The sequence below is a fragment of the Macaca nemestrina genome, chromosome X, assembly GCF_043159975.1.
Source record: "Macaca nemestrina isolate mMacNem1 chromosome X, mMacNem.hap1, whole genome shotgun sequence".
In the NCBI taxonomy this organism is placed as follows: Eukaryota; Metazoa; Chordata; class Mammalia; order Primates; family Cercopithecidae; genus Macaca; species Macaca nemestrina.
In genome coordinates, this window is record NC_092145.1 from 72,408,386 (window position 1) to 72,480,474 (window position 72,089).

Consider the following 72,089-nt stretch of genomic DNA (forward strand, 5'->3'; position numbering starts at 1 on the left):
CATCGATTTTTTTGAAGGGTTTTTTGTGTCTCTATTTCCTTTAGTTCTGCTCTGATCTTAGTTGTTTCTTGTCTTCTGCTAGCTTTTGAGTTTGTTTGCTCTTGCTTCTGTAGTTCTTTTAATTGTAATGTTAGGATGTTGATTTTAGATCTTTCCCACTTTCTCCTGTGGGATTTAGTGCAATTAATTTCCCTCTAAACACTGCTTTATCTGTGTCCCAGAGATTCTGGTACATTGTGTGTTTGTTATAATTGGTTTCAAATAACTTTTTTATTTCTGCCTTGATTTAATTATTTACTCAGTAGTTATTCAGGAGCAGGTTGTTCAGTTTCCATGTAGTTGTGTGGTTTTGAGTGAGCTTCTTAATTCTGAGTTCTAATTTGATTGCACTGTGGTCTGGGAGACTGTTTGGTAGAATTTCTGTTCTTTTGTATTTGCCGAGGAGTGTTTTACTTCCAATTATGTTGTCAACTTTAGAATAAGTGCCATGTGTTGTTGAGAAGAATGTATATTCTGTCAATTTGGTCTGGAGAGTTCTGTAGACATCTATTAAGTCTGCTTGGTAATAAGCTAAGTTCAAGTCCTGGATATCCTTGTTAATTTTCTGTCTTGTTGATCTGTCTAATGTTGACAGTGGTGTGTTAAAGTCTCCCACTATTATTGTGTAGGAGTCTAAGTCTCTTTGTAGGTCTCCAAAACTTGCTTTATGAATCTGGGTGCTCCTGTGTTGGGTGCATGTATATTTAGGATAGTTAGCCCTTCTTGTTGTATTGACAGTTTTACCATTATGTAATGCCCTTGTTTGTCTTCTTTTGATCTTTGTTGGTTTAAAGTCTGTTTTGTCAGAGACTAGGATTGCAACCCCTGCTTTTTTTTTTTTTTTTTTTTTTCCGCTTTCCATTTGCCTGGTAAATATTCCTCCATTCCTTTATTTTGAGTCAATGTGTGTCTTTGCATGTGAGATGAGTCTCCTGAATACAGCACACTGATGGGTCTTAACTCTTTATCCAATTTGCCAGTCTGTGTGTTTTACCTGGGGCATTTAGCCTGTTTACATTTAAGGTTAATATTGTTATGCGTGAATTTAATCCTGTCATTATTATGCTAACTGGTTATTTTGCCCGTTAGTTAATGCAGTTTCTTCACAGTGTCGATGGTCTTTACAAATTGGTGTGTTTTTGCAGTGGCTGGTACCTGTTGTTCCTTTCCATGTTTAGTGCTCACTTCAGGAGCTCTTGTAAAGCAGGCCTGGTGGTGACAAAATCTCTCAGCATTTGCTTGTCTGTAAAGAATTTTATTTCTCCTTCGCTTATGAAGCTTAATTTGGCTAGATATGAAATTCTGAACTGAAAATTCTTTTCTTTAGGGGGTTGAATATTGGCCCCCACTTTCTTCTGGTTTGTAGGGTTTCTGCAGAGAGATCCACTGTTAGTCTGATGGGCTTCCCTTTGTGGGTAACCTGACCTTTCTCTCTTGCTTCTCTTAACATTTTTTCCTTCATTTCAACCTTGGTGAATCTGACAATTATGTGTCTGGGGATTGCTCTTCTGGAGGAATAACTTTGTGGAGTTCTCTGTATATCCTGAATTTTAATGTTGGTCTGTCTTGCTAGGTTGAGGAGGTTCTCCCAGCTAATATCTTGAAGAGTGTTTTCCAACTTGGTTCCATTTGCTGCATCACTTTCAGATACACCAATCAAATGTAGATTTGGTCTTTTCACATAATCCCATATTTCTTGGAGGGTTTGTTAGTTTCTTCTCATTCTTTTTTGTCTAATCATGTCTTCACAATTTATTTTATTATGTTGGTCTTCAGTCTCCGATAACCTTTCTTCTGCTTGATCAATTCGGCTATTGATACTTGCATATGCTTCATGAAGTTCTTGTGCTGTGTTTTTCAGCTCCATCAGGTCCTTTATGTTCTTCTCTAAACTGGGTGTTCTAGTTAGTAATTCCTCTAACCTTTTGTCAAGGTTCTTAGCTTCCTTGCTTTGGGTTAGAACATGCTCCTTTAGCACAGAAGAGTTTTTTATTATGCGTCTTCTGAAGCCTACTTCTGTCAATTTGTCAAACTCATTCTCCATCCAGTTTTGTTCCTTTGTGGGCAAGGAGTTGTGATGCTTTGGGAGGTGAAGAAGCATTCTGGTTTTTGGAATTTGCAGACTTCTTGCATTGGTTTTTCCTCATGTTCGTGGATTTATCTACCTTTGGTCTTTGATGTTGGTGACCTTCGGATAGGGTTTTGGTGTGGATGTCCTTTTTGTTTATGTTTATGCTCTTCCTTTCTGTTTGTTAGTTTTCCTTCTAACAGGCTCCTCTGCTGCAGGTCTGCTGGAGTTTGCTGGAGGCCCACTCTAGTCCCTGTTTCCATGGGTATCACCAGCGTAGACTGCAGAACAGCAAAGATTGCTTCCTATTTCTTTCTCTGGAAGTTTCATCCCAGAGGGGCATCCACCAGATGCCAGCCAGAGCTCTCCTGTATGAGGTGTCTGTTGACCCCTGCTGGGATGTGTCTCCCAGTCAGGAGGCATGGGGGTCAGGGAACCACTTGAGGAGTCAGTCTGTCCCTTAGCAGAGCTCGAGTGCTGTGCTGGGAGATCCATTACTCTCTTCAGAGCTGGCTACAGGAACGTTTATGTCTGCTGAAGCTTCTCCCACAGCCACCCCTTCCCCCAGGTGCTCTGTCCCAGGGAGATGGGAGTTTTATCTATAAGTCCCTGACTGAGGCTTCTGCCTTTCTTTCAGAGATGCCTTGCCCAACAAGGAAGAATCTAGAGAGGCAGTCTGGTTAGGGGAGGGAGTTTCCCTTGTGCTTCCTGTATGAGGTGACACTTCACCCTGCTTTGACTCATCCTCAGTGGGCTGCATCCACTGTCTAACCAGTCACAATGAGATGAGCCAGGTACCTCAGTTGGAAATGCAGAAATCACCTGCCTTCTACATTGATCTTGCTGGGAGCTGCAGACCAAGCTGTTCCTATTCAGCCATCTTGCCAGCCACCCCTCAAACACTATTTTTAAACAAATATTACTTATTACAAATTAAATGATCTTTCTTAGAAGTTGTACTAGCTGGTATTGAACTCATATCAATTTTGAAAGTGTTTAAATTGACAGATTGTTGGAGTTTTCTTTTTTTATAATTGGTGAGTCAGATCTCTAATTCATGTGCTTCCTCTGAAACACCATGTTAATACTGGTAATTCAAAATGAGCATCTTATTTTTTTCTTCTTTTAAATAGAGGCTTTTGTTTGCCAGATAAAATATTGTTAAATTTGCCCAGCCATTTGTCCCACAATAAAAATATGAGTAATGTCTGCTATTGACCTCTTTATGCTAAATCATTATCTGTGGAGTCAGTGGCATAGAATCTCTTGGGGGCAAATACCCTTAGCTAACACCTTGAGGTAATTAATTATGTTTATAGTGCAATCCTGTAATAATTGTTTACAATAACATTTACGCAAAAGTGGGTGTCCTGGTATAAAATAACTCATTCAACCATCAGACTCCCACATTTCATTGTTCAATTTAATTGCTCCCTCTGCTACTCACACCTAGAAAATCTTTCACCACATAGAATTATAATATTCTTATAGATCTAGTATCTACAAGTAAAGGCCTCCTTTCCTTGTCAAAGGCAATACTATTCCTTACTGCATACAAAGGTCACATGATTCCATTTATAAGTGGGCAAGATCCAATATTAACATTCAACATAATCTCACAACAGTTTCTGATTTTATTTTTTTTCAGTTTTATTTTGTTTTCAATGATATATAATAACTATACCCATTTATTAGCTACAGTACTTTCAGTACTTCCATTCAACATAGAACTAGAAGTGCTAGCCAGAGCAATTAGGCAAGAGAAACAAAAAAGTCATCCAAATTGGAATGAGGGAAGTCAACCTGTCTTGTTTGCAAATGACACAATCTCAATCTTATGCATATAAAACTTTCTAAACCCCATCAAAAACTGGTAGAATTCATGGGAAAATTTAGTAAATTTGCAAGGTAGAAATGTAACATACAATAATCAGTGGGTTTCTGATTTTCTAATGACACAAAGTGGTTTTAAATTTTTTTTAGGTACCACAAACTCTTTTAGAGGGCTATTATGATGGTAGAAAAATAAAATATACCAAATACCTAGAACTGACTATTAAAAGGGGATAGTAATGTATTTATGAATAATACTCTGCTTTGATTTATTTGTATCCCTTTAGAAGAGGATTCAAATGACAAGTAAATTCTCTGAAGGCATCTATGTCCTCTCCAAAAATAAAATTATATGTTTTGTTTCCTCTATCATTTTGAACATCATTCCTGCTTTTTATCAGACACTTGTTTCTCTTTCTGATTTATTGGTTAATTGTCCTGGTGTAAGATTTAGACATTTCAAAGGCATTTGTAGATTCAGAAAGGAAAAAGAGCCTCTTATCAATTGTATTATACAAACCACGATTTATTTTCTGTTTTGGACATAGCCACTGTAATTTAGATTATTCATCTGTTCTTTTAAATCTATTTTTAAAGTAGTGTGTTGGTCAGTATGAAGAGACATCAATATATTTGCTGTTTTAATTAAATGTGCTGGAACACTTCTGAAAGTTTGTTTGAGAATAAACAAATTTACTTGCTACTTGAATGCACATTGTGAACTTTTGAGATTTTGAGAGATGCTTTAGTTATTTTCCCATGAGATAAAGTAAAGTAGCTTCTAACTATAAATGGCCTGGTATTAGACACTTACAATATACTTCAGAGAGAGAGAGAGCATATGTGTGAAAGAGAGACACTATAAAACAAGTTATAAAACTTATTATATTTAACAGTTTGTATTCTGTTTACTATAGTGCTAGAGTCAAATTGTGAGCTATTACAGAATATTGTACATTAGAACTTGCAAAGTAAGATCATGACAATTTATAAAAAATATGAATACAGACCTGTATAAGGAGCATTTTATAAAATGTAAAACACTGAGATTATTTCTGTGCCAAAAGATATAAATTTTTTTTAATGTTTTGCAAAGATGCAATAAGATAAATGAATTGAAAACACTCCTGAAATTCGAGTGGTGTTGGGCATTAATAAAATGGAGCCATTTTGTTTTACCAATAGCATAAATTGCCTTTTCTCATCTTTTTCCCTTTCTCTAATTTATCTGAGAATCTGTGAGATAATTGGGACAACACAATTTTTGTAGAAAAAGAAAAATACTACCATATCATTTGAACTTTTAAATTCTTCATTGGCAGAATTAACTTTGTCAAAATATATTTTCACATCTTATTTTTGAAACTTCTCCTCTTTCATAATATGTCTGAAATTTTTAATTCCTTCAGTTTGGAGTACATAGTATGTCTTCAATGAATAAAACTGATTGATATTTGTTGCTTTGAAAAAATTTTAAAGCAAGAAAAGTAGCTTTTGAGTAAAGAATTCTGTCATAATTCATCAGTAAGTGAATTTTAAGAGAAAATACGACATCCATAATCATAAATTTGGCTTTTTATAAAGGTCAATGTAACCCTTCTTCCTTCAGAATATTTTCATATAAATGGAAAAGTAACCTTTCCTTCAGTGGATGAAAGAACACTTTGTATCAGCAAACCTAAATAAAAAGATCTCACAGTTTTACTATTGCTCTGCACAAAGAAAAAGTGAACATGAAATCTTAGTCATGTAAATATTAAGCAAGGTATTTAAATAGTACAGAAGATGAATAACCCAAAACTAAACAAAGAAGCACAGAATGTGTAAATAGGAAGACATGTAAGGTAAAATAGAGAAAGTTGGAATATATTCACTTTTAAAATCATGTCCTAAGAATATCCTCCACGGAGAACAAGCTAAACCTTGAAGCAGGTGTCCTCAATATTTTTTAAAAAGCCACATTTTCCTGCAGCATCTTTTATATTTTTAATGATGAAACATGGGGAAATGGGTACCAGCAGTGTAGTTGGTGTTGAGTTTGCTATACTTTTTCCTGCCTTCTCTGTTGTTCATACCAGTTGTAACCCTGGAGGAACATATAAAGAGAATTTAACATATAAAGAGAATTCTTGGACAAGTCTTGTTTGTTATGGTCCATAGAATAAAACTTCAGGTGACAATAGAGAATCAGACACATGAAATGTGAGAGCTGAAAGGAATATGATAGATTGAGTCCAATGTAGAACAAATTTCCAGATGAGGAAACTAAACCTCAGAGATGCTAAAGAAATTGACCAAAGTAAAAAACAGAGCCAACCAAGCTATAAGTTCACTTTCCCAAAAATATGAATATCAATGGTAGTTTCTCCTTGGGCTTGAAAGATATGTGGAGGACATCAGTAAGATGATGGAATAGAGCTTCACCTGCTTGTATCTCCCCCACAACAAAAATTCTGCACCCATCCATGGACAAAAGCCTCTTTGTTAGAGACTTGAGATTTAGGTAGGAGGTTTTAAAACCCTGATGGAGTTCAACATCTAAGAGGGTTGTTTTGAGAGTGCACACCTACACCTATTTGGCAGATTTGCTTATTATGCTTCCAAGTTTACACCAGGAAACATCTTCATACACTTAAGGTCTTGGATACATTCCTGTTTAGCCTTGAGCCTGCTACAAAGATATCTGCCAAAGGGTCCAGAAAGAATCAGATACAATAGAGCCTCAGCAGACAAGCTCGCCTGCCTGCACAAGTAGGTCTTCGCAGTGCACCCAGAAGTGACTCTTAACTTGGCTCCACCCCATCTCACCTGTGGTTCTGGCTTAGTACTTCTCACACGAGGACCCAGAGAGACACTTGCCCATTTGTGCCACTGGGAGAGGCATACTGGCCTCCCTCCCTCAGCAGATCCTGAAGGGGACCAATCTTAGTTCCAGCCCCTCTCTTCTGTAGCTATGGAGTTATTCTGACTTTGCAGAAAACTGTTGAGAGACTTGCCCATCAGAGTCACTGAAACACACCTGCTGACTTCCATGATTTGCAGTGTACTTTGAAGGGGTCCTGTCTTGGCTGGAGCCCTTCTTCCTGTTTCTGGGAGCTATCGTGAAGGCACAGAGATCTTCTAGGATACTTTTCCATCTGAACCCCCAGGACAGGCTTGCAGTCACCATTCTACCACAGTTCCTAAAGGGGCCTTGTCTCAGGCCCAGCCCTTCTCTGCTTAAGCCAGAATAAATCCCACCCATGCAGAATACTGATTTCTCCCTTTGTCGTATGCTTTTAGGATAATTTCTAGAGACTACAAATGGTTGAGAAATTTTTAAAATTGTTTTCAACAGTTATTGTTTTTCTAAAAGAGAATATGCCAACCTCTTTCTTCTGGGATTATATAACTTTCCTCAAAAATATTTCTTGCTACAATTTAAAGGACAACTATATATTTATGTTTATTTATGTTGAAATGGTTTACGTGTCCTATCCTAGAATAAGGTAAAATGTGTAAGAGGATGAGATAAATACAAAGTAAACATTATTTTAGAACAAATTTTAAGTTAATTGTATTTGTTTACGGTTTAAATAATCCTTAATTGAAGATCTTGTTCTAAATATGGCTGACTAGAGGTGACTGGCACTCACCTCCTCCTTGAAGAAGGACCAACACAGCAAATAGATAATCACACATCAAATAGAACACCTAACAGACAAGATTGAAAGTCAGCAGGGAAGTGAGAGGGAGCCTCTGAAGCATGGAAAAAGAGGAAAATGAAGCAGCCATCCCAGCCAGAATTTGCTTAAAGCCAGGATAAACTGCTTAGTTCAGCTAAAAGGAAAGTGAGAGCTCCCCAGCTATTGACATTTCCGCATTCCCACATCCCCACAGCTGACTCCTGTAATTCTAGCCCCTGAAACTAATGGGCCCTGAGACTCATATAGGGAGCTTCCTGGAGTCTTTTGGCATTGTTTCTGAGAGGGAGTTTGCACTGGCTCCCACATACCCCACAAGATGGTGCCATTTTGAGAGCCCAGCCCCTTCTAGAACTAGATGCTGCCCTGGGGCCCAAAAGCTGTTGTGTCCCCACAATGCTAAAGCCCCATTTACATCCCCTCATGCCACCTGGAAAGCTGCAAGTTTCAATATTGGTTGAACGCAGCAGTATGACCAGGTCGCCAGAGCTCTAGCCCATGCAGTGTTCTACTTCACAGGGAATGGGTGGTGTGACACACTGGAAAACTGCCCTCAAAGCAAAGGGAGTCAAAGCATGAACTTCCCAGAGCCTTAGAGCCACCTGACACGGATGCTGTCATTGACAACAACACTGTCTTTTCCAGCAGGAAGGACACTGCACACCTGCACACATCTTCAGGGAGCCTGGGAAGCAAACCACCTAGGTGCTGTCCTGTGGCCTGAATACAAGCCTACCCACAAATGGTCACTCTTGTCAGTGCTTAAACATGCTTTCTGAAGGGTTAATGATTGACCTGCCTTACACAATTACAGCGGGTGCCCACATGCCCAATTGGATGGGGCAGAGTACAGGCCCACCTTGCCGGCAGCTTCCACCAGTAACACCTGTGAGCACCACTCAGTGGCCTGGGGATTGATCTAACCTGTCTTCCATTGCAGGTGATCGTGGTTGCCATCAGCAATACTGAGGAAAGGCTTAGATCCCACCCACCACGATTGCCACTGGTACCCCAGAATAATATCCAGAGACTATGGAATTAACTCATCCTGGCCACTGTCACTCACACACACACTACTGGGGAGTCTGAAAAGAGGTCCATCCTATCCACAACTGCTGGTGCTCATGTATGTTGTGCAGGAATCTGGTGATTGATATGCCCAGCCCACCACTGGTGGCTTCCATGCACCCATTTTAGGGGCTTAAAGATGTGTCCACCTCACTGTCACCACCACCTGCATGTCACCTCGGGCCTGGGCCAGCCAATACCACTGCCAGCACCTATGCATGGTGCTTGGGGGCATGATGGTTTGTTAGCTATTGCTACTACAATCACCAGTGCCATGTATACCACCCCGTGGCCCAAGAACTTGCCCATCTTCCCAGCCCATGGCTGGCTCTCAAGCAAGTTCCCTGGAAGTCCAAGAATTCACCCACTTAGACCTGTACCATCAATGATTCTGTATACTTTCCAGGGGTCCAATGATTGACATAATCAACCACCACCACCATCACTGGGGCCTGAGGACAGGCGAACCTGGCAATCCCTATTCCCAGAAAAGCCTCACCACAGTCCCCACTAACAATTGCATCCTCAGCCACTGAGGAACTTCTGGACACTACTGACATTGATCAAATAAAACAAATCATACAGACACTACACTACTGTACCCCATGGCATCAAAGCCACAGTACTCTACCCAACCAACACTATAGTACATCTATACAGAAAAAATATTTTCCTATAAAAGGCAATCCATAAACTTGGAAGAAGCAAATATTATACCAGATGTGCAGATATCAATATAATGACACAAGAAATATGAGAATGCAAGGAAACATAACATCTCCAAAGAAACATAATAATTATCCAGCAACAGCTTTCACTGGAAAAAAAAATCTATAAAATGCCTGAAAATAATTCAAAAAGATACTGTTAAAGGAACTCAGTAAAACGTAAAGAAAGACAGATGAACAATACAAAAAAATCAGGAAAACAGTTTATAGTCTGAATAAGAAATTTAACAAAGATATATATATGTAAAAAGTATAAATCAGAAATCCTGAAACTAAAGAATTCAGTGAATAAAATTAGAAAAACAAAACAAGATATTCAAACAGAAAAAGAATATTTCTAAACACTAAGGCAGGTCTTTCGAAATAATGCGGGAGAATAAATGGGCAAAGACATAGAAAATTTATTTAGCATAACAATAGTTGAAAATTTCCCAAGTCATGCAAGGCATATAGGCATCCAAATACAAAACATTAAAAGATCCCCAGATTGTTTCAACTCCCCAAAATCTTATCCAGTCAAACTGTCAAAAGTCAAAATAAAGAGAATTATAAAAGCAGCAAAATAAAAGCATCAAGTTACATATAAGAAAATTCTATAGACTAGCAGTAAACCTTGCAGTAGAAACCTTACAGACAAAAGAATAGGATAATATATTCAAAATATTGAGAGTTAAAAAAAAAAAAATAAACTGCTAGGGAAGAATACTTAACCCATTAAAGGCACCCTTCAAAAATGAAGGATAAATAAAGTATTTCCCAGACAAGAAAAGCTGAGGAAATTTATTATCACTAGTCTGGCCCTACAAGAAATGCTTAAAGGAGTCTTATATTTGAAACTGAGAGGATGATATCTACAGTCATGTAAATGCATAAGAGTTTAAAACTTATAGAGCAAACACACAAATGAAAACAGAAGGAAACCAAAAGTTACCAGTACAGAAAACCATCAAACCACAATGATAAACAATGAGAGAAAAAAAACTAGCAAATGTTATAAAAAAGAACTAGAAGGCAGCAACAAAATGTTCAGAATAAGTTTTCATTTATCAATAATAAACTTAAACTTAAACAGATTAAACTTACCACTTAAATGATATAGACTGGATGAATGGTTGTTAAAAAAAAAAATCTCAATTATATAATGCCTACAAAAATCTCACTTCACCTGTAAAAACACATACAGACCAAAAGTCAAGGGACGGAGAAAAGAATTTCATAGAAGTGGAAATCAAAAGTAAGCAGGAATAGTCGTACTTAGACAAAACAGACTTGAAGTAAAACCTGTAAAAAAAAAAAAAAAAAAAAAAAAAAAAGAGAGAGAGAGAGAGAGAGAGACAAAGAAGGTAATAAGATAACGATAAAGGGATAAACTCAGCAATAGGAGATAACAATTCTGAATACGTCTGCACCTAACAACAGAACACCCAGATATACACCACAAACACTATTATAGCTAAAGAGGGAGATAGAATCTATTGCAATAATAGTTGGCTACTTCAGCACACACCCCACCCCACTCTCAGCATTGAACAGAAAATCAATAAACAGAAATCATTTAAACAGAAAATCAATAAAGAAGCATTAGGTTTGAACAGCACTTTAAAATAAGTGGAAATAACATACATTCTTTGCATCTGCACTTGGGACATTCTTCAGGTTACACTATATTCTAGGCTACAAAAAATATCAATGATTTTTAAAAAAATTGACACCATATTAAGTATCTTCTCAGAACACACTGGAATAAAAGTAGAAATTATGAACAAGGGAATGTTGCATAGAAATACATGGAAATTAAGCAACATTCTTCTGAACAAGAAAACATTGAGAAATTAAGAAGAAACTTTAAAAAAATTGAAACAAATAAAAATATAAGTGCAACACACAAAAATTTGTGAGATGCAGAGAAAGCATCCTTGTGGGGAGGTTTATACTGATAAACTCCTAGGTCTAAATATGTAGGAAAATTTCAGGAATCTAATAATGCACTTCAAGAAAATAGAAAAGCGAGCCAACCAAATGCCAAAATAAAATAAAACAAAGAATAACAACAATACAAAAGATCCAAAAGATAAGTGAAATAAAAAGTTAGTTTTTTAAAACGATTAGCATAATTTATAAATCACAAGCTAGATAACCAAAAAGAGACATAAATGTAAACAGGAACAACAACAACAAAAACAAAAGTACAACCAATGCAACAGAAATGCATAGTATAATCATAAATAATTATGAAAAACTATATACTAAACAATTTTAAAACCTAAAGAAAATGGATACATTTCTGAACACAAACAGGAAGAAATAGAAAACCCGAACAGACCAATAACAAGTAATGATATTCAACCAGTAATAAAAAGTCTACCAACAATCTAACTCAGGAATAAAAGGCTTCACTGCTGAATTTTACAGAATGTATACAGCAAAATTAGTACCAATTATTCTCAAAGTATTTCAAAAAATTAAAGACGAAGGAATAATTCTTAACACAGTCTAAAGGCCAGCTTTGTCCTGATACTAAAACAAGACAAGAAAAGAAAAACAAAAAAGCAGACCAATATCCCTAATGAACATAGACGCAAAAATTCTCAATGATGTACTAGGAAATCAAATCCAACAACACACATGATATGGTTTGACATTGTGTCCCCAACCAAATATCATGTCGAATTGAAATTCCCAATGTTACAGAGGGGTATGGTGAAAGGTGATTGGATCATGGAGGCAGACTTCCCTTTTGCTGCTCTAGTGATAGTGAGGGAGTTCTTACAAGATCTGGATGTTTAAAAGTGTGTGAAACCTCCCCTCTCTCTCTTCCACCTGCTCCAGCCATGTAAGATGTGCCAGCTCCCCCTTTGCTATCCACTATGATTGTAAGTTTTCTGAGGCCTCCCCTGTTATGTTTTCTATACAGTGTGCAGAATTGTGCATCAATTAAATCTCTTTCTTTATAAATTACTCAATCTCATTAGTTGTTTATAGCAATGTGATAATAAACTAATACAGAAAATTGGTATCTAAGAGTGGGGTATTGCTATAAAGATATCTAAACATTTAGAAGCAACTTTGGAACTCGGTAATGGACAAAGTTTGGAAGAGTGTGGAGGGCACAGAAGAAGACATGAAGATGAGGGAAAGCTTGGAACTTCCCAGACACTTGTTAAATTGTTGTGACCAAAATGTTAGCAGTGATATGGACAATGAAGTCCAGGCTGAAGAGGTCTCAGATTTAGATGAGAAACGTATTGGGAACTGGAGTAAAGATCACTCTTGCTATGCTTTAGCAAAAAGACTGGGAGAATTGTGCCCTAGCTCTAGGGATCTGTGGAACTTTGAACTTGAGAGTGATGATTTAGAGTATCAGGAAGAAAAAAAAATGCAAGCAGTAAAGCATTCAAGAGCTGGCCAGCTGCTTCTAACAGCATATGGTCATATGTGTGAGCAACGAGATTATATAAAACTGAAACTTACATTTAAAAGGAAAAATAGAGCATGAGCATTTAGATAATTTACAGCCCGATCGTGTGGTAGAAAATAAAAACCCATTTTCTGAGAAGAAATTCAAGCGGGGTGTGGAAATTTTCATAAGAGGAGCGGAATGTTAATAGCTAAGACAATAGGGAAAATGTCCCAAAGGCATTTCAGATCTTTGTGGCAGCCCCTCCCATCACAGGCCTGAAGGCCTAGGAAGGAAGAATGATCTCTTGGGACATGGCATCCTGCGTCATGGTCACTGTAGGTCCAGTCATGACTGAAAGGGTCCCAGATGTAAGGCCACTGTTCCAGAGGGTTCAAGCTTTAAGCCTTGGTGACTTCCATGTGGTTTTAAGCCTGAGGGTATGCAGAAAGCGAGAGTTGAGGCCTGGGAGCCTTCATCTAGATGTCAGAGGATGCATGGAAATGCCTAGATGTCCAGGCAGAATTCTGCCGCAGGGGTGAAGACCTCATGGAGAACACTTACTGGGGCAATGCAGAGGGGAAATGTGAGTTTGGAGCCCCTACACAGACTCCCGACTTGGGCACTGCCTAGTAGATTTGTGAGAAGAGGACCACCATCCTCCAAATCCCAGAATAGTATCAACTGACCACTTGCACCATGTGCCTAGAAAAGTCACAGGCACTCAACACCAGCCCATGAAAGCAGTCATGGGGGCTCTACCCTGCAGAGTCACAGATGTGGAGATATCGAAGGCCTTGGGAACCCAGGCTTACATCGATGTGGCCTGGATGTGAGACGTGGAGTCAAAGAAGATGATTTTGGAGCTTTCATATTGAATGACTGCTCTGTTGGATTTCAAAATTGCACAGGTCTGTAGTCCCTTTCTTTTGGCCATTTTCTTCCTTTTGGAATGGGAACATTTGACCTGTGCCCTCATTGTATCATGATATTACAGGCTTATAGGCATAGGGGACTTACCTTGTCTCAGATTAGATTTTGGATTGTGTACTTTTGAGATAATGCTGAAATTAGTTGAGACTTGGGGGACTGTTAAGATGGGTTGATTGTATTTTGCAATGTGAAAATGATATGAGATTTGGGAGGGGTTAGGGGTGGAATAATATGGTTTGAATTTGTGTCTTTGCCCAAATCTTAAGTTATAATCCCCAATATTGAAGGAGAAGCCTGGTGGAAGGTTATTGAATCATAGAGGTGGACTTTCCACTTTCTGTTCTTGTGATAGTGAGTTTTCATGATATCTGGTTGTTTAAAAGTGTGTGGCACCTTTGCCCCTTTCCTCCTGCTCCAACAATGTAAGATATGCCAGCTTCCCCATTTTCCTTCCTCCATGGTTGTAAGTTTCCTGAGGCCTCCCCAGCCATGCTTCCTGTACAGCCTTGGTAAATGTAAGTCAATTAAACCTCTTTTTCTTATAAATTACCAGGTCTCTGGTAGTTCTTTATAGCAATGCAAGAACAGACTAATGCAACACCAAAAACATAATACATCATAATGAAGTGGGATTTATCCCAGGGATTCCAGGATAATTCATCCAACAAGCGGCTAAATAGAATACACAGGAACTCAAACAACTCAATAGTCAAGAATATATTACCCCATTAAAAATGGGCAAATGATCTGAATAGATATTTTTTCAAAAGAAGACACACAGTCAACAGGTTTATGAAAAAATGCTAAATATTGCTAATCTTCAGGGAAAAACAAATCAATACCACAATGAAGTATTATCTCACTCCAGTTAGAATGGTTACTCTTAAAAATCAGAAGATAACACATGCTGAAAATGATAAGTAGAAAAAAGGACTCTTCTACATTGTTGATGAGAATGCAAACTAGTACAGCCATTATGGAAAACAGTATGATATTTTCTAAAAATAAAAAAAAAACTAAAAATAGAAGTGCCATTAAATCTAGTAACCCCTTTACCGTGTATTTATCGAATGAAAGGCAAATCAGTAGTTTAAAGATATACCAGCACCCCTATGTTTATTGCAGCACTATTCACAATAGACAAGATATGGAATCAATCTAAGTGTCCCTTAAGCAATGTATACATAAAAATGTGGTATATATAAACAATAAAATACTATTCTTCAATAAAAAATAAATGAAATTAGCAACAGAAATGTAATGAAAATTCATTATGTTAATTGAAATAAACAAGACATGGAAGACAAATATTGCGTATTCTCATTCATATGTGAGAGCTAAACAAATTGACCCCATAGAGATAGAGAGTACAATGATGATTACTAGAGGTTAGAAAAGGCATCAAGGGAGAGAAAGAGTATTTGTTTAATGGGTACAAACACACTCCAAAGGAATAATTTCTAGTATTTAATAGCACAGTAAAGTTAACAATATTCTATTATACTTTAAAATAGCTAGTATAGAATGTTTGAAATGTTCCCAGCATAAAGAAATAAAAGATGATTGATTGTAATATATATCCTAAGTATACTGATTTAATTGTTACACATTGTATGCATGTGTCTAATTATCCCAAGTGTTCCATAAAAACGTACAAATATATATCAACAAAAAACACAAATTTGCTTTTATCTGGACTTTTGTTTGTTTCCTCAATGACATATCACTTCTTCTGTTTTACAATTAATGATAGAAATATTAGAAGAAACTTCTAAAATGCATTATGTGTAGTGAGAAACTTTGTGGAATGCTGGAATATCACATTACTTTAAAATTTGCTGGAAAAATGTGAAGTGTTAATGTCATAATTTAAAGGCTTATTTTGAAAATATCTTGTTAATTAGTATGGCTAAATACTATGATTATCTGATATTGCAATAGGAAATACAATCTAGGAGTAATTTCTCATTAATGACAGCAGATTTAAACCCCTGTGTCCAATAGCCTTTTTAATAATTCCTATTATGGAAGCAATTTCTTCCAAGATCTGATTAAGAGTCTTTATATTTTGCCTTTTAATATGGTTTGATGACAAAGTCTTAATAGTAATAGTATTGCCAATTTTCCTGCTTCCTCACTGTTAATGTGTCTTTACAATATTTATACTATTTCTAATTATTTGTAGGATTCTAATTCTTTGTAATAATTTCTTTCTAATTTCTTTGTAGGAATCTTTGTGATCTATCCATACATTTAGCAAGAGTTTGCTTACCTGAAACTACATAAAATAACACGTAAATCTACAGGAAAGTGGGCATGAGTAACCAGCAATATATCATAATCTTCTGAAAAGAAAAATGAAATTGAGTTGATGCTACTGAAAGCTCATTTATATTTGGAAACTCCCACCCTTCCAATAGCATACTTAAGTGAGGTAAGTAATATTTGTTTTTTCTCTGACAAAAGTCTTAATAAAGTTCAGTGAGGTAAAAATGTATATTAACTATTTTCATATCATTTTACATAAAATAAATGTAAACAGAAATGTTCTTATTTTTTGCATGCACATATTATAATCTGGAGCATTTTTGGGCATTTCTTGATTCACTTTATAATATATATCTTGGTTTTCCAGTATTGGGTGCACATATATTTACAAATAATATATCCTTTTATTGAATTGGCAACTTTATTATTAATCAGCTTATTTATCTGTTCTTGCAATTTTTGTCTTGAAATCTATTTTGTCTGTTATAAGTATAGCTACTCCTTCTCTTTTTTGGTCTTCATTGGTATGAAATACCACTTTCCATCTTTTTATTTGTAGTCCGTGTATGTCTTTAAAGGTGAAAAGTGTTTCTTTTAGGCAACAAATCATTGAATCTCATTTTTGTATTCATTCATCCACTGTACGTATTTTGACTTGAGAATTTAGTGCATTTACATCCAATGTTATTATTGATAAGTAAGTACTTATTCCAGCAATTTTGTTATTTTCTGGTTGTTTTGTGGTCTTCTCTTCTTTCTTTCCTTCCTTCCTGTCTTTGTATTAGTGAAGGCAAATTTAGATGATGGTATAATTTTTTTTTCTTCTTAATTTTTACATACTCAATGTATAATGAGGCTTACAAATTACATCTTATAATTGATTATCTTAAGCTGGTAACAACTTAATACTGCTTTGATAATTAAACAAATTAACAACCAAAAACTAATAAAAACTCTATATTACATATTTGTCCCCCAGTTTTTTTACTTTTTGTTGTTTCTATTTACATATTGTTGTACTATGTCTTGAAACATTGTTGTAGTTATTATTTTTGATTGATTCATCATTTAGTCTTTTTACTTAAGAGTAGTTTACACATTACAGTTACAGTGTTATAATATTCTGTGATTTTGTGTGTGCTTACTATTACCAGTGAATTTTGGACCTTCAGGTAATGTGTTGCTGTTCATTACTGTACTTTTCTTTCTGATTGAAGTACTGCCTTTAGCATTTCTTGTAGGATTGGTCTGGTGTTAGGTAAATTCCTCAGATTTTATTTGTCTGGTAATGTCTTTATTTGTACTTCATGGTATATTTTCACTGGAATTACTAATTTAGGTTGTAAGAAAAATGGCTGTGCTTCAGCCAGCAGTGGGCCGAGGCAGACATTTGGTACAGCATGACACTGGGTTGGAAGTGCAGGAACACAACCCCACGCATTATGTATTCACATTTATGTAGCCATTTTGATGTAACCCGTTTGTGTGAGCTCATATCTGGTTTTGAGCCACTGCTGTCTGTAAAAAATATCACTGCACTTTTGACTCCATATAAGAGGGAGAGAAGAATAAAGCCATGTGCCACCTGTCTATGGTCCCTTGAATGTTCTTTCAGCTATCTGCCACCCATCCACCAACTCCCCTTGGACCCCAGCTTGGGTTTGAACCTGACAATTGGCATACATGCCAGGATCCCAAGGTGAGTGAGATCTTGGCCCCTAATGATCCTGGTTCAGCCATGTGGCCCCAGCATGGGTTGTGGTACCCAGTGGCAGCCTTGCTGCTAGGATGGGCCCCTGTGGAAACATGGGCGGCAGAGGATGGGTCCCCTGTGAGCATGGAGAAGATGCTGAAGCACCTGGAAGCACAGAGCACCAAGTAGGAGAGTGTCTTTGCCAGCAGAGTTGGATAGGCATTTTTGACTGTGCTACGGGAAGTGCATGCTCAGTCCCTGGGGGATGCAGCACAGTAAGGGACCTGCGGGTGCAAGTAGAGTGCCTGGAGGCCCAGATACATAGCTTAGAATGAGAAGTAGGTTATGCCATTAGTGCAGGCCTGGGCTGACCATCCCAGTCAAAGACCTTTACTTGGACTGATACCGAGAAGTAAGAACGCCTATTGCAAGCTCACCCACTGGTCTGTCAGAAAGTAGAGCATGAACAGCCCTTGGGGTTCCAGGGGCAGACTCAGGAAGCTCCTACTGTGACGGAGCACATGTCATACAATGCTTATACCCCAAATGAGTTGTGGAAATTAGGTAAACACTGTTGGTGGTGCTTGGGGGAACCCCTACCCACCTGGATGCTTCACTTTTGGGATGAGGAAGCTGACGAAATTGTATGTTCCACTTCAGAAATAGAAAAGTTGACCTCATTATGAACCCTTCCCTGCATCTGTGATTGCAGATGAACAGGTGGTTAGCACAGGGGCAAGGCAACCACACCCTAATGGAATGGCTGATGGCAGCCATACAAACAGTATAGAACAATGCTGGAGAAATACAAGAAACTGTGAGTAAATGGCAGACATATACAGATTTGGTGCAAGTAATTCGGGAGATCAGTATGTGGCAGGCTATGTCTGATCTGAATACCCGAGGGCCAGATGGTGAACGTTTTACCTCCCACATGAGAGACCTTATTTTGGGCAATGAGGCCCCGAGTGCCTTTAGCTCCCTCGCCGCTGTCCTCACTCATATGTGGGGCACCATATACATGAGGTGACTACTGCCATAGTGGCCTTCAGGGAAGCAGAAAGCTGTCAGCAGGACTGGGGAGTCCATACCATAAAAAAGGAAAAGGCACCCCTTCGGCAGGTCCACCACCTCATGGGACCACCCCAATAGATGACTCACACACAGATGTGGATTGATTTGATTTTAACTGAGGTTGACTGAGAGAAAATTGATAGGCAACCCGAATAAGTGTTGTTAACTTTGTGGAGGCAATTGTCCCTGGAGCAGCAATTATGGAAAATGCCCAACAGGGGCAGGATGCTGCTGCTCTACCCAGTCCTGCTCAGAGGCTCTAGCTCAAGAACCACTCACAGACACACAGATGTATGAGCATTTTATGTTTGATTAGGGAACTGGCTGAGGTGCCCAGCTTGAGGGGACTCAGATGACTGGAGGTCATGTGTAGAATTGGCAATCCACTGGTCCCCCACCAATGTACAGCAGGTGCTGGCACTGGTAGACACTGGCATAGATTGTAGCCTCATCTATGGTAACCCGGATAAGTTTCTGGGCAATGCTGCATACATAGATGGCTATGGAGGCCAGTCAGTGCATGTGAAATCAGTATCTTTGTACTTGGTATCAGCCTCTTGGCTCCCTAAGTGTATAAACACTGTTTATGTCTCTCCCATACCAGAATAGATTCTGAGGGTGGATATTTTACATGACTTGACTTTGCAATCCACAACTGGAGAATTCAATCTCCAAGTACGTGTGGTTGAGCTGGTACTGCGTGGACATACGCATCACAAGCCTCAGGTCCTGCCACAGTCCCAGTGGGTTACTTCCATCCATCAATACCACTTGCCAGGTGGGCGTATGGAGATATTTGAGACTATTAAAATGTTAGAGGATTTGCAGATAGTGCACAGCACCCAAAACACCTACAATCTTCTGGTATGTTCAGTCAGAAAGCCTGATGGAACTTGGAAAATGATGGTGGATTATCAAAAAACAAATAAAGTAACACTCCCTTTACATGCAGCTGTGCTGTCTATCACGGCTTTGACGGACTGCTTGATGAAGTAATTGGGACAGTACCACTATGTAGTGGACTTGCCCAATGCATTATTCTCAACTGACATTGCTCCAGAGAGCCAGGAGCAGTCTGCCTTCACATGGAAAGGGTGACAATAAACTTTCACAGTGCTGCCACAGGGCTACATGCATAGCCCCACCATATGTCATGGTCTTGCTGCCACAGATTTAGCTGTATGGAAATGTCCAAAGGAGGTCTACCTATTCCATTAAATTGATGACATTATGTTAACCTCTAATTCTCTTGCAGATTTAGAGGCGATGGCACCCCTCTTGCAACAACATTTGGCAACATGTGTTGGGCTATCAACAAATCCAAGGTCCAAAGGCCTGGATTGTCTGCCAAATTCTTGGGATTTAACTGGTCAGGTAAGACTGAAGCAGGAAAATAGTGTCTGGAAACAGGGAACATAAGGACAATTCACACTTCAGCTCTAACAGGAAATATCTTCTCCTTAGAGCTAACAATCTAAATAACTTTGTAACTTTATTGAATCTCTCCGTTTATGTAGGGTGTACCCCCAAGTAACCAATGGAATCCTCTAAGTATTCAAAATCCCAAAAATTATGTAACAGGGTCTTTGATTCCCTATGTTCAGGCCCACTCCCACACTGTGGAGTGTACTTTCATTTTCAATAAAAACCTTCATTCCTTCCTTGCTTTGTTTGCTTGTATGTTTTGTCCAATTCTTTGTTCAAGATGCCAAGAACACGGACAGCCTACACTGTCAACATATTTTGGTGAGCTAGCCAGGGGAAAGAGGTAAGCCCAAAGTTTAAGATTCATTTTTTCTCCCTTTCCTTTCTGCTCCATACAGGCTCTCTCTCTCTTTCTCTCTCTCCTTTTCCAACTTGAGACCCTTGGTGGGCGGTGGCTAAACATGGAAGCAACTGCAGGTTTCTGGCCATGGCCAGTGAAACTAAAGGGTTTCTGTGTGGAGAAGCCTGACTGCCACCACCCGATTCACTTAAGGGACCAGGGTCTTTTTCAAGTTTTGTTTTTTTTTTCTTTCTTTCTTTTTCAGTCTTTCAGTGGCTGTTTCCTAGTAGTTCACTGGAAATTAAGGGCAATCGACTGGGGCCACTACGTGGTATTGCCTGAAGGCCTAGGAATGAATGGAAATAATCCTCTGCCCTGAAGGAGGAAGGATTTTAAAAAATATTTTTTACCTATGGTCCCTAATCCTTACATGCAGTGCATCTCAGAGCAAACTCACACCTGTTTCAGGCAACTGCAACCTTATCTTTATACACTAAAGTCTTCCCTTATTGTACTCAACTGGCTAAGGAATGAAAAGGCTCACCCAGCATCCAGTTCTCATTACATTTCATGGCTATTTATTCTTATAAATCTTATAGTATGCTTTGGAGGGAAAATCTGCCTGTGATGCACCCACCTAAGCCAGAGATGTCTGGAACTCTAAGATTGGACCCCGCAGGAGGACACTCTATGAGTTCTGTGGACCTCAAACTCTCCAAACCCTCCCCTTGGCCGAGGTTCTGACGTTTAGTATTAAACCCTCTTTAGAACCTTTTATGACAGTTGCAATGCTGCTTGGCCCCAAAATTGTTTAGAATCTGAAGTTTGCTCTCTAAGCAGAAAGTTGGATGGTGTTGCATGTATCCAGGCTTTTGTGTTGCTGTTCTAAGCAGGTGGCCTGGTTAACGTGTAACATTCTCTTTTGTCAATATTTGGCCCCAGTGCTGCTTGAGGAGGTTTAGCCTTTAAAATACAACTTCCACGGAGACTGCTTTACCTGAAAATTTTAGTTCATAGCCTTCCTTAGATTATCTATTGGGCAACGTAAAACAGGCAAGCTTATATTGGATCTCATGGCTAAAGTTCCAAGCTATTGGGTCTTCGTTTATGTGTGTATATACATGTCTAAATATGTTTATTCATATGTATACTTATTGTTATATGATGTATCTAGTAAATTGACTTATAAGGAAAAGATTACTCACAAATGAAGTAAAAAGACTAAACAATTTTCAAGTTCACATGAGTTAAAGTATAACTTTACTAAACAAGCTAGCTTTAAAATTTTGGTGGAATAAAAATAGAAATGCCTTCAGAATTGTCAGCATACATTTTTTTCTGTGCTTTATGTTTATCTTTCCTAGATATTTTAAAATGTCAGTATTAATTCAAGCTGGGAGCTGCTTAGGGTGAGCCTGCCTCCCATTCTATTCAAAGTCTCACTGAAATAAATGCATAAGTGATTGCTTCCTTTGGAAAGGTGTACTAGAAACTCAAAAGAATGCAGCCCTTTGTCTACCACCTGTGATTGAAAACCCCCCAAGACCCTCCCTACCTTGAGTTCTCCTGCCTTTCCTGAACAAACCAGTGTTAATTTTACATATGTTGATTGATGTCTCATGTCTCCTTTGTTAAAAGTAAAAATTAAGTACAGTGAATGGGATAAAAGTTTTAGGTAAACCTTTTGTGTAAATTAAAATCTTAAAGTTATTTTTAACATTCATTTGATATAAGGGACACTTCCAATTAAGAAAGGGTTGTAATATGGAGAAAAGTGTTTCTAAAATTGTGGAATTTTTCTTCTCTATAAATGCTCATCTTTAATAGTAAATAATTTCTTGCTTTTTGGGGTTTCACTAAAGTTTTAAGTTGCTAAGGATAAAATTTTTAGTTAAAATGTAATTCTGCATCCAAAATATGCCAAAAGGGTTATGTTATTAGTAAATAAAAACAATTGCATAATTGAGAAGTTATCTAAAAGTTAGTTCGAAATACACATTTACAAAGGTTATTTATGAAACAATTTAGTAAGGAACCATTAAGTAGGGGAGAAATGAGGAAAAGCTTTAAATAATAAAATATTATTTAAAGCCTGATAGAGAATTGGAGATATTTGGCTAATTAATATTTTCATAGTTAAAGCTCTTAGTCTTGATTAAAATAACAAATATTGTAAAAATACATAAGCAATTTGGAAATTCTTTTTTTAATATAGCTAAGCATGAAGCTTGATTTAGTGTAAAGCCAAGTTTCACATATATGCTTGCATTGCTTCACACTGTGTTTACTACTGTTTTGCATGGATAGTGCTGAAGCAGTTATTGGTCATGTGCCTAATGTGAATTTCTTAATTTCACACGATGTATACTAATATTAGTGAACTTAAGGATATTAAATTGTGTAGCAGGAATAAATTATTCATTATGTGAGTTTTTGGGGGACCCTAGGTAACACTGTAACCTCTAGGGTAAATTGAGTAAGAAAATTTAGGGTTGGTTTCCTGCATATTTGTTTTTGCCTCTGGTTTTCATTTGGTTGCTATTTATTCTCCTGTGGCTTTGTCTGCGTGTGCATATATATGAAACCATAAATTTTTTAGTTCCTAGTGGAAGGCTTTTCTTTAGTTACGTGTTCCTACGCATTTCCAGCAAGTCACCATTCGTTCAATTTATCTTGAATTCCTAAGCTGCCTTTGTTGGGCCTGCAGGAATTAATGGAGCACACCAGCTTTTTATCCTTAAACTAAGTTTTTGGATTTTAGACTTCCTGTTACTTTAATTATGTTGAGTATACTCTTTCAAACATAATTTGAGTCATATTTCTCTCTCTGCCTAATTTCTCCAAAATTTGTAAAGTATATGTGAATATTCTCAATTCGCAGCAATGTGTTTGTTTGTATACAGTCAAGCAGATTCACCAGGGCCACTCAGGGAGAGAGAATCCAGAAACCTGTCATGCCTGCAAAAGCGTAAGAATTTCTTACCAGTCAGTATCTGGCCTCTTTGTCTCTGTGCAAACTGGTTAATCTCCTCTGTGAAGTTTTAAATTAATTGATTTAATAATAACAAGAGCTTAAATCAAATATTTTGTCAGAAAAGTGAAAAATGTAATGCCTTTTATTTAGTTCATGTGACTTAAGTAATCTCTGGATAATAAAGATGGTTTTAAAAATTATTGGTGAAATGCAGGTGTCATTAAAATGTAAATAGGTGAACCAAACTATGTAGGTCAGATGCAAGGTTTATTGAATGTTTTAAGGTAACAAACTGCTTTTTGGGTTTTAAAAACCATTTGACTTGCAGGCTACACAATTGGTAAGGCCTGGGGACATATGGAACTAACCACACCCTTAACTAAGAAGGCAAACTTTGGCTGCAGTTAGCACACAATTAAACCAATTTACCAAATTTTATCTTATAGCTAAAAATTGCTAGGAGTTACCTTTCATGTGCATCTGTGTGAAGAGGCCACCAAACAGGCTTCGTGTGAGCAATAAAGCTTTTTAATCACCTGGGTGCAGGCAGGCTGAGTCCAAAAAGAGAGTCAGCCAAGGGAGATAGGTGTGGGGCCATTTTATAAGATTTGGGTAGGTAGTGGAAAATTACAGTCAAAGGGGGTTGTTCTCTGGCTTGCAGGGGTGGGGGCCATAAGGTGCTCAGTGGGGAAGCTTTTTGAGCCAAGATGAGCCAGGAGAAGGAATTTCACAAGGTAATGTCATCAGTTAAGGCAGGGACCAGCCAATTTCACTTCTTTTGTGGTGGAATATCATCAGTTAAGGCAGGAGCCGGACATTTTCACTTCTTTCTGTGATTCTTCACTTGCTTTGGGCCATCTGGATGTCTATATGTGCAGGTCACAGAGGACACAATGCCTTAGCTTGACATTCCTACCTTCTTATATTAATAAGAAAAATAACATAAAATAGTATTGAAGTGTTGGGGTAGCAAAAATTTTTTGGGGGTGGCATGGAGAGATAATGGGTGATGTTTCTCAGTGCTGCTTCAAGCAGGATTAGGGGTGACATGGGAACCTAGAGTGGGAGAGGTCAAGTTGAAGGAGGATCTTGTGGTAACGGATGATATTGTAGGGTTGTTAGAGGAGCATGTGTCATATAGAATGATTGCTGATGGCCTGGATACAGTTTTGGATGAATTGAGAGACTAAACAGAAGATACAAGGTCCGAATAAAAGGGGAAAAATAGGTATTAAAGGACTAAGAATTGGGAGAACCCAGGACATCCAATTAGGGAGTGCCCAAGGGGGTTCAGTGTAATTACTTCCTTGGTTGGCAAGTTTTGGGGCTCTATCTTTGAGTTTTTCATACACCAGGCCAGATTGATTTAGATAAAAACAACACTCTTCATTTAACAATATAGAGTCCTCCTTTTTCAACAGTAAGTCAAGGCCTCGGCGGTTTTGGAGGACACCTGCAGCTAAAGGGTCAACTTAGGCCTGGAGGACTAACAAAGTTTGTGATATGTCTGTGATGCCAACCAAGAAGTCATAAGAGAGACTATGGAAGGTCGTGACAGAGGTTGAAATGCCTGTTATTCCAGTACCGAGAGCAATAGTGGAGGCAGAAATTCCTAAACTGACAAGCAAGGGAATTAGTGGAATAACTCTTTTTTGTCATGTTGGTGTCAAGAGGGGAACAAGGAGCTCTTCGGTCCCATTTGCAAACTGAATTTTTGGAGTAAGGAAAACTAGTATGCATGTGCCTGTCCAATTAGCAGGTAGACACATGTAGGTAGAGGATCCACAGAGGAAGAAGAGACCTTGCGTGAGGCAAAACTGGAAATGCAAAGTAAAAAGATGAGAAGGAGTACTGAAAGATGTGTCTTGTACCCAGACTCCTAGGGATCCAGCTAGGGTGGCAGCCATCCGGTTGTAATGGGGTAACTGCGTAGAGGGGGAGGTTCAATTTTCATGGTGTATGAGAAAACGTTGAGTGAGTACAAGCAACCTTTCACTGTTATTTATGGGGCTGGGTATACGTAAACAAGAAGAGGGCCTGGAAAAAGTCTGACAAGCAAGGGTAAGGTAGCCAAGGATGGAGTGAAATACAGGGTAAGTGCCTTCCTAAGCAATCATTAGTACTAATGTTTTTAAGTTTGCCATTATTGATAGAGGGCTTATCTGTAATATGGAGCTGGAAGGCTCCAATTGTTTCAGTGATGTGTGTAATTGGGCTTTGGAGATGAAGCGTGAAGGAACATTGAGAAGGTGAAAGGTTACCCAGGGGAATTCTAGTGGGTCTTTACCGAGAGATACATAAAGGAGCGGCCACAGGAACAGTAGTTGTGTTGTGAGGGGTCCAAATATGCTGATAGTAGGGTTGATATAAGGAGAAAGGTTTTTAAGTAAGTGAGGAGGAGGGTGGCAGCTTGCTGATGTGAAATGTTGGGGGAGGTCTTGCTGGACCTTTCTAGAAAGTAAAGAAGTTATTCAGGAGGGTAAAGGTGAGGGCTGTTAAAGGAAGTTCTGAGGTGTAGGGAGACAGGAGATGTTGCCCAGTCTGTATGTAAGGCGGGGACAGCTGTGTAGGTGCAGGAAGAAAGGGAAATGCAAAGCCAGCAATTGTTTGCTAAGGAGGGATTAGAAATGGCTAGGAGAGAGTGAGTAAGGTTGATAATGTGTGGAGAGAGCTGGGGAGAGGTAGAGGGTGGCATAAGAATGGGAATGAGAATAAGAGTGAGTATAAAAATAAATAACAGAACTTCATCAGGATGAAAGTATTGGAGGGTACCCTGCCAGCAAAGATCACCTATCCACTCTAAGAGGGAGTTAAGAGTGGCGGTTTGGGGACAGCACCAGGAGATATCAACTGTGATGGCTTGGAGAAACAGTGTAAACCAGCAGTGTAAACAAAAGCAGGGCATTTATGAGTATTTGAGAATGATGAATAGGAGTATGACTAGAAAGAAGAGAGTAGGGATGATAGTAGGGGAAGGTCACCAAGGATGGAAACACAGGGTAAGTGTCTTCCTAAGCAATAATTAGTACTAATGTTTTTAAGTTCGCCATTATTGATAGAGGGTTTATTTGTAATATGGAGATGGAAGGCTCCAATTGTTTCAGTGATGTGTGTAATTGGGCTTTGGAGATGAAGCGTGAAGGAACATCGAGAAGATGAAAGGTTACCCAGGGGAATTCTAGTGGGTCTAGCTGTGGGGGTGACTGCGTAAAGCCCTGTTGCAAAAAGTAGGGTAAGGACAAACAGACCTAATAGAATGAAGGGATGTATTAGGCTCATAAGGGTTATTACTGTTCTTCAGAAATGCGAGTGTGTTTAAGGGAAGTAGAGGAGAGTACCTGTGACTTCCAGGAGGAAGAGGAGAGATTAGGCTAGCTGTCCAACAGACACAGCTTTATGCTGAAACAGTGAACCCAGTGAGGAGGAGCCTGCAGGTGGATGGCAGTTGGGGTACTATAGATGACTAAGTAGGGTACGGTTCATCAAGGTTGCACAGTTTGAGGGGTCAGATTCTTAACAAGAACTGATCGTCCAGCTAGGGTGTCTTCATATGGCTGGGAATCTGGAGTAGGCAAGAGAAGATTAGCAGCCTGGTGATTTTCTGTCTAGCCTGCTGGAGGACTGGAAGATAGTCACCTAGAGGGTTGGTGTCTGAGACAAGGTCAGGGGCAAACAAGAAAGTGAATCCATATAAAAGTTCAAATGGACTGTACCTTGTAGCATCTTGAGGATAGGCTCTAATTCTGAGAAGGGCAAGAGGTAAAAGTACTGTCCAGTCCTTTTTAAGTTGGAGACTGAGCTTGCTGAGGTGTCTTTAAAAGACCATTAGTTCCTTCTACCTTTCCTGAAGATTGAGGATGGTAAAGGGTGTGAAGAGTCCACTGAATACGAAGAGCCTGAGAAACTGCTTGGGTGATTTGACTAGTAAAGATTGGTCTGTTATCGGACTGTGTAGAGGTGGGAAGGCCAAACTGAGGACTTATATCTGACAAAAGGGAAGAAATGTCAGTGGTGGCCTTCTCAGACCCTCTGGGAAAGGCCTCTACCCATCCAGTGAAAGTGTCTACCCAGAGCAAGAGGTATTTTAGTTTCCTGACTCGGGACATGTGAGTAAAGTCAATTTGCCAGTCCTGGGCAGGGGAAAATCCCCTAGCTTGATGTGTAGGGAAGGGAGGGGACCTGAACAATCCCTGAGGAGTAGTAGAATGACAGATGGAACAATGAGAAGTGACTTCATTGAGGATAGATTTCCATGATGGAAAGGAAATGAGAGGTTCTAAGAGATGGACTAGGGACTTGTAACCTATGTGGAAGAGGTTATGAAATGACGACAGAATAGAATGGGCCTGTGAGGCTGGAAGGAGATATTTTCCTTGGTCCAAGAACAATTTACTTTGTGTGGGAAGAGATTGATACGTGAAATTTTCAGTGGGGGAGTAGGTGGGAGTGACCAATGAGAAGGAGAAAAACTAGCTGTGAGGGACAGAAGTTGGAATGCAAGCTGCTGCTTTAGTTACCCTATCAGCATAAGAGTTGCCTAGAGCAATGGGATCTGACGCCTTTTGATGGCCCTTGCAGTGAATGACTCTAGCTTCCTTTGGAAGTAAAGTAGCTTTGGGAAGAGTTTTTATTAAAGAGGCATTAATGATGGAGAACCCTTGTGTGGGGAAATGGGTTGAATGTCAGGTGGATCAGAGAGATACAGTCATGGGGGTCAGATGTGGTATCTGGAATAATATGGGAGGCTGGATTGAAGTCTCGGCCAGGAACAATGGTAACTGTGGGAGACTCAATGAAGAGTGAGTATAGCTGAAGGAGCTGGAGAGCAGAAAGTGTATGCATCAGGTGTGAGGAAGGAAATAGATTTTGGAAGTTATGAGAGCTGTAGAGAGTGAGTTGAACATAGTTTGTGATTTTGAGGGCCTCTAAAAGTATTAGGGCAGTGGCAACTGCTGCACAGAGACATTATGGCCAGCCTAAAACAGTAAGGTCAAGTTGTTTGAACAAAAAGGCTACAGAACACGGTCCCAGTCCTTGTGTCAGAATTCTGACTGCACAGCCCTGCACTTCAGCTGTGTGTAATGTAAAGGGTTGGGATGAGTGAGGGAGAGCTAGTGTGGGAGCAGTCTCTAAAGCTGTCTTCAAAGAATGGAAAGAGGAGTGGGGAAAGGATTTAGGATCTATGGGGTCAGCTCAGTTTCCTTTTGTGAGTTTATATAATGGTTTTGTTAGGATGGCAAAACCAGGTATCCAAAGGAGAAAGTATCCAACCATGCCTAGGAAGGAAAGGAGTTGTTGTTTTGTGGAAGGGGTTGGAGTTTGAGAGATCATTAGACAAAATCAGCAGGGAAAGCACGTGTGTTTTCATGAAGAATTATGTCAAGATAGGTAACAGATGGAGAAGAAATTTGAGCTCTGGAGGGGGATACCCAATTTTCTTTGGAGAATAAATCTTGAAGGAGCAGGAGACTGTCTTGTTGAGAAGATTTAAAAGAGAGACTACAAAGTAGAAGATCATTAATATATTGAATAAAGTGAGAAGCAGAGTGGTAGAAAGAAAGTAAATCATGAAAAATAGTTTGGCTGAAGTAATGAGGGCTGTCCCTGAAGCCTTGCAGCAGTACAGCGTGGGTAAGCTGCTGGGACTGATGGGTGTCAGGGTCAGTCCAGGTAAAAGCAAAGAGAGGCTGGGATAAGAGGTGCAGGGGAATAGTGAAAAAAGCATCTTTAAGATTAAGAATGGAATAGTGAGTTGCGGAGGAAGGTATTGAGGACAAAAGAGTGTACGGGTTGGGCACTACAGGGTGGATAGGCAAAACAACTTAGTTGATAAGGCACAGATCCTGAACTAACCTGTGAAACTTGTCTGGTTTTTGGACAGGTAAAATGGGGGAATTGTAAGGAGAGTTTATAGGTTTTAGAAGCCCATGCTGTAGCAGGTGAGTCATAACAGGCTTCAATCCCCTTTAAGCCTGTTGTGGGATGGGATACTGGCATTGAGTGGGGTAAGGGTGATTAAGTTTTAATGAGATAGTAATGAGCAGGTGATTGGTTGCCAGGGAGGGAGTAGAGGTGTCCCATACTTGTGGGTTAAGGTGGGGGGATATGAGAGGTAGATGCAAAGGAGGCTTTGGGTTGGGAAGAAGGGCAGCATTGAGATGTGGCTGTAGTCCAGGAATAGTCAGGGAAGCAGATAATTTGGTTAAAATGTCCTGGCCTAATAAGGGAATTGGGCAGGTGGGGATAACTAAAAAAGAGTGCATAAAATAATGTCCAAGTTGGCACCAGAGTAGGGGAGTTTTAAGGGGTTTTGAAGCTTGGCCGTCAATACCCACAATAGTTATGGAGGCAAGGGAAACAGGTCCTTGAAAAGAAGGTAATGTGGAGTGGGTAGTCCCCATATTGATTAAACAGGGGATGGACTTACCCTCCACTGTGAGAGTTACCGGAAGCTTGGTGTCCATGATGGTTCAGGGGGCTTCTGAGGCAATTGGACAGCATCAGTCTTCAGCCGCTAAGCTGAGCAGATCTGGGAAAGAGTCAGTCAGAGAGCCTTGGGCCAGAGCTTTAGGGGCTCTAGGAGTGGCTGCTGGGTGTGCTGGACAGTCTGATTTCCAGTGGGTCCCTGCATAGATGGGACATGGCTTGGGAGGAATCCTGGGCTGCAGGCATTCCTAGGTCCAGTGGCCAGATTTCTGGCACTTGAAGCAAGATCCTGATGGAGGAAGTCCTGTAGGAATGCTTAACTGCTGAAGCTTAGGCATGTGTGGCTTAAGCATTTTGAAGTTCTTGTGTGCTGGAGGTGTGGCTGGGTTTGTTCTCACAGCAGAGGCAAGTAATTGTAACTCAGAAATGCACTGCTGTCTGGCAGCCTCCTCTCTATTACTGTACACCTTGAAGGCAAGGCTGGTTAATTCCTGTTGTGGGGTTTGAGGGCCAGATTCTAATTTTTGAAGCTTTTTTCTAATGTCAGGAGCTGACTGGGTGATAAAATGCATATTTTGAATGAGACAGCCTTCTGACCCTTCAGGATCTAGGGCTGTAAAGCATCTCAGGGTTGCTGCCAAACCAGCCATGACTTGGACTGAGGTTTCATCTTTACCATGGGTAGTTTCTTTAAGTTTGTCATAATTAACAACTTTGTAAGCTGCCTTTTAAAGCCCTTCAACTAGGCAGGAAATCATGTAATCTTGCCTAGCTATACCTGGTGTATCTGCCTGATAGTTCCACTGGGGATCCTCTCTGGGAACTGCTCTAATACCTTCCTGGAGGTCTGGCTCATGGATCCGGCAATTGTTAGCATGAGATTGGGCCAGAGAAAAAAACTCTTGCCTGTTCATCTGGGGAAAGGGTAGAAGTTAGGATGACATTTAAGTCACTCCAAGTTAAACTGTAGGACAGACTTAGATATTGGAATTCATGTATATATTTAGTGGAGTCTGATGAGAAAGAGCCAAAACACTGACTGATCTGAGAGAGGTCTGATAGAGAAAAAGGCACATGTACCCTGACTATGTCTTCAGCATCAGCCACCTCTCTAAGAGGAAATTGTTGGGCAGGTGGGGAAGAGCTAGTTATGGAACCAAACTGTAAACCAGACTAGGTGTGAGGAGGGGAGGTGATAGAAGGATTATAGGGTGGAGGAACAAAGGCTGAGGAAGAATTGGGACCTGGCTCGGCCTGGCAAGGAGCAGCCTGGAGGAGGGGAGAAGTCAGATGGGTCTGTAGAAAAGGAAGATTGGAAAGACTCAGCGACACTTGGGTTTGGGACTGAGGGGACAGATGGGAGGGAAAGAAGGAGGATTTGGGAGGAATCACATGGGGAACAGAGACTAGGGAGGGAACAAAGTGTGAAAAATGCCTGGATGTAAAGCACTTCTGACAATTTGCCCTTTTTTTTTTTAATTATTATACTTTAAGTTCTAGGGTACATGTGCATAACGTGCAGGTTTCTTACATATGTATACCTGTGCCATGTTGGCGTGCTGCACCCATCAACTCATCAGCACATATCAACCTGTCATTTACATCAGGTATAACTCCCAATGCAATCCCTCCCCCCTCCCCGCTCCCCATGATAGACCCCGGTGTGTGATGTTCCCCTTCACGAGTCCAAGTGATCTCATTGTTCAGTTCCCACCTATGAGTGAGAACATGCGGTGTTTGGTTTTCTGTTCTTGTGATAGTGTGCTGAGAATGATGGTTTCCAGCTGCATCCATGTCCCTACAAAGGACACAAACTCATCCTTTTTTCTGGCTGCATAGTATTCCATGGTGTATATGTGCCACATTTTCTTTATCCAGTCTGTCACTGATGGACATTTGGGTTGATTCCAAGTCTTTGCTATTGTGAATAGTGACGCAATAAACATATGTGTGCATGTGTCTTTATAGCAGCATGATTTATAATCCTTTGGGTATATACCCAGTAATGGGATGGCTGGGTCATACGGTACTTCTAGTTCTAGATCCTTGAGGAATCGCCATACTGTTTTCCATAATGGTTGAACTAGTTTACAATCCCACCAACAGTGTAAAAGTGTTCCTATTTCTCCACATCCTCTCCAGCACCTGTTGTTTCCTGACTTTTAAATGATTGCCATTCTAACTGGTGTGAGATGCTATCTCATTGTGGTTTTGATTTGCATTTCTCTGATGGCCAGTGATGATGAGCATTTTTTCATGTGTCTGTTGGCTGTATGAATGTCTTCTTTTGAGAACTGTCTGTTCATATCCTTTGCCCACTTTTTGATGGGGTTGTTTGTTTTTTTCTTGTAAATTTGTTTGAGTTCTTTGTAGGTTCTGGATATTAGCCCTTTGTCAGATGAGTAGATTGCAAAAATTTTCTCCCATTCTGTAGGTTGCCTGTTCACTCTGATGGTAGTTTCTTTTGCTGTGCAGAAGTTCCTTAGTTTAATTAGATCCCATTTGTCAATTTTGGCTTTTGTTGCCGTTGCTTTTGGTGTTTTAGACATGAAGTCCTTGCCCATGCCTATGTCCTGAATGGTACTACCTAGGTTTTCTTCTAGGGTTTTTATGGTATTAGGTCTAACATTTAAGTCTCTAATCCATCTTGAATTAATTTTCGTAAAAGGAGTAAGGAAAGGATCCAGTTTCAGCTTTCTACTTATGGCTAGCCAATTTTCCCAGCACCATTTATTACATAGGGAATTATTACCCATTTCTTGTTTTTCTGAGGTTTGTCAAAGATCAGATGGCTGTAGATGTGTGGTATTATTTCTGAGGACTCTGTTCTGTTCCATTGGTCTATATCTCTGTTTTGGTACCAGTACCATGCTGTTTTGGTTACTGTAGCCTTGTAGTATAGTTTGAAGTCAGGTAGCGTGATGTCTCCAGCTTTGTTCTTTTGACTTAGGATTGTCTTGGAGATGTGGGCTCTTTTTTGGTTCCATATGAACTTTAAAGCAGTTTTTTCCAATTCTCTGAAGAAACTCTTTGGTAGCTTGATGGGGATGGCATTGAATCTATAAATTACCTTGGGCAGTATGGCCGTTTTCACAATATTGATTCTTCCTATCCATGAGCATGGTATATTCTTCCATTTGTTTGCATCCTCTTTCATTTCACTGAGCAGTGGTTTGTAGTTCTCCTTGAAGAGGTCCTTTGCATCCCTTGTAAGTTGGATTCCTAGGTATTTCATTCTCTTTGAAGCAATTGTGAATGGAAGTTCATTCATGATTCGGCTCTCTGTTTGTCTGTTACTGGTGTGTAAGAATGCTTGTGATTTTTGCACATTAATTTTGTATCCTGAGACTTTACTGAAGTTTCTTATCAGCTTATGGAGATTTTGGGCTGAGACAATGGGATTTTCTAAATATACAATCATGTCATCTGCAAAGAGGGACAATTTGACTTCTTCTTTTCCTAACTGAATACCCTTGATTTCTTTCTCTTGCCTGATTGCCCTAGCCAGAACTTCCAACACTATGCTGAGTAGGAGTGGTGAGAGAGGGCATCCCTGTTTCGTGCTAGTTTTCAAAGGGAATTTTTCCAGTTTTTGCCCATTCAGTATGATATTGGCTGTGGGTTTGTCATAAATAGCTCTTATTATTTTGAGATACGTTCCATGAATACCGAATTTATTGAGCGTTTTTAGCATGAAGGGCTGTTGAATTTTGTCAAAAGCCTTTTCTGCATCTATTGAGATAATCATGTGGTTTTTGTCTTTGGTTATGTTTACATGCTGGATTACGTTTATTGACTTGCGTATGTTGAACCAGCCTTGCATCCCAGGGATGAAGCCCACTTGATCATGGTGGATAAGCTTCTTGATGTGCTGCTGGATCCAGTTTGCCAGTATTTTATTGAGGATTTTTGCATCGATGTTCATCAGAGATATTGGTCTAAAATTCTCTTTTTTTTGTTATGTCTCTGCCAGGCTTTGGTATCAGGATGATGTTGCCTCATAAAATGACTTAGGGAGGATTCCCTCTTTTTCTATTGATTGGAATAGTTTCAGAAGGAATGGTACCAACTCCTCCTTGTACCTCTGGTAGAATTCAGCTGTGAATCCATCTGGTCCTGGACTTTTTTTGGTTGGTAGGCTATTAATTATTACCTCAATTTCAGAGCCTGCTATTGGTCTATTCAGGGATTCAACTTCTTCCTGGTTTAGTCTTGGGAGAGTGTAAGTGTCCAGGAAATTATCCATTTCTTCTAGATTTTCTAGTTTATTTGCGTAGAGGTGCTTATAGTATTCTCTGATGGTAGTTTGTATTTCTGTGGGTTCGGTGGTGATATCCCCTTTATCATTTTTTATTGCGTCTATTTGATTCTTCTCTCTTTTCTTCTTTATTAGTCTTTCTAGCGATCTATCAATTTTGTTGATCTTTTCAAAAAACCAATTCCTGGATTCATTGATTTTTTGGAGAGTTTTTTGTGTCTCTATCTCCTTCAGTTCTGCTCTGATCTTAGTTATTTCTTGCCTTTTGCTAGCTTTTGAATGTGTTTCCTCTTGCTTCTCTAGTTCTTTTAATTGTGATGTTAGAGTGTCCATTTTAGATCTTTCCAGCTTTCTCTTGTGTGCATTTAGTTCCATAAATTTCCCTCTACACACTGCTTTAAATGTGTCCCAGAGATTCTGGTATGTTGTGTCTTTGTTCTCATTGGTTTCAAAGAACATCTTCATTTCTGCCTTCATTTTGTTATGTACCCAGTAGTCATTCAGGAGCAGGTTGTTCAGTTTCCATGTAGTTGATTGGTTTTGATTGAGTTTCTTAGTCCCGAGTTCTAGTTTTTTGCACTGTGGTCTGAGAGACAGTTTGTTATAATTTCTGTTCTTGTACATTTGCTGAGGAGTGCTTTACTTCCAACTATGTGGTCAATTTTGGAATAAGAGTGATATGGTGCTGAGAAGAATGTATATTCTGTTGATTTGGGGTGGAGAGTTCTATAGATGTCTATTAGGTCTGCTTGCTGCAGAGATGAGTTCAATTCCTGGATATCCTTGTTAACTTTCTGTCTCGTTGATGTGTCTAATGTTGACAGTGTGGTGTTGAAGTCTCCCATTGTTATTGTATGGGAGTCTAAGTCTCTTTGTAAGTCTCTAAGGACTTGCTTTTTGAATCTGGGTGCTCCTGTATTGGGTGCATATATATTTAGGATAGTTAGCTCTTCCTGTCGAATTGATCCGTTTACCGTTATGTAATGGCCTTCTTTGTCTCTTTTGATCTTTGATGGTTTAAAGTCTATTTTATCAGAGACTAGTATTGCAACCCCTGCCTTTTTTTGTTCTCCATTTGCTTGGTAGACCTTCCTCCATCCCTTTATTTTGAGCCCATGTATGTCTCTGCATATGAGATGGGTCTCCTGAATACAGCAAACTGATGGGTCTTGACTCTTTATCCAGTTTTCCAGTCTGTGTCTTTTCATTGGAGCATTTAGTCCATTTACATTTAAGGTTAATATTGTTATTTGTGAAGTTGATCCTGCCATTATGATATTAACTGGTTATTTTGCTCGTTAGTTAATGCAGTTTCTTCCTAGCCTCGATGGTCTTTACATTTTGGCATGTTTTTGCAATGGCTGCTACCGGTTGTTCCTTTCCATGTTTAGTGCTTCCTTCAGGGTCTCCTGTAAGGCAGGCCTAGTGGTGACAAAATCTCTCAGCATTTGCTTATCTGTAAAGGATTTTATTTCTCCTTCACTTATGAAACTTAGTTTGGCTGGATATGAAATTCTGGGTTTAAAATTCTTTTCTTTATGAATGTTGAATATTGGCCCCCACTCTCTTCTGGCTTGTAGAGTTTCTGCCAAGGGATCTGCTGTTAGTCTGTTGGGCTTCCCTTTGTGGGTAACCCGACCTTTCTCTCTGGCTGCCCTTAAGATTTTTTCCTTCATTTCAACTTTGGTGAATCTGGCAATTATGTGTCTTGAAGTTGCTCTTCTCGAGGAGTATCTTTGTGGCGTTCTCCGTATTTCCTGGATTTGAATGTTGGCCTGCCCTACTAGGTTGGGGAAGTTCTCCTGGATGATATCCTGAAGAGTGTTTTCCAACTTGGTTCCATTATCCCCCTCACTTTCAGGCACCCCAATCAGACGTAGATTTGGTCTTTTTACATAATCCCATACTTCTTGCAGGCTTTGTTCATTTCTTTTTCTTCTTTTTTCTTTTGGTTTCTCTTCTCACTTCATTTCATTCATTTGATCCTCAATCGCTGATACTCTTTCTTCCAGTTGATCGAGTCGGTTACTGAAGCTTGTGCATTTGTCACGTATTTTTTGTGTCATGGTTTTCATATTTGTCCATTCGTTTATTGCCTTCTCTGCATTAATTATTCTAGTTATCAATTCTTCCACTTTTTTTTTCAAGATTTTTAGTTTTTTTGCGTTGTGTACGTAATTCCTCCTTTAGCTCTGAGTAGTTTGATGGACTGGAGGCTTCTTCTCTCATCTCGTCAAAGTCATTCTCCATCCAGCTTTGATCCGTTGCTGGCGATGAGCTGCGTTCCTTTGCAGGGGACGATGCATTCTTATTTTTTGAATTTCCAGCTTTTCTGCCCTGCTTTTTCTCCATCTTTGTGGTTTTATCTGCCTCTGGTCTTTGATGATGGTGATGTACTGATGGGGTTTTGGTGTGGGTGTCCTTCCTGTTTGTTAGTTTTCCTTCTAACAGTCAGGACCCTCAGCTCTAGGTCTGTTGGAGATTGCTTGAGGTCCACTCCAGACCCTGTTTGCCTGGGTATCAGCTGCAGAGGCTGCAGAAGATAGAATATTGCTGAACAGCGAGTGTACCTGTCTGATTCTTGCTATGGAAGCTTCCTCTCAGGGGTGTACTCCTCTGTGTGAGGTGTGGGGTGTCAGTCTGCCCCTAGTGGGGGATGTCTCGCAGTTAGCCTACTTAGGGGTCAGGGACCCACTTGAGCAGGTAGTCTTTCCGTTCTCAGATCTCAACCTCCGTGTTGGGAGATCCACTGGTCACTTCAAAGCTGTCAGACAGTCGTTTGCATCTGCAGAGGTTTCAGCTGCTTTTTGTTGTTGTTGTTGTTGTTGTTTAGCTGTGCCCTGTCCCCAGAGGTGGAGTCTACAGAGACAGGCAGGACTCCTTGAGCTGCTGTGAGCTCCACCCAGTTTGAGCTTCCCAGCCACTTTGTTTATCTACTTAAGCCTCAGCAATGGCGGGGGTCCCTCCCCTAGCCTCACTGCTGCCTTGCCGCAAGATCGCAGACTCCTGTGCTAGCAATGACTGAGGATCCCTGGGCATGGGACCCTCCCAGCCAGGTGTGGGATAGTCTCCTTGTGTGCCCATTTGCAAAGATCCTTGGTAGAGCACAGTATTGGGGTGGGAGTTACCCAATTTTCCAGGTGTTGTGTGTCTCAGTTCCCCTGGCTAGGAAAAGGGATTCCCTTCCCCCTTGCACTTCCGAGGTGAGGCGATGCCTCGCCCTGCTTTAGCTCTCACTGGTCGGGCTGCAGCAGCTGACCAGCACTGATTGTCAGGCACTCCCTAGTGAGATAAACCCAGTACCTCAGTTGAAAATGCAAAAATCACCTGTTCTGTGTCACTCGCGCTGGGAGTTGGAGACTGGAGCTGTTCCTATTTGGCCATCTTGCTCCGCCCCCCCCCCATTTGTCCTTTTGTTTACAAAAATTGTGTAGGTCTTGTAGGATGGAGAAATCAAAAGTGCCATTTTCTGGCCTTTTAAAGCTATTATCAAGTTTCTACCGGGGCCAAGTGGTATTGCAGAAGAAAATAAAGTGTTTAGGTTTTAGGCCAGGTGTGAGTTGAAGAGGTTTTAAGTTTTTGAGAACACAGCCTAAGGGAGAAGAGGGAGGAATGGAGGATGGAAAGTTGTCCATAGTGAAGGAGGTAAGCCCAGAGAAAAGAGAAGGTAGAGACACGGAGAATAAGGGTGGGAGGTGTTTGTCCCCCAGGAAAGTGGAGAAAGGGTGGGTAGAGACACAGAGAGAAGGAGTGGAGGTGTTTGCCCCCCAAGAAAGTGGAGAAGGGGTGGGTAGAGACATGGAGAGGAGGGGTGGGGGTGCTTGCCCCTAAAATAGTGGTGCTTGCCACTAAGGGTGAAGAATCAAGGCAGGCATCCCCGCAGTGATGACACCTCTGAAATGTGGGTGAATAATCAAGCAGGCATCCCCGTAGTTTTTAAACACCAAGGGAAGACTGTCTTCCCAAGTCCGTGACTGGTGCTGGAGTTTTGGGTTCATGGATAAAACACATCTCCTCTGTCTCTACCAGAAAAGGAAAGGAACTGAAATTAAGAGAAGGGGGAGATTGAAGGATAATGCCAAGATCAAAAGAAGAGGTTGAGGGATAGTGAGAGAGGTTGGAGAAGAGAGTAAAAAGAGACTGCTTACCTGATTTAAAATTGGTGAGATGTTCCTTGGACTGGTTGATCTGATGACCCGAGCTTGTAGGTGGATCTTTCTCATTAAGCAAAGAGCAGGAGGACAGGGGATCAATCTCCCAAGGGAGGTCCCCTGATCTGAGTCATGGCACCAAATTTCACTTGTGTCCATGTGAAGAGAACACCAAACAGGCTTTGTGTAAGCAATAAAGTTTTTTAATCACCTGGGTGCAGGTGGGCTGAGTCCTAAAAGAGAATCAGCGAAGGGAGAGAGGGGTGGGGCCGTGTTATAAGATTTGGGTAGGTAAAGGAAAATGATAGCCAAAGGAGGTTTTTCTCTGACTGGCAGGGTTAGGGGTCACAAGGTGTTCAGTGGGGGATCTTTTGAGCCAGAATGAGCCAGGAGAAGAAATTTCACAAGGTAATATCATCAGTTAAGTCAGGGTCCGGCCATTTTCACTTCTTTTGTGGTGGAATGTCATCAGTTAAGGCAGGAACTGGCCATTTTCATTTCTTTTGTGATTCTTCACTTGCTTCTTGCTTCAGGCCATCTGGACTTATACGTGCAGGTTGCAGGGGATATGGTGGCTTAGCTCGCGCTCAGAGGCCTGACATTACCATTATAACATGTAATGAAATCTACTGAAAATAGATTTACATGCAACGTGTGTAAAAACAGTAAAATGTGTTTTCTAATAAAAGGTTATAAGAAGGAATGGAAATGTAATTTTTTGCCTAGGGTTAAAGAATTCTTTTAAATTAGATAGGAAAAAGCTGAAGGTTCAAAAAAGTAGTGGAAAAATTGTGAAAATTAATCCTGCAGAAGAGGTTCTCTGTGTGAACATGGCAATTAAACTCAAAAGGGTTATAAAAGGTTTTAACTTCTTTGAAATTTCTCAGTCATCATTTTGGCAAAATAAATAATTAATGGTAACTTGAAAATCCAAAATCAAACTTCTGTTTAAAAATTGTCTTTCCTAATGGCTGGCTTTTTGGATGGATCAGAGGGCCTCTGAAAACATCCAGAAAGGAGGTAAACATGATTATTTAACATGTTTAGGTACATGGGAATGCCAAAATGACATTCAATATTTTTAGGGGTTTTTTTTGTGAATAATATTAATATTAGTAATATTAATGTTCCAAAATGGTATGGGATTTCCAAAATTCTAATGTCCAAGTATATGCTATCAACTATGTTTATGGCCATTATGTTATGCTATTGTAAACCATAGAAATAAGCAAATTTCGTTTTCGGTGCTATGCAACTATTTTGAAAAAACAACTGGTATGCAAGAAGATATAAGTCTGATTTTAATTAATCATGGATGGACTCATGGAGAACCAGGATGGTCACCTTGTCCTTCCTGAGTCCTTAAAGTTTTTATTATTGAAAGTTCTGCATTTCATGACTCATCATGGAAAAGATAGAATGATCCAAATTAAATACACTGGTATGGTAACTTACAAATAGTTTAAAATACTTTATAACTAATGCTTAATCCCATATTCCTGAGAAAACAATTAAAGCTTCAGGTACCTTTGATCACCTGATGGGTTACTTATACATTTCATGAAGGGATTTCATTCAATTCTTATTTTCTGTGCATGTTATCTGGTTATATAAAAGCTTTCCTATGCAAGAGGGCTGATGTTATAACAGTGAATTATTATGTGTAGAGTGTGTTTTCATCAGGTAAAGAAAGTTTTTATGCTTTAAATCTTCTGGAAACATCAGAGAAAGACTGCCTTTGTCATCCACACTACAACAAAACTTCAAAAACCTTGGGGTTTGGGTTCATGGTCTCACAAATGAGAAGTGTCCCTCCACACTTTTGGAACTGTGCAATCATTGGAAACCTTGAGTTAAGGCTAACCAGGGAATCTTCTCCCAAGAAGAAAGTGGCATCTTTAATGTGAATAGCTTTTCCTAAGTTCAGACATTAACACTTTTTCCATCAAAAAACTCTTATCTTTGAATTTTTTTCTTGTTTATACCTCCACAAAAAATAGAAGTGGAAAGTTGGTCTGTTATGTGCACTTAGGGATTATATTTTTAATTATAAAGTGGTTTGCAGCCAGCCTTACACATGGATAAATTCATATTTTGATAAATAAAAAATGAAGGCCCAATGTAGGTAACAAAAACTTTAATGGTACATGTGTTGCCTCATAATCAGTCAAAAACAAAGCACTGGTTCACTTCTCTTAACTCAGATCATGGGTTAAATAAAATACTGCCAGAAGACTTTCACTTTTTTAAAAGGGCATCATTCATAGGTCCTTTTTCCATGGTTTAAAGTAAAGAAGCATTGTTAAAAAATGTATCCCTCATGATAGGTTCTATAGCAAATTCTACTGTAAAGGCTACAGTTACACAACAGACTTAAAATTCTCTTGTAAAAGTTAGACTAAATAATAGAATTGGATATACAGAAAAGTACCTGTGCAACTGCTGGCACTTGTAGTCTATGGAAAAATACATCAAATTAAAATTATAGGAATTCAGTGGTAGGTGATTAACAAAGAGATCACTTAGTTAGGTGAGCAAACTCTTTGTCTAGCTCATTCTTTAATCTAATTTTAGAAAGTTTGGTTTATGATGACCTTGGGTAAAAAGCAAACTCCAAACTCTTGGTATTATCCTCCCAATAGTCAGAATAATAGTCTCCCTGGTGTGCTGTATTCGTTGAAAGGTTTTAAATGCTTTCATGCAGCTATCTCTAGAATGTCATATGGTCTCTCTTGAACTGGAATAACAGGAACTAAAAGAAATGTACAGCCATGAGGACACCATAACCTATAAATAATGTGCTGAGACTGAAAACTCAAAACGACAGTAACTTAGAGGGTCACTAAGGTTCTGAGTTTTGGTCACAATCTCACCTAAGTGAGAACCTGAACAAAACAGGGAAAGCTTTTGAACAAAATTCTGGGAAGTGATTGTTTTGGACTAAGCTCATACACTAGGCTTCAACAAGCCAAACCAAAGCAAAATGGAGTCGCTCATACTAAGACTTTAAGGAAACACATAGATTCTAGAACAGACCAGGCTTTGTTTTTTTCTCCTACATAAATCTAAAACATTTCTAACAGCATCGGTATCAACGCCCTGAAGTTCCTATTAAATATTTTAACCAAATCCATTTCCTGTCACCTAGAGACTATCAAGCTTCAGATAATCATGCAACAACGGTTCCAGCCAGTTCCAGGTGAAAACACCCTCCCACTCCTGGCCATCAAGAAGCTACCCTGCCTCCACCAGACAGAACAGGGCAAAAGTTCCGTGATCCCCAATAGGTAGGGATTATGCCCCAACCCAGCATGAAGCAGTTACAGAAAAAAAGACCTCCAGTCCCTTTGCCTTCCATAAATATTTATAGGGATCACATCTCTCAGGGGTAAGATGAGACAGAAAAATAGGGTCTGGGGGCAGGAAACATAAGACCATTCACACTTCAGCTATAATAGGAAATATCCTCTCTATAGGGCATATGACATAATTTTGTAAGTTTACTTCATCCTCTCCATTTACATAGGGTGTACCCCAAGTATCCAGTGGAATCCTCTAGGGGATATTTAAACTACCAAAAATTCTGTAACAGGGCCTTTGAGCCCCTATACTCAGGCCCACTACCACACTGTGGAGTGTACTTTCTTTTATCAGTAAAGCCCTTCATTCCTTCCTTGCTTTGTTTGTGCATTTTGTCCAATTCTTTGTTCAAGATGTCAAGAACCTGGGCACACTCCACCATTAACAAGACCAAGGCCATACCAGAGGCCATCATTCATAAAATTGGGGGATATCAGCCCATAGTGATGAGGCAACTACACATTTCGGTGAGCATCTTGGGATATTGGCAGGCATTCATGCCCTATTTGGCTCAGATGATAAAACCATTGTATCGATTGACAAAAAAGGGAACTACCTGGCACTGGGATAAGGCTGATATGGCTTTTCTGGCAGTTAAGTGGGCCATACAGCAAGAGTAGACCCTATGACCTGGCATGCTCATTTGAACCCAATGTGCATGTGACCACAGATGGTTTTGGCTGGGTCCTATGGCAGTGAATGGAGCACTTTAGAACACCGGTAGGCTTTTGGTCTGAACTTTAGAAGGGAGCTGAGCTCAGGTATTCATTAATAGAGAAGCAATTAGCAGCTGCATATGCCACCCTTCAGGGTTGTGAGAGTGTGACAGGATGGGCTACAGTCATCGTGAGGATGACTTACCCTATAGCGGAATGGGTACATTCATGGGTAACAACCCCCTGGACTGAGATGGCAGAGACATCCACCTTAACAAAGTGGGGCACCTACTTAGAACAGTGGAGTACCCTGAGTATGAACCCCTTAGCAGCAGAATTACAAGAATTCTTGGGAACTGTACTCCTGATGCAAGATAAGGAGATGGGTCAGCCTGAGCCACCCTTAAACCATGAACCATCACCATTTAAATAACGTTGCCCCCCATTCCTGATGGAGCATGGTATATAAATGGGTCCAGTTGGGGTGTTACTGCCACCTGGACCACTGTCATGCTCCAGCCTAGTACTGATATCATATGGTTTAATACTGGGTGTGGACAAAATAGTCAATGGGTTGAACTCGGGGCAGTGTGGATGGTGATCGAAACACATTTTACTGGACAGCAGGTTCAACAGTGGGCAAAATGGATGGACAAAAAGTGGAGATTCCATGTTCCATATAGCCTACAAGATGTTGGTATGATTGAGCAATGTAATGGACTCCTGAAAAACGGGTAATGCGTGCATGTTACTTCCCTGTCTTTGCAGGGCTGGAGTTCAAGGTTGGCCCTGCTGCTCCAAACCTTGAATGAATGGCCACAGAGAGGCAGCCAGGTGTTTGTGGAGACACTGCTACACAGGTTCGCCACCCCTATCCAGTTAGATACACACCAAGGATGACCTCCTCTGACCAGGTATGGGGATGAATGGTAATCTGTTGTTGCCTGCCCCAATGCCACTAAGGCAGGGGAACAAAAAACCTGGTTTTGGCCATGGACCGTCCAATCCTCCCACTGCCAATAGTTAGCTATCATAGCCTCCTGGGGGGAGGGACTATAGTATGATTTACATGTCACTCCTTGGGCATTTAATATATGCCCTCTGCAATTGATCATTTGTAGGGGAGTGGCCAGGGAAGAAATCCTCCTCTGGGGGACATATGTATTGTCTGTGTGGCCTAATATGAGCTTCCCCGTGACTTTGGCATGGATATAGAATCCAAAGGCACCATAGGGAGCTGAGAAGGTTTGGTACAATTGCCTAGGGCAGGGTTGGTCTGTATTTTGCCTGAGAGGCATGATTTACCCTGTTAATACCTGTGCCTGCTTTGTCATTTTAACCACAGGTTGACATGCTCCTTCAGCAATGTGGAATAGGCAGACATCTACTCTGAGGTGACCAATGTTTTCAACTGTTGGATTGGCACTGCCCTTCCAGCAACACCTGTGGATGGCTTGCCCTGGCACATACGTCCAGTTTCTGTGGAAAACTGAACATGTTTAGAGACTACTTGGAGTCCCATGACCAACGTTTGGAATGCGATACACCAGCTTTGGATAGGGAGTGCTGCAATATCCATTGCATGCCCACCCCCTGTCTCACCTATAGCATCTATAATAGATGGGGCTGGTTAGTGGGAGAACACATGGTGCCTGCACCACAGGTACCATAATGTATAGAGCAACCTTGGGATAATGTCACAGTGGGGTGGTTGTCTACCATAGCCTGCACAAACATAACATATGTCACTACACCAAAGATGGGGTGGTGGATACATGGGATGGACATATTTCACAGTGTACTGGTCTGACCACTGTACCTGGGGGTGGCCTTATGTGTCTACCACTGTTATTCCCACATTGCCTAGATGCCCACACAACTGGGAGGTGCTATGTTCACAGATTTTGTGAGTGCAATGAGCCCCCTGGTGGCTCTACCCCTTAGCATTAACCATCCCTGCAGAAGGTGTCATAACTGTAGAAATGCAAGTTATGGCCCTTGTGGAGCACACCACTCAAGCTTTAAATTACACCCGAATCAACCTCCTTGATGAGGTTGATCAAACCAGGAAGGTGGTACTGCAGAACTGGATGGCCCTGGACATACTAACTGCTGCCCAAGATGGCACCTGTGCTCTTTCGGGAATGCAATATTGTACCTTCATCACTAACAATCAACAAAACATAACAGCAGATTTGCAAAGAGTTTCTGAGAAAATGAAGGCAGTTGAGAGCCTTATTGACAATGCCCTATAGTAGTGGTGGGCATCTCTGGGCTCTGGCCTACTCTGGACCCTAATAATTACGGGTAGCATAGCAAGAATATTAGTAGTGAGTTGTTGCTCCCTGTATTGCTGCTGTGGCCTCTGCATGACTCCCCACTAGGACAACTCACTCGGCCTAGGTGGTAGAGTGTAAGGAAAATGGCTGTGTTTCAGTCAGGAGTAGACAGAGGCAGACATCCAGCACAGCATGACACAGCCAGTTTGGAGCACAGGTGCACAACCCTGTGCACTATGTAATCACATTTGTGTAGCCATTTTGATGTAACCTGTTTGTGTGAGCTCATACCTGGTGTTGAGCCACTGTTATCTGTGAAAAATCTAACTGCACTGTTGACTGTTTAGGAGAGGGAGAAAAGAATAAAGCCATGTTCCACCTACCTATCATCCCTCGAGTGTTCTTTCAGCTACCCACCACCCATTCACCAACCCCCCTTGGACTTCAGCTCATGTTGGAACCTGACATAGGGTAAAAGATTTTTCTTTCAACACTTTAAATATGTCTTGCTACTCTCTTACGGCCTTTAAGGTTTCCACTGAAAAGTCTGCTGACAGGCATAATGGAGCTTCATTGTATGCTACATGTTTCTTTTTTCTTGCTGCTTTTAGGATTTGCCCTTTATCTTTGACCTTTAGAAGTTTCATTATGAAACATCTTGAGGTAATCTTCTTTAGGTTAAATCTGCTTCTTGTTGAATAACCTTCTTATACTTTGCTATTGATATCTGTCTCTAGTTTTCGGAAGTTCTCTGTTATTCTCTGTTATTATACCATTGAGTAAATTTTCTCCCCTCATCTCTTTCTGTATCTCCTTTAAAGGCCTATAACCCTTAGATTTGTGCCTTTGAGGCTACTTTCTAGATCTTCTAAGTATACTTTTTTAAAATTCTTGTTTTCCTCCTCTGTGTATTTTCCAATTAGTCTTGAAGATGATTGTCCTGTCTTCTAACTCACTAATTTTTTCTTTGGCTTGATCAATTCTGCTAAGAGGCTTTAATGCATTTTTCAGTATGTCAATTTATCTTTCAACTCCAGAACTTCTGATTCTTAATATATTAATATCTTTGTTAAGTTTATCTATAGAATTCTGAATTCTTTCTCTGCATTATTTTGAATTTCTTTGAGTTTTCTCTAAACAGCTATTTTGAATTCTCCATCTGAAAGGTCATGTATCTCTGTCACTTCAGGATTGGGCCTTGGTCCCTTATTTTGCTCATTTGGTTTTCCTAGATAGTCTTGATGCTTGATGTTTGTGTTCATGCATTGAAGAGCTATGTATTTATTGTAGTCTTCATAGTCTTGACTTCTTTGTGCCCATTCTTCTTGGACAGGATTTTTAAGTATTCCAGAGGATGTGGGTATTGTGATTTCAGCCATGTATGCATTAGGGGGCATCTCAATACCAGTAATGCTATGGTTCTTGTAAATTTGTAGAGGTACTGCCTTGGTGGTTTTGAATAGCATCTGGAAGAATTCTCTGGATTACAGGAAGACTCTTGTTCTCTTTCCTTACTTTCTTCAAGCAACCACAGCCTCTTTCTGTGTGCTTTGCTACCTGTGGCTGGTGGTGGAATAAAATAAGCACCTCCATCAGTGCTCTCTAGTACTGTGACTGTATTGGGTCAGACCTGAAGCTAGCACAGCACTGGTTCTCACTCAAAGCCCACCTAAACTACTACCTGGTTACCACTTATGTTCACTCAAGCCCTAGGGCTCTACAATTAGCAGATGGTGAAGTCAGTCAGGCTTCTGTCTTTCTTTTCAGGGTGATGAATCTCCCCAGGCCCAGGACAGGTCTGGAGATGCTGTCCTGCAGATAGGGACTGGAGTCAAAAATCTTAGAAATCTACCTAGTGCTCTGTTTCACTGTGGCTGGGTTAGCTCTCAAACCACATGACACAGTCTTTCCCACTATTGCATTCTTTCTCCACAGGCAAAGGAGCTTCAACCCATGCCCACCACATGCATAGTCACACAAGACATATTTACAGACTGTTGCTGATGTTAATTTAAGGCCCAAGGGATCTTCAGTTAGCTTATAGTGAATGCTGCCTGGTTTTGGACTCATCTTTCAGGACAGTGGGTTCCCCTCCAGCCCAGAGGTGGTCAAGAAATGCTGTCTAGGAGTCCAGGCCTGAGATCATGTACCCCAAGAACCTGCTTGATACTGTACTCCACTATGACTGAGTCTGGTACCTGATTTTTGGTTCTTATAAAGGGAATTTTTTGTGTAGATTTTTGTTGAATTTGGTGTTCCTTCAGAGTGGAGGATCAATGGGGCCTTCTATTCTGCCATCTTGCTTCACCCCTCTATGTCAAGATTCATCCATACATATTTTTAATACCTACGACAACCACTAAAAAATTATACAAAATGATATTCTAAAAACTTTCTTAATTGTTTAGAAAAAGAAATCTTAAAAACATGATTAAGTAATACAGGAAGGCAAGAAAGGAGACATAGAAATAAGAAAACAGAAGGAACAAACACAATGTTAATAATGAAATGGCCAAATTAAGACCTAACATATCAATAATTACTTTAAATATAACAGTCGAAATATTCTAATGGTCTAAATATGATCTAATGGTCTAAACATTCTAAACATGTTAATTAAAGACAGATGTTGGCAGAATGGATTTAAAAAATGACCCAGTTATATGTGATCCACAAGAAACTCACTTCAACCCTAATTATTGCAGGATCTGGCCAGCAGCCTGCAATGCAACGGGGCTCTCTCTTTGTTCCCAGGCAGATTGGCAGGTCAAGAAATAATAGACACATACAAGATAGTGAAAGTTGGGTCCGGGGGGTACACTGCCTTCTGGTACCATGGTGCCAACCATGCACTGGATATACCAGCATTTATTATTAAGTTTAGTGAGGGTGGGGGTAGGTTAGTGATGGATTTAGGGTCATTCAATTATGAGGTGAGATGGTCACATGAGGATGAAGTAATTCTTTAACATAACATCTGTATGCAGAAGTACAGTATACAGAGATAAGAATTTAAAATATAGTGTGTGCAACAGTAATTTCTAACAGAGCCTTAAAACAGGAACACAGTCTTTCCATAACCTATGATTAGGAAGATACTACTCAGCAGTAACAGTTACAGCAAAAGCTGGTTATGAACAATTCATAGAAATAGGACATGAAGGTAGACAACCGGTTAGACCAGAATTTCTCAGAAAGGAGTATGCCTTAACCTTAAAGAGGCCTAGAAGAGCCTCACCAAGATGAGGGCATTTATCGTCCTATCTTATCCATATGGACAGGCGCCCCCCATGCGTCTGTTTATAGGCTCTCCATGAGGGTCACATTCTATTCCCAGAGCTATGAACATCTGCTTTTCTGGGATAGGAATCTTGGTGATGTGAAACCTCCCTGACTTCACATCCATTCATAGGCTCTCTGCAGGGGGAAGCACATCATGCGCTGTTGGCTGGTTCTGGCACTCCAACCTGGCATTGTCTTTACACAATCCTGCATGCAATTTTGTATCTGCAATAATCAGGAGTATTTCATCTTTTATTCCGTAGCAATAGTTTCAGGGGGTCTCCCTACACCTAATGGTGTACAAAATTTTGAAAAATAATCGAGAAATGTTAACATTTATGCTATCATTAATAAAATTGGTAGGATTGGCTATATTAATGTCACAAGAAGTACACTTTAAAGCAAATAAATTTACTAAGGACAAAGATGGTCATTACATGGTCATAATATCAATCCACCAAGAAGATAAAACTATCCTAAAAGAACATGCACAAAGAAAATAACTTCAAAAAATATATTTTTTAAAATGTGATAAATCTGAAAAAAAGAATTACCCAAGATAGGACTGCCAAAATCAGCTAAAGGCAATTGATAGATCTACTATACAGATCTTCTATATCCTTGTCAACAAGGATATAGAAGAGATAAATACAATCAACCACTATGACTTAACAAATATAGGGTATTCCACCTAATAATCATAGAATACACATTATTTTCTAGTACTCATGAAAAAAATTTCTAAGATAGACCATATCCTGGGTCATAAAACAAACTCAAAATATTTAAAGGAATTGAAATCAAACTGAGTCTGTTCTCTTACTGTAATGAAATCTGAATACACATCAGTAAAAGGAAAAGAATAAAGGCCAAATGTAAAACAAACTTATGGTTAACATCATACTCCGTAGGGAAGGGTTGAAAGGTTTATTGCTAAGATCCAGAACGGAAGGATTCCCATTCTCACCACTTCTATATAATATAGTACTGTTGGTCTTAGCCAGAACAATTAAGTATGAGAAAGAAATACAAAGTTTCCAAATTAAGAAGTCAGAAGATAAATTGTCCTTGTTTGAAGACAACGTGGTGTTATGTATTAAAAAAAAAAAAATCCTAAAGTCTTAACCAAAAGCGGTTAGAACTAATAATTTCAAAAACGTTGCAGGATAGAAAACCAACATACAAAAAGAGAACAGAAAAATCTACAAATACTCAGAATTAAACAATACATTTCTTAATAATCCACAGGCCAAAAACGTCTCAAAGGAAATTAAGAAAATATGTAAAACTGAATAAAAATAATAATAGCACATTTCAAAAATGTGTGTCATGCAGATAAAACAATACAGAGAGGAAAATTTGTATCATGAAATGCTTACATCAGAAATTAATCAATGTCTCAAATTAATAATTTAAGTTTCTTCCACAAGAAATTAGCAAATTAGCAACAAAATAAATGTTATTGAATTTTATCAAATATTCAAAGAAGAATTGGTTTTACAGTGTTATAAATTTATTTCATACAATAGAGAAGAGCCACTTTCCAACTCATTTTATGAGGCCAGTATCACTCTGATACCAGAACCAGAGACAGTATTAAAAAACAAAACTATAAATCATTTTTGTTCATTGACATAGATTCAAACAGACTGAAAAAAACTAGCAAATAGAATACAACAATATATGAAAATAATTATATGTCACAGACAAGTGAGACTTATTTCAAGTATGCAAGTTTGAATCAAGATTTAAAAATCAAATCAATGTAATCTACCTTGTCCACAATCTAAAGAAGAAAAAATCATATAATAATGTGAATTGAAATATTAAAAGTATTTGACAGAATCCAATGCCCTTTTACAATAAAAACACTCAACAAAATAAGAATAGAAGGTTACTTGCTAAACATGATAAAGGCCATGTATGCAAAACCTACAACTAACATATTTACTGATGAAAGACTTAATATTTTACCCGAAAATTTGGTACAAACAATTGGCTACCCATACCCAAATAGCCAAAATAAATAAGCTGTGACCTGAACTTCAAACCTTAAATAAAATTTAACTCAAAATGTATAATAGATTTAAAAGAAAAATGTAAAATTATGTCTTAGAATAGGACAGAGCAGAAAAACTTTAGGATCTTGGGCTAGGGAAAAAGTTCTTAAACACAAACACACAATTCATAACAGGAAAAATTAATACAATGGACCCGATGAAAATTCATAATTTTTTCTCCATGGAAGACTTTTATAAGAGGATGAAAATACAAGATTTGAACTGTGAAAAAGTAGTTGAAATACACACATTCAACAAACAAATATAGTCTAGGATACATACGAAACTCCTGGCCAAGCACTGTGGCTCACACCTGTAATCCCAACACTTTGGGGGGCCAAGGTGGAAAGATCTCTTGAGCCCAGGAGTTCAAGAAAAGCCTGGACAAAATTGCAAAGCCCCATCTCTAAAAAACTACAAATGTTAGCCAGGCATGGTAGCACATGCCTATAGTCACAGCTACTCGGGATGCTGAGGTGGATGGAACATCAGAACCCAGGAGTTTGAGGCTGAAGTGAACCATAATCGTGTCACTATACTGCAACCTGAGCAACAGAGTGAGACCCTGTCTCAAAATTAAAAAAAAAAAAAAAAAGAAAGAAAAAAAAAGAATTCTCAAAAGTTAATAGTAAAATCAAAACAAAAGAAACGAAAATGAGCAAAAGATATAAACAGACAGACATTAAATAGAAAAGAATTAACCAATGGGAAGTAAACTCAAGAAAAGATATTTAATTTCATTAGCTATCAGAATTATAAAATAATAATATTATTGATAGTACAAAATGCTAACAAAACTGCAGAGAAATTGCATGACTTAGGAAATTGCTGGTGACAACGCAAATTGGTACAATCACCTTGGAAAAGAGTTTCGTGGGTTTTTTGTTGTTGTTGTTGTTGTTGTTTTGAGATGAAGTTTCACTCTTGTTGCCCAGGCTAGAGTGCAATGGCATGATCTTGGCTCACTGCAACCTCTGCCTCCAGAGTTCAAGCGATTCTCCTGCCTCAGCCTCCTGAGTAGCTGGGATTACAGGCATGCGCCACCACACCCAGCCAATTTTGTATTTTTAGTAGGGATGGGGTTTCTCTATGTTGGTCAGGCTGGTCTTGAACTCTTGACCTCAGGTGATTGTCTGTCTTGGTCTCTCAAAATCCTGGGATTACAGACATGAGTCACCGTGCCTGGCTTGTTTTTAACTTATCACGCATTTGCCATTTATTCCAGCAATTGCAACTTGGCATTTATCCTAGAGAAGTGAAAATTTACATTCACTCAAAAAATCTTATCATTCCACTGAACTTCAGCATGGGTGACAGACTGAAATTCCATCTCAAGAAAAAATTATACACACACACACACACACACACACATAATAACAATATATATGAAAGAAAGAAAGAAAGAGAAAATCTTTACATACATGTTCATACCAGATTCATTCAATAAAGCAAAAATTAGAAACAACCCAGATGTCCTAAAGCAAATGAATGGATAAAGAAACTTTGATACATCCATATCATTGAATATTGCTTAATTAGCAATAAGAATAAAGTATTGATACAGGCAACAACTTGGTAAATCTCCAGGAAATTATGCTGGGGGAAAAAGTCAAACCCCAAAGGCTATATATTTTATGATTCGATTTATATAACATTCTTTAAAAGGCACAATTATAGAACTAAAGAACAGATTATTGGTTTCCAGGGATTAGGGATGAGGACTGGGGAGGGAATTGTGTGCCATTATAAAATAACAACATAGGGATATTGTGGTGACAGATTTTTCTGGATTGTGATTGTGGTGTTGGCCACACAAATCTATGTATGTGAAAAGTTGCATAGGATACACACATATAAGTGCATGTAAAACTGCCTACATCTGACTAAGGCCATTGGATTGTATCAGTGTCCATAATCTGGTTGGGACATTATGCTATAGTTATACAGTTACCAATATGGGCAACTGGATGATGAGTATATAGAATTTATTTTTGTATTACTTAACAGCATACAAATCTTGATTATCTCAAAATAAAGTAAAAATTGTGCTAACAAATTAGAGATCAAATTATGAAAATTAAGTTTAAAATGATCAAAGCATAGGGATGGTTTAAACAAAAACTCAGGTAAGTAGCTAATGAACATACCAAAATATGTTCAAATTCAGTCATAATTTTTAAAATCAAAAGATAGTATGATTCTAGTTTTAATAGTGTTGTTGAAAAATTTTAAGACTTTATTGATTGTAAAAGTATAAACCAGTGCAAACTTTCTTAATGATAATCGTCTTTAACCAAGATATTTCAATGATAGCACCATAAAATATGAATGTAATCACTCAATCTCACTAAGTTACACTTTCAAAGATGGTCATTGTAGTGTTGTTTATCAACATAAGAAAATGAAAAATATAATAATAATTATTATTTTGAGGCAGTCTGTCTCTGTCGCCCAGGCTGGAGTGCAGTGGCATGATCTCGGCTCATGGCAACCTCTGCCTCCTGGGTTCAGGTGATTCTCCTGCTTCAGCCTCCCGAGTAGCTGAGATTATAGGCGTGGGCCACCACGCCAGGCTAATTTTTCTGTATTTTTAGCAGAGATGGGGTTTTGCCATGTTGGACAAGGTGGTCTGGAATTCCTGACCTCAGGTGATCAGCCTGTCTCAGCCTCCCAAAGTGCTGGGATTGTAGGCATGAGACATCATGCCTGGCCAAAAATTATTATTAATAATTAGTTGAATAGTATATGGTATATGCATACAATGAAATGGAATACATTTATAAGTGCTATCATGGAATAAGCTCCAAGATATAGATTGAAACAAACAATTTGAAACATAATACTTAGATTATGAGTCTATTACTACAGATACAAAAGAAAATACAGATAGATGCTGGTATATGCACTTTTTCTGAAAACAAATGTGAGAAATTCTTAACAGCTATGTTTACCTTTGAATATGGGATTAAATAATAGAAAATTTACTAATACTTTTGTTTTTATTGTTAAATTATGTTTTTTCTTTTTCATTGTATATATTTATGAGGTACAACATGATATTTTGAATATATTTTATAAACACATATTTATATCTATTGAATTTTTAAACCACAAAAGTTGTATTGATGACAAAATTATATATATTTCTTATTTTATTTGTATAAATTGTAAGACAGAAAAAATGTCTTACAACAAAAAAGTAAAGTAACATGTTAAGGCAAAAAAGCGTAAGATTTTTTGTGATACCCAATTTAGTCTTTTGACATTGGCCATGATAACATTTCTGTTTCACAGTTTCTTCCACCTGTTGATAGAGATATTAACATCTTACAAGCTGGATTGTTGAGAAGTTTAAAACAAAAATTATGTATGCTTACTCATTGCATGGTAGTATTATTTCTGAGATATCACAGAGGCAGTATTATGGACTCAATGTTGGTGTTCCCCGAAATTTGTATGTCAAATTTCTAACCTCCAATGTGGTCGTACTACAAGATAGAGACTTTGTGGGGTGACTCAGATCATAATGGTAAAGCCCCCAAGCACGTGATTACTTTCCTTATAAAAGATAATCCCAACAGCTCTCCAACTCTTTCTTTCTTTCTTTCTTTCTTTTCTTTCTTTCTTTCTTTCTTTCTTTCTTTCTTTCTTTCTTTCTTTCTTTCTTTCTTTTTCTTTCTTTCTCTTTCTTTCTTTCTTTCTTTCTTTCTTTCTTTCTTTCTTTCTTTCTTTCTTTCTTTCTTTCTTTCTTTCTTTTCTTTCTTTCTTTCTTTCTTCCTTCCTTTCTTTTTCCTTCCTTCCTTCCTCCTTTCCCTTCCTTCCTTCCTTCCTTCCTCCTTTCCCTTCTTTCCTTCCTTCCTTCCTTCCTTCCTTCCTTCCTTCCTTCCTTCCTTCCTTCTTTCCTTCCTTCCTTCCTCCCTCCCTCCCTCCCTCCGTTCCTTCCTTCCTTCCTTCCTTCCTTCCTTCCTTCCTTCCTTCCTTCCTTCCTTCCTTCCTTCCTTTCTTCCTTCCTTCCTTCCTTCCTTCCCTCTCTCTCTCTCTCTCTCTCTCTCTCTCTCTCTCTCGCTCTCTCTTTCTTTCTTTCTTTCTTCTTTCTCTTTCCTTCTTTCAAATTATACTTTAAGTTCTGGGATACATGTGCAGAATGTGCAGGTTTGTCACATAGGTATACATGTCCCGTGGTGGTTTGCTGCACTCATCAACCCATCTTTCTGACATGTGAGAACACTACAAGAATCTGTGAACCAGGAAGATGACTCTCACCAAAACGCAACCATGTCAGTAACCCTGATCTCAGGCTTCCCACCTCCAATACAGTAAGAAATAACTTTCAGTCATTTATAAGTCACTCAGTCTATAGCACTCTGTTACAGCAACTCAATCTAAGACAGACAGTGACAGATCAGAGCTGCCATCTTGTTTTCTAATACATATTCCTAAAATTCTGTAATCTAACAATATGTCTAAATCCACTCCATAAGTAGTCTAGCACAAGGAACAAATATTGACCCTTACCTCCTGCAATGCAAATTACTGTCAAGAGGCAGGTGCAACATAGTTAAGGGAATAAAAGGAACAAGAAATAGAGCAAAAAAAAAAAAAAAAAAAAAAGGAGAGTATCACATAAGTTGTGGTAGATACTAAGGGTTTTTAAAATTAGAAATAATTCTGAAAGGCATGGGTTATTTTGTATTTGATTAAAGAACATAAACGGAAAGAAGAAGGAATAGGAGGAAGAGAGAGAATAAGAAAATTCAAATTCTAAAATACCCTTTTCTCCTTAGATCACAATCTACCGTGTTTAAGGCATAAAACTTCAGTCATTTAATGAGACAATTATTTGTTCCATGGTATATTTGTGTAGTTTCTTCACTAGAGATTTACTCTCTTTAAAATTGGTTAAATATTAGGCCTAAAATTCATACCACTCAACAAATATTAAAAACTGTAACAATTCAATTATTAAGCCCATTTTCTACAATTCACCACAGCATTAGCGTTTAGTTAATGCTAAAAGAAAATAAAAACTTAAATACCGGAATTACTTTAAGTAAAAAATGTGAGCCAGTGTTTATTTATCGTAATTTTATTTTTTTAATTTGATGACCTATAAACTTATAAAATGCCAAACTTCTCTAAGAATTATTTATTTTCAAAATAATAAAATGGTGCTTTTAAATCAAATTAGTAATGTCTTTTATCGATATTCCTAGCGATGAGAAGGATACAGTGAAATGAAAATTTGGAAACACTTTCGTTGGGAGAAAAATTAAATAAATCATGACTTATTTTTATTGATACATAACATTTGTGAATATTTATAAATATATGTAATATTTTGTTATATGCATAAAATGTGAAATGATCAGGGTATCTGGGATATCCATTAACTCAAATACTTATCATTTTTATATATTGGGAACATTTCAAGTTCTCTGTTGTAGCTACTGTGAAATATATAATACATTGTTGCTAACTATAGTCACTCTACTCTGCTGTGGAACTTATTTCTTTTATTTAACTGTATGTTTGTACACATTAACCAACCTCTCTTCATTACCTCCACCTATATACCCTTTCCAGTCTTTGGAATCTATAATTCTACTGTCTCCTTCCATGAGATCAACTATTGTAGCTCCTACGTTATGAGTTAGAATAATTGTCTTTCCATACTTCTATTGTTACACTTAACAAAATGACCCCCCTTTCCTTCCATGTTGCTTTAAATGACATGATTTCATTGTTTTTCATTGCTGAATAGTTTTTCATCCTGTATATATACCACATTTTCTTTATGCATTCGTCTGTCAATTGATACTTAGATTGAGTCATAGCTTGCCTATTGTGAATAGTGCTGTAATAAAATGTGGGTGCAGGTACGTTTTTGATATGCTGATTGTTTTTCCTTCAGATAAATATCAGTAGTGAGAATGCTGAATAATATGATAGTTCTATTTTCAGTTTTTTAGAAACTTTCCGTATTGTTTTCCATAGTGGCCGTACTAACTTACATTCTCACAAACAGAACTTGAGTTTCCTGTTCCCCACATTCTGCCAACATATATTATTGTCTTTTCAATAATAGCCATTCTGACTGGGGTAATATGATCTCTCACTGTGGTCTTGATTTGCATTTCTCTGGTGATTAGTAATGTTGAGCATTTTTTATATACCTGTTGGCTATTTGTATGTCTTCTTTTTATAAATGTCTATTCATATGTTTTACTCACATTTTAATGGGATTATTTATTTTCTTACTGTTTAGTTGTTTGAGTTCCTTATATATTCTGAATATTAGTCCCTTGTTAGATGAATAATTTGTAAACATTTCTATCATTCAGCAGGGTGTCTCTTTACTGTGTTGTTTATTTATTTTATTTGTATAGAAACTTTTTAGTTTAATAGAGTCCCATTAGTCTACTTTGGTTTTTGCTGCCTGTGCTTTTGAGTTCATGGCCATAAATATTTGCCTAAACCAATGTCCTGAAATATTTCTTTCTGGTACTTTTATAGTTTCAGGTTTCATGTTTAAGTCTTTAATCAATCTTGAATTACGTTTTCTCATAAAAGATAAGGATCCACATTTATTTTTCTGCATGTGGTTATCCATTTTTTTTCAGCATTGTTTATTGTACAGGGTGTCCTTTTCCCAATGTATATTCTTGTTGCCTTTGTCAAAATTCAACTGTGTGGAAATATGTGGATTTATATCTGTATTATATTTTCTGTTCCACTGCTTTATGTTTTTGTTTTCATACCAATGCCTTGATGTTTTTGTTACCTAGACTTGTAATACATGTTGAAGTCAGGTAGTAATGCCTCCAGCTTTGTTATTTTTGCTCAAGATTTCTTTGGGTATTCAGGCTCTTCTTTTGTTCTGTAGACATTTTAGGATCATTTTTGTTGTATCTGTGAAAAAATGACATTGATAATTTGATAGAGATTGAATTGAATGTGTAGATTGCTTTGGGTAGTATGGTCATTTTAATGATTTTAATTCTTTCCATCAATGAGTGTAGGATCTTTCCATTTGTTTGTCTCTTCTTCAATTTCTTTCATCAGTGTTTTGTAGATTTCCTTTTAGAGATCTTTCACCACCTTTGTTATAATTGTTGGAAATTTTTTGTATATATTGTAAGTGACATTGCTTTCTGAATTTCTTTCTCTGGAAGTTCATAATTGGTGTTTAGAAATGCTACTCATTTTTGTATGTTGATTCTTTGTCCTGCAACATAACTAAATTTTAAAAAATCATATATAAGAGTTTCCTCTAGGATTTTTATGGTATTAGGTCTAACATTTAAGTCTCTAATCCATCTTGAATTAATTTTCGTATAAGGAGTAAGGAAAGGATCCAGTTTCAGCTTTCTACTTATGGCTAGCCAATTTTCCCAGCACCATTTATTAAATAGGGAATCCTTTCCCCATTTCTTGTTTCTCTCAGGTTTGTCAAAGATCAGATGGCTGTAGATGTGTGGTATTATTTCTGAGGACTCTGTTCTGTTCCATTGGTCTATATCTCTGTTTTGGTACCAGTACCATGCTGTTTTGGTTACTATAGCCTTGTAGTAGAGTTTGAAGTCAGGTAGCATGATGCCTCCAGCTTTGTTCTTTTGACTTAGGATTGTCTTGGAGATGCGGGCTCTTTTTTGGTTCCATATGAACTTTAAAGCAGTTTTTTCCGATTCTGTGAAGAAACTCATTGATAGCTTGATGGGGATGGCATTGAATCTATAAGTTACCTTGGGCAGTATGGCCATTTTCATGATATTGATTCTTCCTATCCATGAGCATGGTATGTTCTTCCATTTGTTTGTGTCCTCTTTGATTTCACTGAGCAGTGGTTTGTAGTTCTCCTTGAAGAGGTCCTTTACATCCCTTGTAAGTTGGATTCCTAGGTATTTGATTCTCTTTGAAGAGAGGAAAACCTAGGTACCATTCAGGACATAGGCATGGGCAAAGACTTCATGTCTAAAACACCAAAAGCAACGGCAGCAAAAGCCAAAATTGACAAATGGGATCTCATTAAACTAAAGAGCTTCTGCACAGCAAAAGAAACTACCATCAGAGTGAACAGGCAACCTACAGAATGGGAGAAAATTTTTGCAATCTACTCATCTGACAAAGGGCTAATATCCAGAACCTACAAAGAACTCAAACAAATTTACAAGAAAAAAACAAACAACCCCATCAAAAAGTGGGCAAAGGATATGAACAGACATTTCTCAAAAGAAGACATTCATACAGCCAACAGACACATGAAAAAATGCTCATCATCACTGGCCATCAGAGAAATGCAAATCAAAACCACAATGAGATACCATCTCACACCAGTTAGAATGGCGATCATTAAAAAGTCAGGAAACAACAGGTGCTGGAGAGGATGTGGAGAAATAGGAACGCTTTTACACTGTTGGTGGGATTGTAAACTAGTTCAACCATTATGGAAAACAGTATGGCGATTCCTTAAGGATCTAGAACTAGTTGTACCATATGACCCAGCCATCCCATTACTGGGTATATACCCAAAGGATTATAAATTATGCTGCTATAAAGACACATGCACACGTATGTTTATTGCAGCACTATTCACAATAGCAAAGACTTGGAATCAACCCAAATGTCCATCAGTGACAGATTGGATTAAGAAAATGTGGCACATATACACCATGGAATACTATGCAGCCATCAAAAAGGATGAGTTTGTGTCCTTTGTAGGGACATGGATGCAGCTGGAAACCATCATTCTTAGCAATCTATCACAAGAACAGAAAACCAAACACCACATGTTCTCACTCATAGGTGGGAACTGAACAATGAGATCACTTGGACTCAGGAAGGGGAACATCACACACAGGGGCCTGTCATGGAGAGGGGGGAGGGGGGAGGGATTGCATTGGGAGTTATACCTGATGTAAATGACAAGTTGAAGGGTGCAGCACACCAACATGGCACAAGTATACATATGTAACAAACCTGCACGTTATGAACATGTACCCTACAACTTAAAGTATAATAATAATAAATAAATTTAAAAAAATAATATAAATAAATAAATAAATAAATAAAAAAGAAAAAACAAAAAAAAAAAAACAACAACAACAAAAAAAGAGTTTCTTGTTGGAGTAATTAGGTATTTCTAAATATAAAATCATGTCATCTTTGATGACATGACATTTTTGCTTCCTTTTTTTCCCAAATTGGATACCTTTTATTTCCTTCTCTAGACTGATTGTTTTGGCTAGGATTTCCAGTACTATGTTGAATAGGTGTGGTAAAAGTGGGCATCGTTGTTTTGTTCCACTTCTTAGAGAAAAGATTTTCTCTGTTCAGAGTTATGCTACTTGTAGTTGTGTCATATATAGCATTTATTATGTTGAGGTATGTTTCCTCTATGCCTAGTTTCTTGAGAGTTTATCAAAGCAAAATGTCGAATTTTGTCAAATAATTTTTCTGCATGTGTTGAGATGACCATATGGTTTCTGTCCTTCATTATGTTTAGATGATGTATTATGTTTATTGTTTCGCATGTATTGAACTGTCCTTCCTCTTCTGGAATCAATCTATTTGATCATGTCTACTGTCTTTATTATGTACTGATGGATTTGGTTTACTAGTATATTTTGAGGACTTTTGTGTCTATGTTCATTAGGATATTGGTCTGTAGCTATCTTTTGTTGCTACAACCTTGCCTAGTTTGGTAACAGGTAATGCTAGCCTCATAGAATGAGTTAAGTATAATTTCTTGTTCTTCGTTTTTTCTAATAGATTGAGGAGAACTGGTGTTAGTTATTCTTTGTAGGTCTGGAGAATTTGTCAGTGAAGCCATCTGATCCTGGACTTTTCTTTTTTGAGAGACTTTTTTTTTAAACTGATTCTCTCTCATTGCTTGTTATTGGTATTTTCAGGTTTTCTATGCCTTCCTGACTTAATGTTGGTAGGTTGTATGCGATTCTCTCATTTTATTTATTTGGGTTGTCTCTCTATCTTGTTTAGTCTAGGTGGAAGTTTATTATTTTGTTTAGTGTTTTCTAAAAAAAAAAAAAACTTTTCATTTAATTAATCATTTAATTGTTTTTAAGTCTCTATTTTATTTAATTCTGCCCAGATCTTTACTATTTTCTTCAACTACTAATTTGAGGTTTGGTTTGTTCTTACTTTCCTAGTTCATTGAGGTGCATTATTAGACTGTTTATTGAAGTCTTACTACCTTTGTGATGTAAGTGTTCATTGCTATTAGGTGAAATGTTCTATAAATATCTGTTAGGCCCATTTGGCCTGACCTATGTTCATAATAAATGTTTCTTTATTAATTTTATGTCAAGATTATCTATCTAATATTGAGAGTGGGCTGTTTAGGCCCCCAACTATTATTGTATTGGAGTCTATCCCTCTTTAAAACTAATAATATTTGCTCAATATTCCTTGGTGCTTCAGTGTTAGGTACATATATATTTAGAGTTGTTATATTTTCCTGCTAAATTGATCCTTTTATGATAATATAATGATCTTCTTGATCTCTTATCTTTTTTTTAAACTAATGTGTGTTTTGTCTGATATAAATATTGATACCTCTGCTCACTTTTTGTTTCCATTCACATGTAATATCTTTTTATATTCCCTTACTTTTAGTCTATATGTGTCTTTAGAGTTGAGAAGAGTTTCTTATAGGCAGTGTTTATTTAGGTCTTGTTTATTTATCCATTTAGCCAGTCTTTATTTTTTAATCTAAAAGTTTAATCTATTTACATCCAAGGTTGTTAGTCATGAATGAGATCTTATTCCTGTCATTTTATCATTTGATTTCTGGTTATTTTATATTCCTGTTTCCTTTCTTTCATTCTTGTTGTTTATTATGGTGGTTTTATATTGTGTGTGTGAGAGAGAGGGGGTAACATTTGAGCTCTTCCTTTTCCTCATTTGTTTCCATTACAATATTTTTTATACTATTGTGTATTTTCATGGTGGCAGAAATCATCCTTTCAATTTTAGTTTTGTAGATTTTTAAAGCATTTCTGGCAGGGCAGGTATAGTGGTTATGAATTACTTCAGATTTTGCTTGTTTTGGGAAGAATTTATTTTTCCTATATTTATGTAAGTTAACTTTTTTAGGTATAGTATCATTGACTGGAATTTCTTTTTTCTTTCAGCACTTTGAATATATCATCTCATTCTCTTCTGACCTGTAAGGTATCTGCTGAGAAATCCACAGTTAGCCTGATGGGAATTCTCTTATAAATGATTAGATGCTTTTCTCTTGATGTTTTTAAATTTCTCTCTTTGTTTTTGACTTTTGACAATTTGACTCTGAACCGTTCTGTAGAGAGGACATTTTTTACATTTATCTCTTTGGGAATTTTTGAGTCCCTTGTATCTGTATATCTATATTTCTTGCTAGAATTGAGAAACGTTTAGCTATTATTTTGTTAAATATATTTTGTATCTCTTTATTTCACCCCTTAACTACTGGAACACTGAAATTTGAATATTTGGCTGCCTTATGCTATCCTATGTGTCATGTGGACTGTTCATTTATAAAAAATTATTTCGTCTTCATTTTTGTCTAAGTTATTTCAAAAGAACTCTCTTCAAGTTTTGAAAGTCTTTATTGTTCTTCAGAATAGTCTATTGTTAAGGCTTTCAAATGTATTTTGTGTTTTTTTCAATAAATTCTTCATTTTCAGAGTTTCTGTTTGGTTCTTTTTTATTATATCCATGTCTTTGGTAAATTTATTATGCATACCCTGAATTTGTTCTGAATTATGTGTGCTGTTTATGCCAGTCATTTTGAATTTAATTGAGCTTCTTTAATATAAGTATTATGAAGTCTTTTTCTGAGATTTTATAAATTTCTTTTTTATTGAAATGTTTTGCTGTATAATTATTGTTTATTTGGAGGTGTCAAATTTTCTTGCTTTTTAATGTTTCTTGGGTTCCCACATTGACATCTGTGCATCTGGAATAACATTTGGTTCTTCTATTTATTGAGTTTGCTTTTGAAGTGGAGGAATTTTTTTCTGAAGATGTATAGGAGGTGTAGGTTCAGGAGAACATTTTGGCTTTAGTTCTGGGTGCATTCAGTAGTGTAGTATCCATATGATTTATTCAGCTATAAACAGTGTCAGAAATGTCTTTTATTTTCTTAGTGCTTTAGGGTGCAGATGTTAATGGAGATTGTGATAAAATTTTGCTAAGAATGGGGACATCAGGTTGGCTAGGCCTTGGGCCCCAGTGGTGGCATTGGCATGTTGTGTGTGCCTGTGTTTGGTTTTCAGGAAGACATAGTCTGACATTGGTGCTAGTGAGTCCAGGCAGGTGAATTTCGGGGCCTCCATGCAGCCAGTTCAAGTGGTAGCATTAACAATGTTAGGCTGTACAGGTGGGTGTGTCTTCAGGCCACTGGAAAGTAGTTGTGGCATGACTGATGAAAATAACAGTGGTGGGACAATCCTTTGGCTCCCTAGACATTCATGCTAGTGTCGGTGTTGTCTGTGATGGGCTAGGCTAGTCAGTCCACAGGCCTGCACATGGTACATGTGGTGTGGGTGGGTGCCTGCTGTGATGGTAGTGACAGGTTGGGTGGCAAGATGCTTGGGCCCTCAGAAAGAGTGCTCAGATGCCAACAGTAGTGGATGGAACGGGATAATTTCTAGGCCCCCAGAAAACATGCTTGGGCACTAGTAGGGGGTGGAACCAATGTGGAGAGGCCTATTCTCAGACATTCTGGCAGTGCATACAGGCACTGTCTATGGTAGGCAAGAGCAGGGTGATCCCAAGGCCCCTGCTGTAAAATGCTCAGATGAAGACAGAAATAGCTTCTCTGTGTCTCTACTGCTGAGGATGGTGGGATCACTTTCAGTGGCAGCAGCCATAGATAGACTGCTGGGGAGTTTGTGCTTTGGCCCCAGGTAGTGGCTGTAAATGGGGCAGCATTTTTCCCCAGGGCACTTGTAAATTGCCTGGCAGCCCTGCTATGGGGAGCAGTGGGGTCACTGCCAATGGTTTGCCCTTTTCCCCAGCGGCAGCAGCCTGTGGCAACACCCAGCCATGGACAAGTATGTGAAATGGGTTGGAAGTTCCCCACCCCAAATCTCATCTTGATTTGTAGTTCCCATAATCCCCATATGTCTTTGGAGGGACCCAGAAGGAGGCAATTGAATCATGAGGGCAGTTACCCACATGCTGTACTTATGATACTGAATGAATTCTCATGAGATCTGATGGTTTCATAAGGGGCTCTTTTTCCTTTGCTCGGCACTGCTCCTTTCTGACACCATATGAAGAAGGACATATTTGCTTCCCCTTCTGCCATGATTGTAAGTTTCCTGAAGCCTCTCCAGCCATGTTAAACTGAGAGTCAATTAAACCTCTTTTCCTTATAAATTACCCAGTCTCGGGCAGTTCTTTATAGCAGCATGAAAATGGACTCATACAGCAAATTGGTACCATAGAGAGTGGGGTGATGCCATAAAGACACCTGAAAATGTGGAAACAACTTTGGAACTGGGTAACGGGCAGAGGTTGAAACAGTTTGGAGGGCTCAGAAGAAGACAGGAAAATGTGGGAATGTTTGGAACTTCCTAGAGACTTGGAAGGCTCAGAAGACAGGAAGATGTGGGAAGGTTTGGAACTTCCTAGAACCTTGTTGAAAGGCTTTGACCAAAATGCTGATAGTGATATGGACAACGAAGTCCAGGATGAGGAGGTCTCAGATGGAGATGAGGAGCTTATTGGGAACTGGAGTAAAGGTCACTCTTGCTATGCTTTAGCAAAGAGACTGGCGGCATTGTGCCCCTGCTCTATGTATCTGTGGAACTTTGAAATTGAATGTAATGATTTAGGGTATCTGGAAAAGTAAATTTCTAAAGAGAAAAGCATTTAAGAGCTGGTCAGTTGCTTCTAACAGCAGATGATTATATGTATAAACAAAGAGATTATCTGAAACTTGAACTTATATTTAAAAGGAAAGTGTTGGGCACAGTAGCTCACACCTGTAATCTCAGCACTTTGGGAGGCCTAGGCCAGCAGATCACCTGAGGTCAGGAGTTCAAGACCAGTCTGGCCAACATGATGAAACACCGTCTCTACTAAAAATACAAAAATTAGTTGGGCGTGGTGGCAGACACCTGTAATCCCAGATACTCAGGAGGCTGAGGAAGGAAAATCGCTTGAACCCAGGAGGTGGAGGTTGCAGTGAGCTGAGATTGTGCCATTGCACTCCAGCCTGGGTGACAGAGCGAGACTCATCTCAAAAAAAAAAAAAAAAAGAAAAGAAAAGAAAGGAGAACATAAAAGTGTGGGTAATTTGCAGCTTGACCACGTGGTTGAAAATGTAAAACAATTTTCTTGAAAGAAATTGAAGCTTACTGTAGAAATTTTCATAAGTAAAGAGAAATGGAATGTTAATCACCAAGACAATGGGGACAATGTCTCCAGGTCATGTCAGAGACCTTCATAGCAGCCCTTAGCATCACAGGCCTGGAGGACTAGGAGCAAAAAATTGTTTCATTGGCTGTGCCCAGGGTCACCCCCCTCTTCTATGCAGCCTTGTGACATAGTGCCCTGAATCCCAGCTGCTTCAGCTCCAGCTGTGGCTGAAAGGAGCCAATGTACAGTCAAGGAAATTGCTGCAGAAAGTGCAAACCCCAAGTCTTGGTAGCTTTCATTTGATGTTGGGCCTGCTGTTGAACAGAAGTCAAGATTTAAAGTTTGGGAAACTCTACTTAGATTTCAGAGGGTGTATGGCAATGCCTAGATGTCCAGGTAGACATTTCCTGCATGGGTGGATCCCTCATGGAGAACCTACGCTAGGGCAGTGCAAAAGAGAAATTTGGGGCCAGAGCCCCCAGATAGAGTCCCCACTGTGATACTGCCTAGTGAAGCTTTAAGAAGAAGGTCACCATCTTCCAGACTCCAGAATGGTTCATCCACCAAGAGCTTGCACCATGCACCTGGAAAAGCTGCAGTTACTTAATGCCAGTTGCTGAAAGTAGCTGGGAGAGGGGCTGTATCTTGCAAAGCCACAGGAGCAGAGCTGCCCAAGACTGTGGGAGCCTGCCCCTTGCATTAGTGTGACCTGGATGTGAGACATGGAGTTGAAGGAGATCATATTGGAAGTTTAAAATTTAATTACTGCCTCATTGGATTTTGGATGCACGTGGGACCTGTACCCCCCTTTTTTGTCCAATCTCTCCCATTTGAAACAAGTGTATTTATCCAACACCCGTACCCCAGTTGTATGTAGAAAACAACTAACTTGCTTTCAATTTTACAGGCTCATAAGTAGAAGGACGTTGTCTTGTCACAGGTGAGACTTTGGGCTTGAGCTTTTGAGTTAATGCTGGAATGAGTTAAGACTTTGGGAGACTGTTGGAAGGGCATTATTTTGTTTTGAAATATGAGGACATGAAATTTGGGAGGGGCCAGGGGTGGAATGATTGGTTTGACTGTGTCCCCAACCAAATCTCATCTTGAATTGTAGTTGTCATAATTTCCACATGTCGTGGGAGGGACTGGTGGGAGGTGACTGCATCATGGGCATTTACCCTTTTGCTGTTCTCATAATAGTGAGTGAATTCTTATGAGATCCTATGGTTTTATAAAGGGCTCTTTCCCCTTAGGTGGTCACTTCTCCTTCCTGTCCCCACGTGAAGAAAGACATGCTTGCTTTCCTTTCCACCATGATTTTAAGTTTTCTGAGGCCTCCCCAACCATGGTGAACTGTGAGTCAATTAAATCTCTTTCCTTTATAAATTACCCAGTCTCGGGTATGTGTTTATTGGCAATGTGATAATGGACTAATACAGTACATCAAAGGAGCTCCAGGAATGTGGAGATGCAGGGGTAGTTGGGCCCCAGAGCAGGATGTAGTCTGGTGTGGTCTTTGCTATCTAAATGGTACTTTGATGCATCTGTTTAAGACTCAGGGGACTGTGAGAAACATCTTAAGCTTTCTCTCAACCAATATTGTCATATGATCTTCAGGTGGCTCCCTATGTCAGTCTCAGGGATCACATGGGTTAAGTAGTCTCTGAGAGCTAAGATTTCAGGATTCTGTGCTTTTAATGTGGACCATGTGAGTCACTCACTTATATTTTTCCCACATTGTTAAGCCTCTGAGCAGGCTGCTTCTCTTCCTTCTCCTTCCTTGCTTTAGTTGTTTCTTTTCATATGTTGAATTCCAACATTCTCTCTTAGGTGATGTATTCAAAGTTTGATTATCTACTCACTATTTTCATTCTTCTTTCTGGAGGAGTTGAGTACCAGATATCTGCAGTCAACAATCTTGAATCATAATTTCAGATACAGCTTTGAAAAAAATGAATTTTAGTGGTACAAATTACAAACCTTAGAATTTTTATATCACATAACCTAATTATTCTACTTACAAGATTTATCCAAAAGCAATAATCAGAGCAGTGTCAAAAGATTTATGCACAAGGATATTTTTTTGCTACAACATTTGTAGAGTAGCAATAAGTTTAAGATAAGATAAGGAAGGTTAAATTAAAAGAATGGCTTAGCATGCAATCAGGAAAATTTTTTTTTGTAATATGGAAATGAGAAACTGTTCATGTATAATATTTTCTAAAAGAAGATAAACTTTATATAATTTCAGCCTCAAGTAAAAAACATAGCTATATTTAAACTGAAAAAAAATCTGAAAATAAATCTATCACAATATTACCAATTAACCTGTAGTTGTGAAATTACAGGTGATTTTCCTTTTTCTTTGGGTGCTTTGCTACTTTTTTTTAAAATAATGAGTATCTATAGAATTTAACATTAGAAAAATAATCATTATAGAAGAAGACAGTAACATTAGGGACTGTTTTAATTTGCTCATAATTCCACCTATTGGTTTCATTTTGCATTATAGTGTTCATTGAGATTTGAACTGCAACTTGATTACTGTTTCAGACTTGGTGATTATATCAGACTCGGTGATTATATCAGACTCCGTGATTATATCGTTGACTATTATAAATCTGTAAAACCGTCATTTGTAGATAACTGGAATTTATACGTTGTTATTTTAGTGAACTTATGCAAACCAGTAAGAGTATTACAAAAGGTTTCTGTAGTTAGGTTATTAGAAAACATGTCCCCAAAGCTATCTACAAATGCTGGAATCCAAACAATATTCAGAATTAAAGGAGTGTGTGTTGACAGCCATGCTTGATCTAAGTTTTGAAGAGAAAATTGAAACCATGCATGTGATTCAATGAGATTTCTATAAACAATATAATCCACAACATAATGCCTTGCACCAAATATATTGCTTCCCCCAATAAATGAGTCAGCCAAGCAAGGCACTTTAATCTCAGCAGAGACCAAGAAAATTGCTTAAAACACATAGGAGGTAACTATAACAACTTCTGTTGAATGCAGATTTTAAAACCATTATCAAGTGGTTCTAAAATTACATGCAAAATGGAGCTACTTGGTCCTTCATTAAATATGTGCACACACAGAGAACAATTTGTTCACTTGAATATTTATTTGCAACTAATATGGGTTATATTATGCATTGTAATGTGTAATTCTTGAATTCTTGCTCTTAGTAATTTTAGTTTAGTAAAGGAGGCAAACATGTATACAAATAATTACAATACAAGATTATATATATGATGCAGCTGAAGAGAAGTACAGAACTTTTGGTATGGAAATTTACAGGAGGTGAAGAGATGCTTTTAACTGAAGGATCCAGGAAAACTTAACAGTACAGGTTATAGTTTGCATCAATTTGGTTTAGATAAATTTTAAATATGGGCTATAGGATAAAGGAGGAAGAATAGAGTATTCTAGCTACAAAAAAGATAATGATCAGAAGCAATGGGAACTACGCAGTGAAACTGATTGAAATAAAAGTATAAAATGGTATACTATTCCATACTTCTTCTCTGGCAATCCTTACCCCATGACAACATACACACATGAACACAGACGATCCTTATCTCTCTAGTCAAAAGTTCGAGAGACTCTACCTCATTGTAAAATAATTTTGGGATACATGAACCCAGGGGCCAGTGATCCACTCTTTTCTATAACTGAAGTGCTGGAGGCTTCTGAAGAGATGTCATGCATCTTCTGGCTTGTTATTCTGAGAGAATAGCTTACCAGACCTCCACCTGTTTTCACTTGAAGTTTTACATTGTGAAAAGAACAGAACTTATTAAACTTTATTACACATCGGTTCTAAATGGAAATGTCCTCATTGAATATCCTGTCTTGGTTGCTAAATAAAGCAAATTAATCTAGGTTCTAAGTACATCTACTAGAACTTAGAGAATTAGGTCAGTTGAAGAACTCAAAAATAATTCTTATATGAAAGAACCAAGACTTTAAATATTATTATCTAATAAACATTAGTCAAAATGAATGCTTATATTTTAACCTTTTAAAGAAAGAAGTATACTTGTTATTCGATGTATACAAATCTAATTATTCACTGGGGATACAATAACTTTTTAACTTAGTCATATGTTGCTCTTTGATATCAGCTTTTTAACATCTTTTGAGCTGAAAATTAAATAAAATATTTTAAAAAGTTCTGTAATCTGACTCTCCAGCAGAAGAGATGTATTTCTAACCTAGGACAATCTCTCAATGTTGAAATACAGTAGTGCAGACAAAATAGTCTGAAAAAAAAAAACCCTACTGAATGCTTGTATGACCTAATAGAACAATGTTTCTATGTATTATTGGAGGGTTTTTTATATTATGTCATATACAATTATATAACATCTTTTTACAAGTACTGCTCATTTAGATTACTCTGCATGCTACATCCAGTAATGGGTTGGAAAGCTAGCATATGTGACAAGATTACTGAGCATATTAGAAACTTAACAAAAAACTAACCAGTGTCACTAACAGCATACATATATATATAATAGCATGTATATAAATATTTACAGTAGCATACATATAAATATATACAATAGCACATAAAATAGCATATATAAATATATATAGCAGAATATATATAACAGCATACTTATAAATATATACAATAGCTTATATAAAATATATATATATATAATAGCAGATATACATATGTATGAGCTAGTAAGGTTTGTTTTTAACAAAGTCTAATAATAAACATATAAACATGTGACTTATAAAATCTTATTCCTAATGATAACAATGCTATCTAATTAAGTGCTCCTTAGGTTCTAGAGCACCATCTAAACATTTCATTGGTTTTAACTCATTTAATTATTGAAACACTTTTTTGAAATATATTTGTTGTTTTTCATTGGTTTATTTGTTTTGTAGAGATGGGATCTCATAAAGTTGTCAAGGCTGGTCTTGAAATTCTGGCCTTGGGCCGGGCGCGGTGGCTCAAGCCTGTAATCCCAGCACTTTGGGAGGCCGAGGCCGGCGGATCACAAGGTCAGGAGATCGAGACCACAGTGAAACCCCGTCTCTACTAAAAATACAAAAAATTAGCCGGGCGCGGTGGCGGGCGCCTGTAGTCCCAGCTACTCAGGAGGCTGAGGCAGGAGAATGGCGGGAACCCGGGAGGCGGAGCTTGCAGTGAGCCGAGATCGCGCCACTGCACTCCAGCCTGGGCAACAGCGTGAGACTCCGTCTCAAAAAAAATAAATAAATAAATTAAAAAAAAAAAAAAAAAAGAAATTCTGGCCTCAAGTGATCCTCCACCCTCAGTCTCCCAGACTGCAGGGATTACAGGCTTGAGCCACTGGCCAGAAATGTTTTCTTCAAAAAATTTACAAAATGGTAAACATTAAAGAAGAGCTTTCATAAAATACCTAGGAATCCAACTTACAAGGGATGTAAAGGACCTCTTCAAGGAGAACTACAAACCACTGCTCAGTGAAATAAAAGAGGACACAAACAAATGGAAGAACATACCATGCTCATGGATAGGAAGAATCAATATCGTGAAAATGGCCATACTGCCCAAGGTAATTTATAGATTCAATGCCATCCCCATCAAGCTACCAATGAGTTTCTTCACAGAATTGGAAAAAACTGCTTTAAAGTTCATATGGAACCAAATGGAGCCCGCATCTCCAAGACAATCCTAAGTCAAAAGAACAAAGCTGGAGGCATCACGCTACCTGACTTCAAACTATACTACAAGGCTACAGTAACCAAAACAGCATGGTACTGGTACCAAAACAGAGATATAGACCAATGGAACAGAACAGAGTCTTCAGAAATAATACCACACGTCTACAGCCATCTGATCTTTGACAAACCTCAGAAAAACAAGAAATGGGGAAAGGATTCCCTTTTTAATAAATGGTGTTGAGATAAGTGGCTAGCCATAAGTAGAAAGCTGAAACTGGATCCTTTCCTTACTCCTTTTATGAAAATTAATTCAAGATGGATTAGAGACTTAAATGTTAGACCTAATACCATAAAAACCCTAGAAGAAAACCTAGGGAATACCATTCAGGACATAGGCATGGGCAAGGACTTCATGTCTAAAACACCAAAAGCAATGGCAATAAAAGCCAAAATTGACAAATGGGATCTCATTAAACTAAAGAGCTTCTGCACAGCAAAAGAAACTACCATCAGAGTGAACAGGCAACCTACAGAATGGGAGAAAATTTTTGCAATCTACTCATCAGACAAAGGGCTAATATCCAGAACCTACAAAGAACTCAAACAAATTTACAAGAAAAAAAACAAACAACCCCATGGAAAAGTGGGCAAAGGATATGAACAGACAGTTCTCAAAAGAGGACATTCATACAGCCAACAGACACATGAAAAAATGCTCATCATCACTGGCCATCAGAGAAATGCAAATCAAAACCATAATGAGATACCATCTCACACCAGTTAGAATGGCAATCATTAAAAAGTCAGGAAACAACAGGTGCTGGAGGATGTGGAGAAATAGGAACACCGTTACACTGTTGGTGGGATTGTAAACTACCTCAACCATTATGGAAAACAGTATGGCGAGTCCTCAATGATCTAGAACTAGAAGTACCATATGACCCAGCCATCCCATTACTGGGTACATACCCAAAGGATTATAAATCATGCCGCTATAAAGACACATGCACATGTATGTTTATTGTGACACTACTCACAATAGCAGACTTGGAATCAACCCAAATGTCCATCAGTGACAGACTGGATTAAGAAAATGTGGCACATATACACCATGGAATACTATGCAGCCATAAAAAAGGATGAGTTTGTGTCCTTTGTAGGGAAATGGATGCAGCTGGAAACCATCATTCTCAGCAAACTATCGCAAGAACAGAAAACCAAACACCACATGTTCTCACTCATAGGTGGGAACTGAACAATGAGATCACTTGGACTCGGGAAGGTGAACATCACACACCGGGGCCTATCATGGGGAGGGGGGAGAGGGGAGGGATTTCATTGGGAGTTATACCTGATGTAAATGACGAGTTGATGAGTGCTGATGAGTGAATGGGTGCAGCACACCAACATGGCACAAGTATACATAGGTAACAAACCTGCACGTTATGCACATGTACCCTAGAACTTAAAGTATAATAAAAATAAAAAATAAAAAAAATAAAAAATAAATGTTCGATAGAAAAAAAAAAGAAGAGCTTTCTTTAGTTAAAAACTAATAAACAAACAAACAAAAACTCGTTTGCAAGTGACATAGCCAAGAGGTAAACTCTAATGCTGTAGTTTAACTCCACAGCCTAAATATTTAACCATTACTTAGTTGTTTCAAGTAGAAAGTCGTACTGCTGCTGAAGAACACTTGGTTTGCCATGAAAGTATCATCAATTCTTTCAATTTAAAACTTCTTTTTCTTTGGGATTGTTTGTCCTAGTTAAAAAATAGGAATTCATATATCTTCATGACATTGAAAAATAAGGTCTTTTCTGTGTGTGCTATTTTCTCTGCTCACTCCCGTACACCTGACCTTGTTTATGCTTTAGACATTAACATTTTTTCTTCCTTCAACTGCTTCTGAAGCGCTCACTACTGGTGATGAGTGTAATCATTTTTATTTTTCATTATAGTCAAACTCTTGTTTATTTGTTTTTGCCTTGGACCTTTCTGTTCAAAGGCAATTATACTGAAACATATTGAGCTGGCTGTGATTCCTTTGT

The 72,089-nt window shown here is 38.5% G+C and overlaps 1 pseudogene; it reads right to left on the reverse strand.

Moving 5' to 3' along the window:
* Window positions 1-24,594: 24,594 nt before the first annotated feature.
* Window positions 24,595-42,130, reverse strand: LOC139360675 (uncharacterized; annotated as a pseudogene).
* Between the last annotated feature and the right edge of the window lie 29,959 nt (window positions 42,131-72,089).